This window comes from Sarcophilus harrisii, chromosome X, assembly GCF_902635505.1.
Source record: "Sarcophilus harrisii chromosome X, mSarHar1.11, whole genome shotgun sequence".
Taxonomy (NCBI): domain Eukaryota; kingdom Metazoa; phylum Chordata; class Mammalia; order Dasyuromorphia; family Dasyuridae; genus Sarcophilus; species Sarcophilus harrisii.
Window position 1 is genome coordinate 56,503,846 of NC_045432.1, and position 72,089 is coordinate 56,575,934.

The 72,089-nt window shown below is 42.8% G+C and overlaps 1 protein-coding gene across 2 annotated transcripts; it reads right to left on the reverse strand.

Moving 5' to 3' along the window:
* Positions 1 to 24,025: 24,025 nt before the first annotated feature.
* On the reverse strand, positions 24,026 to 54,256 carry CYSLTR1 (cysteinyl leukotriene receptor 1). Of its 2 annotated transcripts, none has more exons than XM_003775361.4 (2): positions 53,796 to 54,256; positions 24,026 to 25,193 (listed from the first exon to the last, which is right to left on the reverse strand). In XM_003775361.4, exon 2 carries the CDS (start codon positions 25,164 to 25,166, stop codon positions 24,147 to 24,149), a length of 1,020 nt encoding a protein of 339 aa, XP_003775409.2. In that variant the 5' UTR covers positions 25,167 to 25,193; positions 53,796 to 54,256; the 3' UTR covers positions 24,026 to 24,146. The 2 variants fall into 2 exon arrangements, with proteins under 2 accessions (XP_003775409.2, XP_031800206.1); XM_031944346.1 differs by lacking the exon at positions 53,796 to 54,256 and adding an exon at positions 33,033 to 33,714.
* Positions 54,257 to 72,089: the final 17,833 nt, after the last annotated feature.

Below are 72,089 nucleotides of genomic sequence, written 5' to 3' on the forward strand. Positions count from 1 at the left end.
GGACGAGGGGAAAAGGAGGGAGAAAAATTTGGAACACAGGATTTTGTAAGGGTGAATGCTGAAAACTCTTTGTATGTGTTTTGAAAATAAAAAGCAATTTTTAAAAAATCAGTTGGGTTGACTTCATGGCAATCTGAATCAGCTGTTGAAGCAGCTGAGAACATTGAATTGGAGTGTTTTTCAGTTGTTTTTCAGTTGGCTAGTTAGGCCTTTGTTATTCCTGAATAATCTGCATATTGTTACATTTTATATATATATATCATCTAGTTACCAGGAGATGTGCATGCCCAGAAAAAAAAAAACATGACATGTTTGAATAGACAGAAGTACAAAATAAGATAATTTTATGTAAAGAACAATTGCTAAAGGAATTGGAAACTGAGTGGATGCCCATCATTGGGAAATGGCTGAATAAGTATGGTATATGAATGTAATAGAATATTATTGTTCTGTGAGAAATAATGAGCAACAGGCTAATTTCAGAAAACCCTGGAATTATTTATATGAACTGATGCTGAGTGAAGTGAGCAGAACCAGGAGAACACTGTACACAGTAACAGAAAGCTTTTGTGATGATCTTAGCTTTTCTCAGCAATACAGTGATCCAAGAAAGTTCCAGTAGACTCAAGATGGAGTCAGAATGCAGACTGAAGCATGTTATTTTCACTTTTTAGTTTTTTCTCTCAGTTTTTTTTTCCTGATTCTACTTTCATATGACTAATATGGAAATACATTTAATAGGACTGTACATTTAATAGGATCACCTATATCAGATTACTTACTGTCTTGGGGAGGAGGGAGAACAATTTTGGAACACAGGATCTTATAAAAATGAATCTTGGTAACTATCTTTACATGTATTTGTGAAAATAAAATACTTTTGAGAAATTTTTAAAAATTAATGAAAAATTGCTAAAGCAGGTGGAGTTGTAGAATCAAAAGCCACAGGAAGTCCTAAAATTAAGTTTTAATGAGATTTTTGCTTCTCTGCACTCTAGGGAACATACATTTTCCAAGTGCACAGAAGAAAAGGGCCTTATCCACACCATTGTGGGGATAGCCTAATTGCTATCCCCGGAGCTAGAGCTTTTTTGTGTTGTTGCTGAGTATAACTAAATGGCAGGAAGGCATCTCAGAATGGGACGGATAGGTGTTCCCAAAGATGTGGGCCAGCCCTGTCCTTGATACCCAACAGGTCAAGGCATGGAGCTGTGGCATCCAAATGAAGATGCAAAGGCCTCCAATGTGGTCACAGACAATAGGCAACGGCCATGTTTGTGATGCAACAACCCTCGTACCCCCCCACCCCCTGCCTCCTAAAACAGCATCTGTGTGGCGGATGCAAGAGGAAGGGTTTGCTTTAGATCATGTGTTCTTTAGCTAAAAATGTTTCCTGCTTCATTTTATCATATCACATAGACAGGTTCTTTGAAGCATGAGGAACCATGTTTAAAGCCAAATGGTCCAGTTGGGGAAAAAAAAAGGCTTGGCTTGTCACTCTCCTGCTAGACCACGACAGGCATTTGGGCTGGTGGCTTGGGTTTTTGCTTCAGTTTAGGAGCCATTTTTGAGGGACACAGTCAAAAACTACAGTGAGCAATCCCTTAGCTGATAGCTTGTTTAAGCCTTTGTAGAGGGGTTCCCTGAAATAAACAAATTAAAGCTTAAAATAATCTACAGCCAATTACACTAAAGCCTTAGTTTTCTGAAGCATGAATAACTTTCCTCTAATTAAAATCTTTTAAGCTAAATTGAATCGTAAATGAATCTAAATGGAATGACTATACTTAGATAATTTAGTAACAAAAAGATTAGCATCTGTTTGAATCGATAGTCATAATATAGAACCCCTTGTAAGTTATCTAAATATAGCATATACAACTTTCATGCTTTAAAAAAATTACACTTTCTCTTCGGATTCTTTCTTTACTAATGTTTTCTTTGGCCTCAGTTCAACTTTGGCCAACATAGGCTGCCTTCTCTTGAGTCCTGACTGTTGGAAACATCAACCATCATTTATTCAACAAATCAGTCACCTGACCCACCGGGAGAAGTCTCAGCTCCCTTCTAAACGTAGGGAGCTCCAACAAACAGTTAGACTGATTTCTTTCCCTCTATTTGTTTGACTTCAGTACAAGGTCGGGCATTGCCCCGGGATCAGAAAAACTGTTGTTAACGTATTGGGGGATTTTCATCCTATGATAGAGAAAAAGTAAAAGAAAAAGTTGGGCAATATTAAGTCATGACTTACATGACTTACACGAGCCCTAATTTTCCTTAAGCATAAGATAGATGAGAAAAATGCATTCAGTAAATAATAAATTCCCAGGAGGCATCGTGATATTTTGGAAAGATTGCTTGCTTTGTAGTCAGAGGTTCTGAGTTCAAATCCTAGCTCTAACAGACACTTCATCTTTGAATCTCGTTCCCTCGTGTAAAATATGAGTTACGCTATATGACTTCAGAGGCCCCCCATGAATCTATGAATTATAGTAAAGGACAGGTATAATATACATGTCCCTTTCCTTCAACAACTCATAAACGTTCCCAAAGCACACTGCATATCTGGATTGTTCTGCCTTCCCCCCCCCCCCACTGCCTCTGAGCTTCTCTTATTCCTTATGCTGAGTCTTAACAAGCCAATGACTGATAATAAGTGAACTGAGAATTACGATTCTCCTTAAGTCAAGACGAGGAAGTGAGATTGGGCCAGGTTTGGAGGTAGTGGTCAAATGGACTCAATAGAAATTTAGGGTCTCGGACCTATAAATTGTTCACTTGCTGCCTCAACAGCATCAGACTAGCCAGTGAAGAAAGGGTCTGCTAAAAGAGACTCATAAGGAAAGGGTGATCCATAGAGAGGGAGACCAGAAAAACTGGCAAAAGGGAAATGGATCAAGTTGGGGGGAGGAGCTCAGCTATATTAGTTAAATATCCTTCCTGCCTCTCCCCTCTCCCCCCCCCCCATATAAATATCCACTATAAATTACAAGATTCTTTTTAGTTTGGGCAGAATAAAATCAATGCTGTGGAATTTATTCTTTTAGAGGAGAACAAGGGAATTTTAAATGGGTGTCTAGAATGGCTTGTACATTGTACAAACAGAATGTTCAAAATGAGCTATCAGACATAATCCTATTTCATTTGTTACAGGCAATGTAGTATTGTAGGAAGAATGCTCGCAAAAGTAGGGATTAGAAGACCCATGTTCAAGTTCTGGTTCATCTATTTACCAAGGATTTTTTTTTTTTTTGACCCCAAGCAAACCCTCTACTGCCTCTGAACCTCAGCTTTATCTCCTGGGCTCCATAGTATTTGTGCTGCTCACCTCACAGGATTGTGAAAACGAAGAGCGGGAAGAGACCGGGGTAGACATCTGGCCTAATCCTCGAAGGACTGTGAATCCCCTCTCTAACATTCTCAACAAGTGGTCGGGCATCCAGCCTCTGTTTGAGGATTTCCAGCAATGGAGAACCACCACCTCCTGGGCCAGCTCAGTCCACTTCTGGATAATCCTAATTAAGAAAAATAAATCTATTATTAATACAATAAATGAATTTACAACAAGTACTATTTAGCTTGCATTCAAACTAAGAATTGGGTATATTGCCAACCCAAACTCCCAAATTTCAGCTATTTACATCTAAATCAGAGAGGCTTCTTCTTCTTTTGATCATTACTCAATGATCTCCATCATTCTGTTTCAAACAATAAGCAATTAAGTTTTACTTTGTCCTTTCTGGTTCCTAAATTATACTGAAGGTAGCTTATATATAACATTATTCAAATCTATTTCTATATCTTGGTTATTTCTCTTTTTCTATTTTCTCTTGCTAATTTTTTGAGTTTTAAAAAAGTGCACATTTTCTGAGTATCTCCCGCTTTTACTGAAATAAACATTTCGATGCTATAAATTTCACTCTGTGTAATGCTCTGGCTGCATTCCATATATGTTGATATGTACTATCCGCTGTATTGTTATCATTGATATATTCCACTACTGTCTACAATTTTCTCTTTCATCCACATGCTATTTGTTAAATAACTTTTTTGTCTTTTTGGATCTATTCTTTTAAAATTCAAAGTATCTTTTTTTTTTTTTTTTTTTTTTTTACTACTAACTTCATTGCATTGAGATCCTTAAGTGTGGTGGATAAATGTTTTTCTATATTTACCTTTATCTTTTTTTGTGTCTAGTGCATGATTGATCTCAGTGTACATTCTATGTTTGCTCAGAAAAAATCTATATGTAGATCCTTATCCATATGTATCTGTGTATGCATGTTCCTATATGTGTATATATATGTGTGTATGTCTTTTCCTTCTTCCATTGAGATCTCCCTTTGTCTTTTTTAATGGTTTCTGGCTTGAATTTCACCTTATCTCCTATCATCGGGGCCATTCCTGCTTTGTGTTGGCAGTAGCACAGTAAATTTCAAACTAATCTTTTCAGTGTAAATCCTCACAAATCATTCTATATGAAATTCATTTCCGGTAAAGAACACAATGCTGATTATTACTTCTTAATCCTCTGTGTAACTTTTATTTTTTCTTGAATAATTTCATTGCTTTATATTCGATTATTTGCATTTTCCACACCATTCTTGGTTAAATTATTATTCAGTTTATAAGATGGAGATAGAATCTTGTTGGTTCTTATAGCAATAACTAGATAAAATTCCACTATCTTCTACTGATAATACATAGGATTCTTTAACTATGGACTTCCCCCTTATTTCATATGATTGATGTTTTACTGTGGGGTTTCCTTCCTCTCTCCTCCTTCTGTGCTCTGATTTTAAATTTTTCTCTATTTGAAACAGGCTTCTGGAACATCTAACTCTTTAGCCAATAGAGTGCAAAGATTCTCGCACTATTTAACAACTACTTTTTATTGTTGTGAGAAGTGTGATTTATTTTAAACACTAATCTTTTTAAAGTACTTACTTGTTGGCTTGGTTCTTATTCCAAAACTTTCTTGAAATGCTTATGTTTCTTTGCAAACTTTTGAAAGTTCATATGCTTTGCAAATGTTCATCTCTTACCTTCAAACGACTTACTTTGACGTTGCTCTGATTGTTAGGAAATCTTTCCTTGAATTTGTGACTTTCACCTATTGCTTCTAATTCTGCCTTCTGGCAGCCCTTTTCCATAGGACAGTTTTTCAAATATTTTGATGGTTTCAGTTGTTTTCTTCAGACTTCCCATCACATACTCTATGTTGACCTTTCCCCCCATGATTTCTTCATCATTTTTCTTTTTCTTTTTTTTTTCCATCCTTTCAATTCTAGTTTCAGTTTATAAGATTGAAGGATCATTGTTAGAGGTAGACAGGACCTTTAAGACATTCACTTAAGATCAAGAATTAAAGGCAAGAATATAGAGGGATTCCTCTGTATCATGTTGTTCTTGAGAAATATATGAAGGACAGAATGATGAGGTTGAAGTCAGGAAGATTAGGTTCAGAATGACTAGCTACAAGACTTCCACAGGTCCCATTACCCTCTGTGTGTCTCAGGGAATTTTTTTTCCTATGCCTCAGGTGGCTGCTAATTCAATGACCTTTGAATGTTCAGTTCCTCCCTGATTTTTAAGTTTCTATAAGTTCTTCTTTTATTTGTTCTTGTGATTAAAGAAAACTAGGGTTAATTCTTGCTTATATTCTTTAAATCCATTTCAGGGAGGGCCTCTTTTCTGAGCAGGGCAGCCAGGGGGCACAGTAGATAGCGTGCCAAGTCTCAGATACTTTACTGGCTGTATGAACTTGAGCAAGTCACTGCCTGCCTCAGTTTCCTCATCTGTAAAATGAATCGGACAAGAAAATGTCAAACTACTCTGGTATCTTTGTCATGAAAAGTCCACATAGACATAGCTGAAATGACTGAACAACGACACAGACAACAACAAACAACAACAATAATAAGCCTCTTTCAAGACCTATCCAGTTGTTGTTTTTTTTTCACATTGCTAAAGGTACACTTCATTTCCTCTGTGCGCCTTTTTTTTCTTTTTTGAGGAATATGTGAGAAGGCTGGCTCCCTTGTAACCTTGACTGGAGAGTCCTGGCAGCTAGCTCTAATTGTTAAGAATTTTTTTGTTTTTTTTGAGATACAGTCTATATTTTCTCTTCTGCAATTCCACCCCCTCACCCTCCCTCAGTTCTGTTTTTTGGGGGCCAAGGAGAACAAAGCAAAAGCTTCCTCTATATGACAGGCCTTCAGATATTTGAAGACAGCTTGCGTATTCCTCTTGCCCTCCCTTCTTCCTTGTTTTCTCTCCCAGGCTAAATATCACTAGTTTTATCAGTTTGCTTGAAATTCTATGTGTGTGTATTGTAACACACACTCAATATGTAATTATATGCAACAGATTATATATGTAATGTGTAATTACATATGTAATATATATATATACTTATACATAATGTGTATATATTAATATATCTATATTGATAATAGGAAGGTTTGTTATATATAAAGTTTGTATGTATATGTCTCTGTCTCCGTCTTTCTCCCTCTCCTCTTTCTCTCTGTCAGTCTGTTTTTTTCTCTCTTTTTCTGTCTTCTTTTGGTCTCTCTGTCTCTATTTCTCTATCTTTCTCCTTTCTGTCTCTCTCCTCTCCTCTCCTGTCTTTCTGTCTCTGACTCTTGTCTTCTCTCTCTGTGTGTCTTTCTTCCCTCTCTGTCTCTCTCTCTAGGTCTCTCTCTGCCTTTCTCTCCGTGTATCTCTGTCTTTCTGAATTTCTGTGACTCCTCTTTCTATGTCTTTCTCTTTATCTCCCTCTCTCTATCTCTCTCTGCTTCTGCCTTTGTCTGTCTGTCTTTCTCTCTACTCTCCTTTTCTTTCTGTCTCCCTCCCTCTCTCTGTCTCTTTCTTTCTATGTCTCTCTGTATTTCTCTCTGTGTCTCTTTTCTCTCTAACTCTGTCTCTATCTCTCTGTCTTCTTTTTGCCTTTTTCTCTCTCTCACTGCCTCTGAATTTCCATGTTTCTGTCTGTCTTTCTTTCTTTCTCTATGACTCTCTCTATCTCTCCATCTCCCTCTCTGTCTCTATTTCTGTCTCTCTCTGTATTTCTCTGTGTCTCTGTCTCTATCTTCTCTCTCTTTCTGTCTCTATCTCTTTCTCTGATTCTCTCTATCTGTCTCCTTTCTCTGTCTCTTTCTGTCTCTGTCTCTCTAACACAGTCTCTGATTCTATCTTCTCTCTGTCTCTGTCTCTCTCCAACTCTGTCTGTCTTTCTCTCTGTCCTTTTCCCTCCTACCCTCCCCCATCTCTCTCTATATACTAGGAAAGTTGTTCACAAAGGCTGATTACTTTTAGCTCAGTCTGGTGCAAATTCCTGAGGCCAAATGAGAAAATTTAATTTAACCTGGGTAGGTGAAGAGTAGTGACATCTCACATTTATATAGTACTTTGCCCCTGGAAAAATACAATTCTTACACCAAGTCTGTGAGAAGCACAGCCCGAGCCTCAGCCCCGTTTTATGAGTGCCGAAACCCAACGTCTACAGCCACACGGTTAGTAAATGGAGGCTGTGACATTGAGCCCTAGAATTTAATTGAATCTTAAGGTTCCAAATCCAGGATGCTTTGGAGTATGCCATACTTCCTGATCCTCCATCCCCAGATTTCTTCCCAGAAGCCCTTCACTGGGAGGACGAAGCTCCTTAAAGTGGGCCCTTCTCTGGGATACTTTGGCTTCTTCGGAAGTTTTTTTTTCTGACCATTGGGCTGAAATCTTCCTCTCTACATCTACACTTCCTCCCCAATAGCTCCTACTTCTGCCTCTGGGAACTAAGCAGAACCAGGCTAATTCTTCCAGCAAGGCCCTTCCGGTTTCTTCCTTGGTTTTTTCTCCAGTCAAGTCTGACTTCCATTTCCCAAAACAGAGCAAGAGGTGAACAATCAAAATGGGCATCGGCCAGAGGCTGAAGAGAAGTCCTAAAAAAGATGAATGTAGCCAGAAAGAGGGGCAGAGAGAAGTGATTTTGAGGCCTTCTTCTGAAAAGAGTCCCCAAATTACTGTGTAACCAAATACCTGAGATAAGGGAGGGGACTTTTCTAATGAATCTTAATGCCTAAAATTTGGCTTAGCAACTTCTTTAGGGATCAGAGTAGCTACTGTTTTCTTAGGAAATTAACCACCATCAACAAACAAAATAATTTAGGATATGGAGAACAAAAAGAGGATTGTATAAGAAACCGTAAACTTCTGTTAGGTACAATTTTTAAAGGTGTATATTACATTCAACAAGGTAGTATGAAAACTGCCTTGTTCACAGTAAAGAATCACAGTATATCTGGAGTTTTTCCCTCTGCCCCTCCTTGTGCTGTCCCTCCCCGCTTTTGGAGTTATATAAGATCTGGGGGCAGTAGATGGTAACTCTTGTAAAGAAATCACTATTATTTATCAAAAGAGAGTATACATATTATTTTAGAGTTCCCACGTTGGAGTCTTTGAGGAGCTATGGAATTCGAGGTTCAGAGCTTTAAGAGATGGAAGAGAAGGAAATAGAGAGGTCATTTACTTCAACTCCACTCTGAGACCCAAAGAAGGGAGCCAAGGTCATATAGATGTAGGACTGGAAGAGATTATAGGGTATCAAGTCAAACCCCTTCTTTGGATGATTGAGGAAACTGAAGCCCAGAGCGATCAAGTAACTGTCCAAGAGCACCATATCGAGACAGAGGCATGATGTGGCTCCACATCTTCTGACTCTAAAACTAGGTCACTAAGCCTCTCCATTTTTGACACAGTTGCTCATGAGTTTCCTAGACTTGGGTCTTATCATTTCCCTGGAGCTGATTGGAACAAAAGCAACCGGGGAAAAAAGAAGACATTTTGGGCATCGGTCTACTGATAACTTTTGTAAAGAATGCGTATCATTTTCCTCCCAGCTGTATGCTGGGAAGGGAAGCATTTGGCCTTCACTTGTTTTAAAGACTTAAGAATTTGAGCCGTGAAGATAGGATTTTGCCAGTTTATTGGAAGCCCGTGTCCAAAGTGGCTTGAGGCTGAGTAGGTTTTGATACTGTTATCTCTCAAAAATGTGAAATGGCCTCCATGCCTTAAAATGGACCCAAACAAATGATTGATGATAACCCTCAGGAAAGCTGGCACAAGTGGACCCTTTTCTTCTTTGTTGCAAGTGTTGGAAGTTGAAAAAGATAAAACGACTTTGTCCTCATACTTTGTTGCTGCCTTGCATTGTCCATGAAAAGAAAGCAGAGATAGTTGGGGGCGGTGGGGAAGGAGAGTGGAGAGTGTTGGGCATTAGCCCAGCTGGCCAGCAAAACCTGATTTGAATTCCGGCTTCGTCACCGAGCCTCAACCTCCCCACTTTGTAAAGGTGGGGATAATAATTACCTTCCCTATCCACGCTGCCAGATTATTGTGAGGAACGGACTTTGAGAGCCTTGAAAGGCCATCAAAATATAAATGATGATCATTCCAACGAGTAAGGCAAAATGCTGGGTTTGGAATTAGTCGAATCGAGGTTCAAATTGCAGCTCGGCCACTTATTCCCCAGGCACGTCTCAACCTCACTCGTTTCACTGGTAGAATGAGGGGGCTGGACTTCATGAACTTGACTGTTCTACAATCAAGCAGTGGAAATAGCAAATGCACAAATAAATACAACGGCATGATCGTGGGGCAACATCATTAACAAAAATCAATATAACTACACGACCAGGGGGCAATATCATTAACAAAAATCAATTAAAACGTTTCAATACAGTCCTGGCAGAGTAGAAGGAAACTAGAGCCTGAGAAGTACCGAGAAAATGCTTTCAGACTTTAGAGAGGAGGAGATGACTTCTGGGGAGGGGGGAGCAGAGAAGGCGGTAGCAGTGATGTCTATTTTTGGAGGGGGAGAAGGGCCTATTTCCCTTGAAATTTTTCTTGCCGTGTTTTCATGGAGTGAGTGGCATTTGAGCTGGGCTTTAAAGGATGGGTAGGGTTTCGACAGGTGGAGAGATGTTGGGGGAGGGCATGCTAGATGCTGTGAGCCTTCAAGATGCCTGAGCTCCAAGTGAGCAAAGGCACACTTAACATCTTGGAAGCTGCCCTTCTCATGTGTAAGGTCATGCAACAGCTCGTCTTCAAAGCTAAAAGTGAAGTGGAAATTTGACATCGATCCAGTTTCTGAGATCAATACACACCAGGACATATGTTGGGGGACATTGCAGAGTCCAGCTTGGCCAGCGTATTCGGGACATGAAGGGAGGGGGGTAGGAGGCGATAACACTGGAGAGGGAGAAGGGGGTTGGGGGCCAGATTGTGGACTATTTGTAACGCAGGCTCTGTATTCAGTAGGCAGCTGAAGTTTTTTTTGTGCAAATGATGTCCTACTGGGCTCTCATACTGGCCCTCATCCCCAGGAGCTCAGGCTTAGGGCCTTTTTCCTTGATCTCCCTCGCTACAAGAAAAGGATAGAGACTAGGTGTGAGATTTTACTGGTAGGAGGACTTCCCCAGTGTGGAAATTCCTTCTCCCAATGCAGGTCAATGTCTTCTCTGTGACTTCCAGGCTTAGAGGTTCAGGACTTGCTTCTGAGTCACATGGCGAGGCTGTTTCAGAAGGGGGCCTGGAATCCAAGTCTTCCTGTCTCTATCAACGACTCCAGGTTGCTTCTCACCCCGTACTGCTGTAGTAGGGGGCCCAGGGATGTTTGTTCAACTGAACTGGCTCGTCCAGGATGAATCCTGTCAGCACATCTTAAATATCCCCTCTGTAGCTGCTGCCCTCCCGCAGCCCTCCCAGGCTTCACACAGCCATCTTCACCCCGGTACTGTACAGGACCAGAGAGAAGGCTGACCCTCCCACCCGGGCGGCTGCCGAAGAAGCCACCGCAGCTGGCTCTGGCCAGGAGACCGAGAGGTGGAAATGAATACTCCTTGTTCAGAGTGCAGAAAAGACGATTGTGCTAATAAAAACAGTTCTTCGTGCCATTTTGGGGAGAGCCCTCTTTAAATGGGATTTGTTTTTTCTTGGGCTTTGGGGCAGGATACATTCACAGACGGCCAGGCTTCCACCTCCCCTCCCAGCCAGGGGGAAGGGGGGGCAAGTGTCTTAGCCTGAATCCTCCCACTCAACAAGCAGCAAGAGATCTTTCCCTACAGCTGACTGGCCTCTGCTCAGAGACTAATCCAGCAGGGCTGCACCAGGACAGATTTAGAGCTTCTTTAAATATACATATGCCACATATATGCCATCTTTTCAAAAGAGCAAGGGGTTATTGCTGCCATAACTTTTTTTTCTACTGTAACATGTTACCCAGATTATTTTTACTAGGGGCTACTGTTACTGTGTGGTGATGAGAAAGTTGACTGCCAGGAAGGAGTTTCTTGATGCCAGGTGTTACTTTTAGTCAGCTGACAGTGGAAGGCTGTTCCCCAATTTAGGGCATTTCATTTCTTGAGTCACTTTCCCAGACAGACTTGATCACATGCTTCAAAAGAAGCATGTCGAAAGCTATCGATTGAAAAATGGCCAAATCTCTGTTACTTTTCCAACTAGCTGCAGAGTTGGATAGTGAATGTGGAGGCAAGGGTATCAGTCATGACTTGGTCGGGGTTCGTTTTGGGTTACCTGACAAGCTTGTTAAGAATCCTTGCATGATGCATGGAGGGTGATGAAAGTTCACGAGTAGCAGCATCTCCCGACATGGGGAAAAGTAGTGATGGGAAACCAGTATTTTAAAAACAATACATTTTGTGTTGATTTTTTACAGCTCCTGAATTTTCTTAGGAGAAATATCTCCTACGTCTCCCGCTTCTCCTCAGAGAATGTTTTTTGGGAAACCAGCTTTATAGAAAATTTGGGGAGAGACCCAACTAAAAAAAATCTTGAGGGGGTTTTAGAACAAAACTGGAAGGAAAACAGATGAGGAAAGATGTTTATAATAAACTCTTTTCTCCCCTTCCTCTTCAACTAGACCAAATAGAAATAAATAACTATATACACACAAACACCTACAACATGTATGTACATGAAGATATATGTATATGTGTATGTGCGTGTAAGATATATATATATATATATACACATAAATATATGTATTTCATGACAGAGGGGACACAATTGTGAGGTCATCGAAAGACTGCTTCTTAAGGTACCTGAAAAAGGGGAGACTACTAAAGTATTTATTATTACCCAGAGAGGACTAACAACTATTAATCCATAATCCCTATTTTCCAATCATGTTTACAAAATTTTTAAGAGCACAACGTCCACATGTATTAAGGGTATTATGATGAGAAGGGAAAAGGCAGGATTCTGTAAATGAGTTACCATAACAGATCATAGGCAACTAGGTGGCACAGTGGATAGAGTACCAGGCCTAAAGTCAGAAAGACTCGTCCTGTATTCAAATCTGGTCTCAGATACTTACTACCTGTATGACACTAGGCAAACCACTTAAACCTGTTTGCCTCAGTTTCCTCATCTCTAGAATGAGCTGGAGAACAAATTGGCAAACCACTCTGGTATCTTTGCCAAGAAAACCCCAAATGGGGTCATGAAGAGTGGGACATGACTGAAACAAGTGAACAACAATACTAGAACTCATCTTTATGATCGCACATTTGGCTGAAAGGTGAAGAAAATAGAAGTCCTCAGTGTGCTTCTTGTCTGTTGATCATAAAGGAATTGCTTACTACAGAATGTAGTGATATATACCTATAATCCTAGTTACCAGGGAGGCCAAGGCTTGAAGATTCCTTGAGTTCTGGAGTTCTGAGCTATAGGGGATTAAACCAATGGGGTTAATTGCAGAAAGTTCATCTTTAATAGGGAGACCCCAGGAGTAGGTGCGGGGCATTTTACTTCTACGTTGAGCAATTATGGAGGGACAAGGTAGGCCAGGTAAGAAGTAGAACAGGTCAAAACTCCCATGTCAATCAGACTGAAACTGAGTCCAGGAGTAGCCCTGGTACTTACAGCCTTGGCAAAACAGGGATAGCTATACTTTAAGACAAACAAACAAAAACATTTGATTCAGTGGAGCAAAATACCACCTTAAAAGATTTTTTCATGTATATGCCAAAAATACACAAGATTCTTTGAAAGATAGGCAAGAAAGGTAAAGTTGGTAGACAACCCTTTGAATAATATCTTTTTTTTTATTTACATTGTCTGGGGTGTTTGAAAAGCAAATAATTTGTTTAGGTCTGGTTTTCTTTGGAGGAACAATAACTCTTTTATTGAAGGTACATCTGCTTTCATCAATAAGTTAGGGTTGTTTTCAGGGTATGTCATCTTGGATTGTATCATGGCCTTCTTTGCTCTTTGGAAGACAATATTCCATTCCCTTCTGCTGTTTCTGGTAGACATAGAACACTCTTGTGTTATTTGAATTTCTCTTCCTTTATGTTTAAAGGTCTTTCTCCTGTTGTCATTGAATTTTAAAGTTTAACCACTATGTGACCTGTAATCTTCAGCCTGTTTTTTTTCTCTCTGGAGACAAATCGCAGATTCTTTCAACTAGCAATTTGTTGTCTGTTAAGTAAGAAGTTTGAGGAAGCTTTCTTGTATTGTTTCTTGTAGTTCTAAGAGACGAATAATACTCAGGTTGTCTCTATACAGTCCGTCTTCAGAATTGGTATATTTTGCTTATATGGGGATCTTTTTTGCCTCTCTTCTCAGATTGTTCTTTACTCATTTACATTTTCAATCAATTTTTCTCTCTTTTTTTGTTTCTTTGGTGAGACCTGCCACCAGGGATTCAAATTTTTCTTTTCTGCCAACAATTTCTTCTATGTAAGTTATTTATTTTGTTTGATTTAACAACTCTTATTTCTTTTTTAAATCATTGAGTAATATCATGCTGTGGTTCCATGTTCTCTTGGGGATATACAGGATCTTCTCCCCATCAAGTATTGATTCATTTTCCTTTATCCTGAAATATTTATTCATAATGTCTGGATTTGTTTAGTTGATCTGGAGGGCATATTCTCTTCTATTTTTTCCTCTTCTGTCATTAATATCTTCCCTATTGGTTTATCTGCTAATGTTCAAGTTTTTTCCCTCTTGAGATCTTTGGTAATTTCAGTCTTTTTTCTCCCTTTTATTCCCCTGTTGCTCACCTTCTGACCGATTCCCATTTGATTTTGGTTCCCCTGAGGGCTGGACCTCAAAGCTGTCTCATTTGACTTCCATGCTGAGCAATTCACATTTCGCTGGCTAGACAGAGATCTCTACCCCAAGTGACTTTTTGGGGGCACTAAATAAGCTTCAGCTGGATGCCAGGCCTTTTGACTCAGGTAGACCTGGTTAATCCACATCAGAAAGTACTCTCTGATCCTCATTTATCTAGTTGAGTATACCTGCAGTGTAGAGCCATAACACAGTCCCAACCAGAGCAAGCTGTTGCTGCCTTTTGGTTTTCTGTGGCACTGAGAGAAAGAGACATGAGGGAATGGAGTTCTGTGGTAAGTCAGCTTGTACAGCCTTGAGAGAGCATAATGTGTGGTGGGGGTGTTAAGTGATCAAATTCAGGGTTATGGATGAGCCTTCTCAGCTGTTATTTCAATGGATTTTTATATCCTCAGGATGCTTGGTGTCTTAAATTGAGGAGGTAGGTAAAAGTCCTTTATTTTCTTGTGCATAATTCCTCTTTTATAGAGATTTGAGAAGTAAGGATCAGAGAAAATGTACAATCCTCAATCTTGTCAGTTATTAGAGATAATCTCTAATAATATCAAACAAATCATAAAACTGGGAGAAACATATTCCTCAAAGGTGTTTGTTAGTTTCATGAAGGATGTCTTCAGTGATCCCCAGTGAAGAATAATTCTCTGTCAATGGTGAGGTACTCCAGATGCTCTACTTTGCAGATGATAGTGTTAGTATCATGCCCCTGAACACTGCAGAGCCTCTTAAGTGAGATCCATAATCATTCAAAGGAATTAAACTCGACTATTCACATAGGAAAAACTAAATGGATGAAGAATGCCTGTTGTTTAGAGGAAGAAACTATGGTTCTCTGTAAAATGAGAGGATAAAAATAGATCATTTCCAAAGTCTCTTTAGTTCTAATACCTGTAAAACACATATTGTTATTAGCATCTGTCCAAAATGGGAGAGAAAGACTCAGTTATGTTTAATCACTACAAACCATGCCCCAGAGACAACGAGGAAATAAGATTAGGAGGCAGCATGGTACAAAGAGATCTTGAGCAAGTCACTTGCTATTCCTGGCCTGGACCACATTAGTTGTGAGGCCCCGTACAGCTCAGGTCTCAAAGATAATGAGAAAAGGGCTGAAATGGCATCTTTTTAACAATAAAAAAAATGCCCTATGCAGAGAAAGAGTCTTCTTAACTGTTAAGCTTTTGCTGTAGATCTAATTGCATAATGAAGAATCTTACACTGACCACAGAAGACTCTAGTCCCCAACATTTTATAAGAAAGTTTCATGTGTTGCTGTGTTTCCCCCACATAAGAGAAAGACAAATTGAAGGGAGTTGTTAATCTTCCGGCAATAAGTCTCTCCTACTTTAGCTGTGATAGCATACTGCCTGGACTGGAAGCTTTTCCAGTTTGGGAGAACCTGACAGAACTTGTTTTGACCAAACCCAAGGCTCATCCCCATGCCATAATGAGGCCCTGATTGGAGAGGGCTCCAATGGAGATGAAGATCTTATCACAAATAAAAATGGGTAGTTATATGGAAAAGTGAGAACTTTCTTGGCTTCCTTTGCTAATTATTTAGATTTTTTTAATATTTCAGAAAGACTTAAATTAAATACTGATTTTAATAAATATTTTCCAGAGAAGAAGCTGATCCTGAAGTCTACCTTTTTAAGAAAATAGAGGACACATTTTTTTTTTAACCCTATGACATTTCTGCCTGTTAGTGAGACACCACTGGCCATTCAATTTATTAAAACAAAAATGATGTGAAGGCACCGAAATGGGTCATTTTGGTGATCTGGAATATTTTAAAAGTCCCACTTTACTTTTGATTTTTGTAGACACAGCCATTGTGTGACCTTCCACATGAGAAGGGCAGCTTCCAAGATGATAAGTTAGTTGTGCTGAATTTCTAAGATAGCACTAGCAACATACATAACATTTCCCAGATCAAGTGACCAACTATCAAGAAGGATTGTAGAGGTCAGATTCATGGTAATCCCTGCGGATACAAATTTAAATGCCATATGGACGGGTGTTCTAAGAAAGTCTGCTCAGCAAAATTAAAGTTATGCCTTTGTAATTTAGAATGGAAAGTCTAGCTCTGTAACTTAGTAAAGTTACAGGCTATCGACCCTGGGGATTATATGAAGTGTAAGGAAATAGACATGGTGCACAAATGTTCAGAGAAATTAGCAGTTATATAAAAGGTTTTGTTTTTTTTTAAATGTTGACCCCCCCCCCCCCGCGCCCTGGAGAAACAGGGTCCTAGGGCTGAACAAAGAGCTTTTTTCAGGATTTGAGATTCTCTGGAGTGCTTCTTTTGGTATTTTATAGTAGGACAACATCTTAAGATATTTCTCCTGACCACTCTTTTGTATCCGAGGGTTAAATCTGGAATGGCTCTGGCTATCCTGGACTATACTGGACTTCAGATCATCTGAGTGTTGCCTTGAACCCTGATCAGTCCCTCAAGTAACTCTTTAAGATTATGAACTAATCTGCACTAGTATTGGGAACTTACTCAATGGGAGCTCCCTATATCCATGAAATCACACTACCAGTCCCCCCAAAGCCAAGCCAACCCACAAATGGCCTCTTTCCTTATATCTCATTCTGATTCCTCATCATGGCATGGAGATGAGGGACCTCGACTCCTGGAAGACTCTATTAGTGAAGTACAAACTTTGGTGAGTCTCACCAAATTTTGGCCACTCCAAGTAGAGTCCCCCAAATTAATTAAGTCTAATAGCTCAAGGATCAGCCTTTAGGTGATGCTAATTACTAACAGGTTGGATGTTCTTTGATCACGGCAGCCCATGAAAGAAATGGCTAATGGATTGGACAACAAAGGTTGAGTGGAAAAAGGGGTACTTTTTTGCTCCTGGAAAGAATCAAACAAAATCCAGGTGCTGGGGGGAGAAACTAGTGGATTTTGACACTCACGATGCCAGAAATTGATATTCTTTTTTAAATATGCAGAAATTAACCTGATTATTAGAGAATTAAATGAAGATGTTTCGGTAGGATAAAAAAAACTTTCTTGAAATGCAGAAACCAGTTTGACAAGACTAAAAATCTAGTGTGCTATGAGAGGTAGGCTAATTTAGGTGTTGATGAGAAGGTTTGAAATGGCATTTGGAAGGCTAGCCTATAAAGAGAATATTGTCTATACTAGATCCTAGGAGTGGGGGATATTTTTTCTACCATGGGCCATTGCCCTACAGTTAAAAACCCCCCCCACACAGACATCCCCCCCTCTCTAAGAATTGAGGACTCCACCCAAATAAAAAGCAACTTAATTTGGCTTTTATGAAAGAAATGTAAACTCTTTTACTTATCTGGTGTTTAAGAACAAAGAATATGACACACAATAAACATACATTTTAATTCAGTATTACATCTCATTAAAAAGAGGTGATTGGGCAATGGAAAAGAGGGAACGTGTGAAATCAAAAGAAAAAAATATTCTAAAAAAAGACATTCCAAGGAAAAATATGTAACAAAAAAGACAGAGAAATTGAGATCTTGGGGCTAAGATGGAGCCTAAGACCATTGCTGGAGAAACCATCATTAGTGATCCTGGCTATGCTATGTGATGTCTATTCCAGCTCAAGGGAATAATGTAGGATATCATGGGCGGGAACACTTGTGCTAGATACCACGGGGCATAGAGAAGACCTTTGCGATGTGACAAAAAAGTGAGCCCGTTGGATGCTGGTGTCCCGGGCCAAATACCCACTGGCCCAGTTCTCGCTGTGCTTTAAGAAAGAAAAAGGAAAGTGAGGGAGAGTGTAGGGGTTGCTAGAGTGTCACTCACATTAATGAAGCCCTTGTTGCTGTAGGGGCCAATATTTGAATTGAACCTTATACCCTACTTAATGGTTATCCTCCCCCCTCCGAAAAGCTTTCCTTTTGTGGGCCACCCATGGTTGGAAAACTGATGCTTTGATGGCATTCATTTGAATGGTTCCAGGTTAGCCAAAGGGAAATGATGATTCTGTATAATTTGGTTCCTTGTTTCCATGTTCTATGTTGCTCATGTCTACAAAATGGGGGGCCAGAGAACACTTCACGCATTGTCATTGGACATACTTAGATCTACATCGCATAGCATCTGAATGTGATGAAATCCAAGTTTTCCACGTAGCTTTGTGATTTCTATAGCTCTTAAATCATGTATTTCCATTAGTACTCTGTTGATTAAAGAATGAAGTTAACTGAATTTTTCATGTGGCTACTCAGCTGAGATGCTTCCCCACTCAAGGCCCCAGTTTTCTCAGCTATAAAATGGGGGAGGGGGAAGAGGGATTCCTTCCAATTTGGAATCTTCTAGCTTCCCTCTCTGGCAGCCATGGAATGAATCTCTTTCTGCTTTAGAAACATGCCGACATTTTTTTTTTTTGGTCAGGACTTGTGACCAGCTGCTAGGGCTTTCACCTCCCTCTAAGGTTACTTTCTATCTACTTTGCAAATCTCCTGCATATTCCTATATATGTACACGTTGTTTCCCTCATTATAATGTATGATCTATTGAGGGCTGGGATAGTTACTGCCTTTAAAAAATGATTTCTCGGTCTGTGACATATAATAAGCACTTAGTAATTTCTCCATGGATTTGTTTCATCTTGAAGTATAGAAGGATGGCAGTTGGTTGGACACTTACAGTCTTAGAGACTTGCCTGGGCCACTGAGGTGCCGGGATTGCCGGTGGCAATAGTGCTTGAATCCAGGTCTTTCTGTCTCAAAGGATGGCCCTCTAGTTATTTCACCATACTGTTTCAGGCAGACAGATAGACGGGGTGAGGAGAGTAGGAGGTCATGTATACAATAACAGTATTGAAAATGGCAAAAGGAGAAAGCAGACTTTAAAGCTTAAAGAAGTGGGACTAGGAATCAGGGAAGTGGGGTCAGAGGTGCTCCATTTTTAATTCATCAGCTTTCAGGATTTTTGAGAAGTTGTCTGGAATTGTCTTTTATTTGAAAAGTCTGTCATGTATAATTTTTTTAAGATTGCAAAACAATTATTCTAAATTTTGTGTTAACTTTGCTTTTTGATAAGCATACTTTGGAAATCTACCAGTGTGTATGTTATAAGAGGTTGTCCTGTGTTGTCACTGGCTCTACATCTTTAACAAGATGGCTCACTGGGTATTTATAAGTCTCTTGTAGCTCTGCTTTCTTTTCTCCATGGCCCTTAATGCAAGCCTTAGGTTCTAAATGATCATTTTTTGGGTGTGTTAGTAAATGTTCACACAGCACAATTTGTTCATGCTGAAGATGGTTTTTTTTTTCCCTACTAAACTTCTGACCTTTAAGTAAGAAGTCATCAGTTCAAGCTGTTTCAAAATGTTAAGCACTCAGTTAAGAAAAAAATCTGTTTCCAAGGTCAAGCATCAACAAAATTGTGAAGACTCAAAGGCAAACTTCCAGCCTGGTAGGGAGAACCTTGGTTCTGGAAGATATGAGCAGCATAAGATGGAAGCACTGACATCTGTGAGATCCCAAGGGCACCGAGGCATCACAGTAAGCACAGAGTTGACCTGCGTGGGAGTTTCAAATGAATGTTTATTTTCTATCCAAAGGACATAAGCTGACCTTTATATTTGAAAGAGGAAAATCTGGTCAAACACTCTCCCCCACTACTCACCTTCATGTACTGTGTACCTAAATTTGAGCCAAATAGATTATTTGTTGTCTACAAACAAGTCCCATGGCCCACATCAGAAGCTGGATTAAGGTACAGGTAGTTTTCTAGGATATAACACTGTTCAGAGTGGAGTAAGGAGATGGCATTTTAAATATTTTTTAAAAAATGCCCCTAATTTTAAGGCCAGAAAACCCATTTTTGCCAGTATGTATTTTTGTGTGCGTACATAAGATAAGCAAAGTACTATGTATCATAGTGAAGGCTAAAATCCACTGGTGGACAGTAACACACTCAGTAAACACACAGGATGCCTCGTTCCCTCTGGGCCCCATTCAGCTCCAAGTCCATGCCTTTGCTCGTGGTGTTTCCTGTCTCTGAGATGCCCTCTTTTCAGGTCTCTTGACTGAAATTTCTTTTCTCTCTCAAAGCCCAGCTTAAATGTGACTATCTCCATCAATCCTCGCTTGGTTCCCTTGGCAGGAAGTTACTTTTCCTACTGCTGAACTCTCATAGCATTTTGATGAAAATACTTATTTTCCCTTACTTTGGTTTTGTTTAGTTGGAGACTTATTGTAAGCTCCTTGTAGGCAAGGATAATGTCTTTTTTCATTTTTCTAGCTACACATACACATACACATACACACATACATATACACATACACACACACATACATGCACACACACACACACATACACACACAGCAGAGGGCCCTGCATACAATAGGCAGTCCATAAATAAATTGTGTCGAGTAATAATCATCGACCCCCTCTGTGTCAATTTTGTTGTCTGCTAAGTTTCAGGCATTAAATATTAAGCTCTTTGGAATATGGTCTTCTATCAGCCAATCATCTAATATGTTTTAGGTGCTGTGGAGTGAAACCGAGTGATCACTCTCCTGGAGCTAGCCGTTACTTGGGAAACTTTGCACTCATCCCCGAGGCCTGCCATGCATGCACTTTATCCTCTCCTCCCATCTCTTGTTGCCTTCAGAAGCCGTCACCTAGATGATGAGGTCTTTTCTGATGTCCTGTTTCATTTCTGTCTTTGTATTCTCAGTGCCTAGCACAATGCTCTGCCAGGTACCAGCTGCTGTTAACCAACTGGGAAGATACTGTTCATGTACTTAAAAGAAATATAGGGCAATTATGGGCTAATCCTGTGCTAGGGACTCGGAGTAAAAAAAAGATATGTAGCGAAGAAAGCCTTCAGTACAGATTGGTGTGGCCCACAGAACACTTCTTGGAGAGGGCAAGACTTTGCTTTGGCCTTGAAGGGTAGGTTGGATTTGGATGGATTGAGAAAGGGATCAAATTAGATGATATTCTCAAAGGGGTTAGCACAGTGCCTGGAACCCAACCGGTACTTAATAAATGCCTATTCCATTCCATTCTGAAGGAGACATACATCACATGTGGTCAGAACAGCAGAGGGTGAAAAGAATTTATGAAAGAGACAGAGACAGAGAGAAACAGAGACAGAAAGACAGAGATATAGAGAGACAGAGACCCAGAGACAAACAGAGAGACACAGTGAGACAGAGTGAGACAGAAACAGAGAAGAAGAACAAGAAGAGGAAGATGAGGAAGAAGAGAAGGAGGAAAGAAAAAAGAGGATAAGAGGAAAGAAAAGAGAAGAGAGTGGGGAAAAAAGAGAGGGAGGGACAGGAAGGAAGGAGGCAAAGAGACAGAGAGACAACAGAGAGAGATGGTTGGTGAGGAGAACAGCCCAACTGGAGTGGAGGATTTGTGTTGGGAGTAGTACTAAGACAGGTTGGATGGGCTGGAGTATGGAAGGCTCTTTTGGCTCACATTCTCCAAGCAGCAATTCCCTATCTTTAGGCAGTATGGTATGATGTCATGACCACTAGGCTTATAGCTAGGAGACTTTGAATCTTGGTTTCTGTGGAATTCAGGGCAAATCGTGATTTCTGTGAGACTCATTTTGCTCTTTTATATACAATGAGGATAAAAATACTTGGCTTACATAGCTCATAAGGTCATTATGGGGAAAGGCACATTGTAGATCTTAAATCACCATAGAAACAGAAGTAATTAATCATCATATCAAGCTCGATTTCAGAGTCTATAAAATCCTGAAGGGTCTCCTGAATCATCACAGCAAGAGGATAAGCCTAATTAATCTTTATGTGACGTCTATTACAGCTCATCTCTCTGAAAATTGGGGATCCATGTATGAAATATGTGAATTCTTGATTACTAGAATATCAGATCAACTTGTTACTCCCATTCCTTAGCCTTACTGGTTGGCAATTTTCTGTGCTATCACTGGGGATCCACGCATATTGTGACAGGTCAGGAGGTCGGACTATGGCCTCCTAGGTCCTTGGCAACTCCGCTAAATGCTACAGGATGGTATGCTGAAGGTACGGGCATACAATTTATACTTGACTAATGCTAAGCAGCAACAAATTGGGGGCAGCTATGATTATTTCTCTCCTGAGAAGATCCCATGCCTGACATCAAATGTTAGAGCTGGGTTACCCTTTAGAACAGAGACTGTCAGAGCTGGATGAGACCTTAGGACACAGACTATCAGGAAGGTAAGGAAATGTCCCAGCAAATGTCAAAGCTAGAGATGACGCGAGCACGTACAATAATAAAGCCGAAAGGGATCTTAGGACAGAGAAAATCAGAACTAAAAGAGACTTTAGGAAACAGAACGCCAGCTCTGGGAGGAACCATAGAAGAGATTGTCAGAATGGCTGGCAACCTTAGAACATAGAACAGCAGAGTGGCAAGGACCCTAGAACGTAGAGTGTCAGCTAGAAAGGGTCTTAGGATAGAATATCAGAGATGAGATGGATTTCAGACAAATAATTCAAACCTGGAAGAGATAGCACAATGTCAGTCAAAAGTGGAATGTCACCCCGAAGAGGGACCTGAGAACAATGAATGTCTGAGATAGGAGGGAACTTAGGCCCCAGAGAATCAGGGGAGAAGGAACCTTAGTGCCTTGAAGGGACCCCAGAGCTTGTCTGGCAGGCTTTTCAGGGTATTGTACCACTGGAAATGACACTGAAATAAATGCATTCAGAGTATCTAGTTAGAGCTTCTTTCATAACCTTTCCCACTGTGATCAGTTCACTTTTCGGGGAAGGGTCACCTGGCAGGATTTTTTTTTGAATCGCAGAATGGAGGAACAGACAAAATTTTAGCATGAGTTGACCCATGACGATTATATTTTTCACACATGACTGAGCTATTTTTTTTAAAGGTCAAAGATTTTCCTGTAACATAAAAACCAATGTAAACATTTCCTTAACATTCCTGTCAACATGCTACTAAAAAAGGAAAATATACAAAACAATATTATAGCTTATAGTGGATTTTCACCCAAATGTATTTAATAGAACATAGTCTCTCCCATGAGTACATACACACTGACATATATTTATACACTTATTTATATACAATTAAAACCAAAATGAACAAAAAGATCAAAATTTTCTTTTAAAATGTCTAGTATTAAATTTTAATCCCAGTAATAAAGCACATACAGCTATCACGTAATCTATTCCTCAGCAAATCAGTTGTGATGCTTCCCTTGAAGAGGGACTATGGATGGCCTTATTCTTTGCAAAAAGAAACTCCACTAACATTTCATTATGACAAGGATGGTGCAGAGACATAGACAAAAGAGAGTAGAATATACTTTGCCCAACTGAGATTTGGTCTTTGACCAAAGAGATCTTCCTCAGGCTGTAACTGTCTCCCTGTAAGGGGCCACATGTTGAAGACAGTCATTACCATGTCTTACACAACTCTGGCTCTTGGCACATTGCTTCTTTGGGCCATGGAGGAATTCTGTGCGCCGCTCAATGTCCCTTGAAAGTGCTCTTACCACTGCAAAAAAGTTCACGAGGTCCTTTCGGCTGGGTTTGCAAAGATGAACATTAGGGAAAATCAAATCGCTGCCTTAGGCTAGGCCATCATGTGAAGTAGAATTGTTTATTACACCTTTTAGACTAAGACTCATTTGTAAAGTACAGATATAGAAGGTAACAATACTATATAGAATGTGGTTTTTGGTTGTGAACTTAATTTTGGTACTTCAGGCCTGACAACGTAGATGTAGAAATTAAGCAAATTTTGCAGGCAAAGATATCCAGATGCAGGCTGTTTATATTTTGTGACATTTAAATATTTATATATATATATGTATATATATATATATGTATATATATATATATATATATATATATATATATATATACACACACACACATCTATCTATCTATCTATCTACCTACCTATCTATCTATCTATCTGATTATAGCAAATAACTATTTAGTTAACTTTTCTCATTGACATAAGAGAGATTTCACTTGGCAGGATGACCCTACTCTTTGCTTAAGTCATCCACCTTTTCTTGGGAGGAGATCTTCTTTTTGGGTGCATAGGTTATGCTAGAAAGAGAATGCTTTCTAAAAGTGGACAGCCTTTGCCTGAAGTTACCCCCTGAAAAGAAATAGAGGAGTGGGTCAAAACAGCAATTTGATGCTGCCAGAGATAAGGTTATGACCACCGATTTCTGCATGGCCAGGAGAGACTCACAGGTTCTATTTTCACTGTTCAAAAAGTGAAGGTGGATCGTGCGTTGAATGTGATAAGGCATGAAACTGATCAAGAAGGCAGCTGTTACAATAATGATCATTCCTACCGCCTTCTTACGACTGGGCAGATTTTTCTTCATTGAATTCTTTAATAAGGTCAAGATGATCATAGTGTAACAGACAATTATGGTAACAAATGGAATGATGAAGCCAAAGAATAACGAGACATAGTGTAAGGCCAGCACCGTTTTCTTACTTTTTGAGTCCTGGGGGGGCTCAAAGCACTTGGTGATATTCCCAGCTTTATAGGGTTTGCTCATCAGAAAAAAGGGCGAACTGGTCAGGATAACAAAAATCCAAATGGCCGCACTCACGACCCTGGCTTTTCTCTGGGTCACCAGATTGATGTTTTGGACTGGGAATACTATGGCCACACAACGGAAAAAGCTCATGGCGGTCATAAAGAAGATGCTACAGTAGAGGTTGACATACAAAGCATAGGTACTGAGTCGACACAAGAAGTCCCCCAAGGACCAGATACCTCGTTGAACGTAATAAACTACCCGAAAAGGCAGCGTACACACACACAGCAGATCGGCCACGGCTAGGTTCACCATGTATACTTGGAAGGCTGATTTCTCATGGTACGTCCTGATGAGTACGTAAAGCACAAAGCCATTGCCGAAGAAGCCGATGACAGAGACCATTGAGTACACGGTGGAGTATACTTGGTTGCGGAAGTCATCGATAGTGGAGAGGCAGCTGATGTCGACCTCAGGTCCTGTCATATTTCCTACACCGTTCATGGTTCTCTGGGAATGTCCGCTTGGCACCTAGCATATAAAGATGAAACCATCATGTCCATTTTTATGAGGCCACCAATTACAGGAAGTTCTCATGTTCCACTTCATAACTTCATCATGTATCATGTTAAAGCCAGGATAGGGAGTCTTTTTTTTTCCGACCGAGGGATACTTCACTCACAGGGGAAAAAAAAATCAAGCAAGGGCCACATGCAAGGAAAAAGGAGCTTAATTTAGAATCACAGAAGATGAGAGCTGGAAGGACCTTTGAGGTCACCCTAGCCCAACTCTCATTTGATAGAAGAGAAACTTTAAATCAGTGTTTGTCTGGTAAGTTTGTTTTGTTTGTTTGTTTGTTTTTTTCTGAGAGAGATACATATACGTCAAAGGTTTAACTCTCTGATTTTAAAATTGACAACACAGAATGGAATTCCTAACGATCCACTTAATATCTCTCTCCATCTGGAAATCTCACCATACTTCCAACTCCAAACATCCCAAACTGAAATCCCATTGTCCCCCTGAGTCCTGCTTTTCCTCCTGAACTTCCCTCCCTCTGTTAATGGGAAGACCTCCTGGACTCCTGGATTCTCAGACTACATACTTTGGCATCTTTTTAGACATCTTCCTTGAATCCCATGTATAACAAGTTACTCAGTAATCCTGGATCTGCTCGCTTCCCACTGTTCATTAGGTCCTCAGACCTCCTAACTAGTCCCCTAGCCTCTAACAGCCCTTACCAATATGCTGCCAGATTAATTTTCCTAATTCAAGACTCGGACTACAGGGGTTCCCCGGCTCCCCAAAGAAGAAAACCCAAACCGCAGCCTTGAGTCTCTCCCCCGGCTGTCCCCCATGCTGACTGAATCAGATTCCAAATCCTCAGGCAGGTAGGCACTGAAAGCCTTCCACATTCTGTTCCACCGGAAGCTGGCCTACCTCAGTGTTTTGGCTCGTGTTCTTTTTCTGCTGGGATTCTCTTGCCCTTATCTCTGCTTATCAACATTTTCCTCATCTTCAAGGATAAATGGCACTCTGTCCATGCCGCTTGCCCTAATGGGCCTGGCCAAAAGGATCGTCTTCCTCCCAACTCCTGCTGCCCTTGTCTCTCCCTTTCTTGCCGCACCTAACACATTCTACCTTGGGGGATGATTCTTGGGCTAATTTTGCTCTCGTTACACCACGCAGCACAGGAGCAGGGTCCACACCTTCTTCTCTGTAGCCTCCTTCATATCCCAGGGCCTGGCTCAGGGTTTTGCTCATAGTAGGGGCTCGATAGACTTTTGCTGACATTCTTATTCAATGATTACGTAAGGGGGCTGCACCCACTCAGCGTTTGCCCCATTGGACAACACCCATGTTGGGAGAGGTGCAGCGCACAAACATTTTACTAAATACTCCTCTTTCTGATTTTCATCAAGTAGGTGGAAAGGAGGGAAAGAGGAGAAACAACTTCTTGGGCAGAAGAGGTAAAGATAACTCTCAAGAATCCCACAGATGCTCCAAAAAGCAAACTGGTAATAGGTTATAAACTGGAAGTGGAGTGGGCATGAGACAAAAAGAAATTTACCATTAACTTTCTTTCATGGAGAGAGGGAGAGATAGGAAGGGAGAGGAAGAAAGACGAGAGGAAGAGAGAAAGACAGAGAAAGGAATGGAGAGAGGGATGAAAGGAATGAAGGAGGGAGAGGGAGAGAGACACACAGGAAGACAGAGAGAGACGGGGAAGGGAGAAAAAGGGAGGGAAGGAAAGATAGGTAGAGGGAGAGACAGTGAGACAGAGACAAAGAGAGAGAGACAGAGAGCCACACACAGACAGAGACACACATACAGAAAGAGAGAGAAAGAGAGAGAAAGGGAGGGAGGGAGGGAGGGGGAGACAAAGAGAGAGATACACACACACAGAGAGACAGAGACAGAGAGAGAGAGAGAGACAAAGAGAGAGATACACACACACAGAGAGACAGAGACAGAGAGAGAGAGAGAGAGAGAGAGAGAGAGAGAGAGAGAGGAGAGAAATGAGAACACACACACTCTGGTTTGTTTTTCAGAGGCTTTCTCCATGACAGGGTCAGTCTGCTGCTCCTCGCTCATCCTTAGAGAAAGCCAGCATTCAGCATTGACAATCTGCCCCCTGGTGGGCATCAGGTTCTCAAAGCAAATAGGCAAACAGGCCCAGGATTGAATGGGGCTCCAAGAGCCCCACTCCGGGCCTGCAGAATGTTAGAAATGGAAGGGGCTTTGCATCCTTCTGATGAGATAACTGCAGTCCAGAGAAACCGAGGCCACGGTCCCCTGGCTAGCAAGTAGCACTAAAGATTTGAATCAGGCTCCTTTTAGCTTTCAGTTATAGGGCCAGGGACTGAGAGGGTTCCTGTGGCTGTGGGCCCCTGGTCTTCCTGGATGACCAGTGGTTGCCCTATGGCTAATGGAATGGGGGCCTCCCCATCTCATCCCACTTCAGAACAGCCTGTTTCTCGGAGCATAACTGGGCTCAGTTGGTTCTCAGACCTGGGGGCTGCCTTTTTGTTCTAGTAGCTGGTCTCTCTCTGTTCTACTACAACTCTGCCCTCTGCCCTGTTCTGCAGCTTAATAACGCTCCATTTGTTAGCCTCTTTGCCCCTCTATCGTTCCGTCAGGCTGGCATGAAAGCTGTATCCATGTGACCTATCACTAGTCCAACCCCTCACTTTTCAGTTAAGAAATCTAAGGTTTGCTTGTAGGGTTAAAGTGACTGGTCCAAGGTCAAGCATGACCCAAGTGGTGGAGCCAGGGTTTGAATCCAGGTCTGCCCTCTTCCAGGGCTGGTGGAGAGTTGAGGTGGGAGGGGTGGGTGTGGAGGAAGGACACCAGCAGAACGGAATTGCTAAGATCGCCTGTTTATTATGAGCTACATTATTTCAAGCGAGTCACTGGGTCTTCATTTTCTCAGTAGTAAAGGAAGGGCATTGGATTACGTGACTTCTATGACTGATTCCTTCTCCCTCTAAGCCCTGTGGTCCTCTGCAGGATGCCTGATGAAGACCAGCAAGGCACGAGGGAAAAAGCAATCCCCCTGGTCAGGTATCCCAATGAAAGAAGGTGTACACATCCCCATTTATCCCACATCGGAGACTTTGTTCTGACATCAATGATGCCTCCTGGATGGCTTGTGATCCCATTTCTTCCCAGGTCCTCAGATATTGAGGGTGATGATTGAATCTGCCCAAATCGAGCCTTGGGATCTACTGGGAAAGCTGAGCTTCGGGGACTCAGAGGCATAGACTGAAGCTCTTCAGAGGGGAAGCCAGTGAGGACACCACAGTCAAAGATATGGCAAGAGCGAAGTATGGGAGAATTCAAGTACTAAAGCCACTGGAGAAAAGCAAGGGAGCTCCAGCGGCCATGAAGAGCAGACTTTGCCTGGGCCTAGGAGCAGAGCAGCAAGAGACAGAGCCACTGCAAGGAAAAACAAAGCAGGACTGGGCCCTCTGCTAGCATTGTGCTTCCGTGGACAAGACAAAGTGATCAAAGAGGCACCTGGGAAGGTGGGGGCTCACTGGAGGAGGAGGGGTCAAGTTGCTCCAGACTCCAAGTACCGCTCAGTGCTAGATATCTGCAGCACTACAGCGGGATTTGATTTTAGGAACCCAGTTTTGCTCGGGACCCTCATTGCTACTCCAGACTGCTGTCTGGGGCTTTCTCAGCTTTGTCTGCTCTGGTTCGTAGAGCCTTCTCCAAGGGTCTGGCTCGGGCACGAGACCAGCCATGAGTCGATCCCACAATACTAATCTCAATGGCTGCCTCATCACTCTCCCTAGAGCAAAGGAGGCCAGTTCTATGCTGGAAGAGAGGCTCCAGTGCGATGTTGGTTGGGATGTTTAGATAGTTCGGAGAAAGAGGGCCTTGACCTTTAACATTATTGGCCTTGACCAGACGGACATCCTGGTCACACGCCCTGTAACTCTTAGGGACTTTGCCCCAATTTGCTGTCTGAAAATCAGTTCTGTCTGCTCTCCCAGGAACTTTACTTTTATGGCTAAATGATCTTTCATTCTTCAGTAGCCACTAGTACAAGACAAATGATTGAAAAGGGATCATCAGGGGAGAGCCTTTAAGATGTCTTCTACATGGAATACTGTAGTCAAAACCAAAAAGCTCTGGTCTTGGCATCTGGAGAGAGCTGAGTGGGAATCCTGCCCTGGACACATTCACTAGTTGAATGCTCCTGGTCAAGTCATTCCACATTTCTAAGATGGGAATTTCTAGGAGGGAATTCCCTTTAAAACGGGACTAAGGATCCTTGCCACCGGGTTGTGGTGGTGAGGATGAACTGAAAGTGCACGTGCAGAAATACACTGCAACCTTAAAGGGCTCTGGAGACACGGGGGCTGGTGTCGCCTTTCCCCACCTCCGGGCACCGGTTCCTGGTTGTTGCCCAGTTCCCTGACATGTTTGCTCTCTTGCGTTTCCGGGCTGTAGGCCCAGCTATGGCAGGATGGAAGGTTTCAGGGGGACCAGTCACTCTCCCATATTCCCTCCTCATTTGCACAGTTGATAGAAAGCTGACTGTATTCAAGGCCCCACCTTTGAAATAGCATCACCCTAGTTCCTTACTAGGCGTTTCCTCACTAGATGGCGCTATTGAGGTGGGTTTCCGCCCTGCGCTGCATATCTGAGTGAAGACCCTCAATGGAAAGGTGTGACAGCATTAGCCCGAACTGGACGGTCTCACTGATCATTGGAAAATCCCCAGGGAGGTTTTCTTCAAGTGTCTTTTAAAACTTTGGGCCAGAGGCAGTCAAAATGCTTGTTAGGGACTTGGATAAAGAAGCAGCCTAATTACTCAACCAGAAGCTCCCGGAGCTGCTGGGAGAATCTGGAGCCGACCCCACTGGGAGCCAGCTCCCACTGGGGAGGAGGCCAAGCGGAGTGCAGCGCCCCAGCCCCTCTGCCCCATGCCAGCCCCTCCACTATTTGAAGAGAGCGCTTAGGTCCCTCCTAGACTGCCCTTTTCCCGGCTAAATCTCCTCTTCCTTCAACCGTCCTCATCCCATGGGGATGTAAGGCCCGTCACTCTCCTGGTTGTCCAAGATGGTCCTCAGCTCACTAAAATGAGATTTCGGCTGTGGAATTCTTGGGCTACAACGAGAGAGGCCCACGGAGGCCGCGGACAGCCTCTCCGCTGCCCCGGCCAGAGCACAGCTTCTCTGGGAGGGTGACCGGGATAGTGAAGGGCCATTTGGGGATCTGTGGAAGCAACCTGGGAGAGCTGAGCCTGCAGAAAAGACCATCCCAATGGGAGCTATATTCCAGTGTTCCAAAGTCTCTATCTTATGACAAAGGAATCACCAGTCTTATCGTTTGGCCCCGGGAGGCAGAGTGAGGCACGATGGAGAGATGATGGTAGGGAAAGGGCAGATTTAGGCTTGGTGTTGTGCCGAAAAAACCCAAACCAGGCCAAACCCATAATAATCGGAGCTGCCCCTGAGTAGGATGGATTGTCTGGGGCTTCAGTGAGCTCCTCTCACAGGGGTTCTTCAAGTTGCACATGGCTGGCCATCTGTTGGGCACAGTGCAGCAAGGATTCTTTTTCTTTTCTTTGTTTTGCTGAGGCATTGGGTTAAGTGACTTGCCCACAGTCACAGCTAGGATGTTAACATCAAGTTAACAGTGCACTTAACTCAGTGTTAAGTGTCTGAGGCCAGATTTGAACTCATGTCCTCCTGACTGCAGGACTGGTTCTCTATCCACTGCACCGCCTAGCTTCCCCGAGGATTATTTTTCTAGAATGAGTTGTGTGACACCAGAGGGCTACTTCAGGCCTTTCTTCCTTTGACACTGGGATTCATGTGGAGCTCATAGCCAATTATAACCCTCAGATCTTTTTTGTGGCAGCTAGGATTTGACAGCTGTCTGTCACTTCTTAACTACATCATCTTGGGACCCCAGTTTCCTCTATGAACTAAGGGAGTCCGAATCTGCTCTTTTGATGATCGCTGAGGTCCTTTCTGGCTCTGGAGCCTAGGATTCTTTGGCTGCACCATTGAGCCCTTACAACAACCCCATCGGGTTGCATTTATTTTTATACTTAAGTGATTGTTCTTATTTTATAAATGGGGAAAACTGAAAATTGGAGAGGTTAAATGACAAATTACTTGCCCCTCTGGTCATACCATTAAGTTAGTGTAGGAGGTAAGATTTGAACCTGGATCTACTGGCTGTTCTTAGTCCAGTCCCTATCCTTCACCCCCACTTCCGTCTAAAGCCTATGGCGTAGTTATAGCTCAGAGAACCTCGGCATCTCAGCAGACTTTATGCTATCTTCCTTATTGTTTGCTTCATGTTCAACTTTTCAAGTATCTGAAGTTTTCAGCTCTCTGGAGGACAGAAACCAGAGAAAATGAGGAGATAGCCGAACGCTTTTGGCTTTTCCAAGCGTGATTACTTTGGGTACGATTCTTAACATGGCCGATCAGCTTCCAGGCCTAGAGAACTGGGCCTGACAGAGTAAGCGACTAAGTCAGAGGCCAAGGCTTCCTGACTTCCATGTCTGTCCTCTAGCTACTCTTTTTATAGGCTTTATAGGTTGTCTCTCTTTTTATAGGCTAGGAAAAGCCTTCTTTCCCAGGGATGATAATAATAACAGCTCACATTTTTTAAGAAAGTCACAGGGTTAGGGCTTCCCAGTTCTTTCTGTATGTTGGTGGGACTCGGTAACCTTTCAGATCTGTTCCAGCTTCAAATCTCTGATCCTGTCAGGTGCTATAGGGAATATCATCTCTCTGCCTTATATATGAGGAAGCTGAGATTCACAGCCCCGGGAGTGGGCCAATATCAGCCTAGCCTCACTTCACTTTCACCACCCACTTCCACTCCAACGTCTCTCTCAAAATCTAGCTCATGGCACTCCAATGGAAAAAAAAAAGAGAAGGAACAAGCATCTGGGAAATTTTGAAGTGAGTCATTTGAAATGGAATGAAATTAGGAACCTAGGAAGATGAGAAAGCTGAGGGAGGGACTGTGAGGAAAGGGGCTCCCATCTGGACCGCAATCTCAGCCCCCCTCCTGTGAAGCCCAATGACTTGGAACAAGTCCCTCGGGAATCACATGAGATCCTCGCCTCTAAAATGACGGAGCTGGGGAAGGTGTTCTTTGTGGACTTGACAAACTACAAATCTCTACAAGGTGGATTATCTTCTAATGTTCCCCTGGTCAACTATGCAAAGTGCAAAAGCAAAAACCAATGTGAAGGGTACGGGCACAGCCCAGGAGCAACAACTGATGCTGTGACCCATTTGCTGCCCAAAGGAATCGGTGGGAGGGGGACGACCCGAGAAAGACCTTGTGTAACTGGGTCAAGGGAAAAACACTGTCTAAACTCAGTGAGCCATGAATTCCTCTTTGTGGGGTTTTAGCCTCAAGGTCAGAACATAGACTATATTGGCAGATGAACAACCTTTGGTACTGGCTACTAGAGAAAGCAGTATTTAGTTTAGAGCTCACAGTTCCTCTAGGAAGTGCCAGAGGGTGGCCTCCCGGCTCCCTGAACAAAGCTTTCCCTCCCACCACAGGCTGCTTCACCTTTGGGCTCAGATGTTTATCCATCACAGTAACTTAATTTGGGGATTTGGGTAGAAATGGAGAAGCCGGAAGGCCCATACACTACTGATGGCCTCCTAGCCTTCACTGGCAAGCCTCTGCAATCTCCCTTTATCAGAGAAGTACAACCACAGATCAGTAATGGTAAAGAAACAAGAAAATGACTAAGAACCCGCCATCCCTTAAGCTTTAAAAAAGTTCTTTCCTCACCACGTCTCCTGAGAATTAAGGAGTACGAGCATTATTATGGCTCAGAGAGCTGAGGTTCAGAGAATTTAACAGACTTACCCAGGACCTTCCACACACCACACCACGACTTTTTCCACTAGACTCCAAGCAGGCTCTGGGAATTCATTTTCCATCAGACAATGTGGAAAAGAGGACCACGGAGGGCTTTCCAAGGTTAAAAACAAATGTTTGTCTGCAAAGTGGAGGGATCGCTTCTTTGGCCACCCTTTTTCCTTTTTCAATTGTGTTCTGCCCGCAGTCCGGTGCTCGTGGGCTGGCACGCGAACCAAGGCGACTCAAGCCGAAATCGTCCAATTCAAAAAGGAAGTGAGTTTGCTTAAACTCCTCTGGGGGAGGTTATGGGAGCTTGGCAGGCCTAAATACAGACCCAGGAGGAGGGTGATGTGGAGATCAAAGAGCCACTACCATATTTAGGGATCCCCAATAGGATTCTTGTCCTATTACTCTTCCCCCACCCCTTCCATTTTCCCAACCCCAGAAGGAAGCTGGAAACGGTGATTAGAAAACAAGCTGAGACTGATGACTTTTCAGCAATTGATTGAGTTTCCATCCAGATGTTTGGCCCTGTGCGCATACAACCTTTAGTCCTTGGACCTTCTGTCACTACACCAAGAAATTTCCCTTAACTGTCCAGAGTGTTTGGTTATAGTTTTCATCACTTTCTATTTTTGAAGTTCAAAAGGACAAGAATTCAACAGTTCACAGAAGCAGCCTCTGTGCTGGTGGAAAACACCCTGAATTTGGAGACTGGTGACCCTGGGTCTAGTCCCAAGTTTGAAGAACTAGTTAAGTGAGGTAAAGTCTGTGCTAGTAATTAAAAAAAGGCGAACTTCCATTTCAAGAAAGCATGGAAAGCTTCACGGAGGAGCTAGCATTTCAGATAGGTCTTGAAGGGTGGCTAGGAATTGCAAAGGCAGCTTTGGGGTAGGGTGAAAGGGCATTCCAAATAGAATAGAAAAAGCAGTCATGAGCAAAGTTGGGAGGGGGGGGAGAAGTACAAGGGCATTTTTGAGGGAAACAGCTAGGAGTCCCCCAATTGGAGACGAGTACTAAAAGAGAGGACTGTAAAGTCATGTCTCAATCAGATTGTGAAGAGTCATGAACACCAGACAAAAATGTTTTGATTTCAGTAGGCAACGAGGAGCTATGGAAGGGTTTTAAACGGATATGACGAGGACTGCACATTAGAAAGATTCGTTTGTCAGCTGAGTAGAGAGCAGATTGGAGGCAAGGAGTCTGGGAAGAAGGCTGCCGTAATAGTTTCGGTGACATACAATAAAGACAGTCCTGAGCTAGGTAACTAGATTATTGCAGAGAGGGGGAAGACATACAAAATCGTGGTTTAAAGATCCAGCGCTGGAAGGACCTCAGCTTTTCTACAAGTAGAAATGACAGGATTCTGACTTACAGGTAGGGTGTGAGGTTCAAGCTTTGTACTCAGATGACTGAGAAGATAGAGGGCTATTAGTAGAAAGAGGCGAGGAGGAAGAAGAAGTCTGGTGAAGGTAAATAATGAGCTCAGTTTCCTGCCATGTTGAGGGTGAGAAACTGGTGAGCCCTCGAGGAAACAGCTAACAAGGCATGGATGAGTAGCAGCTTAGGAAAGAAATCAGATTTGGAGACAGGGACAAGAATTTTCAGCATGAGGGTGAGGGCTGGAGCTGGGAGACTTGAGAGAACTGTTGAGGCAGGCAACATAGAGAACAAAAACTTGAGAAGGACTTGGGGTACCCCATCATCTGTTTGGAGGCAGCAGGAAGGCCTCCAATGGCCTCCTGGATTTTCTTCCTCATGCCTGTTTGTTCTACTCTTTGACCTTTAGCATCCACATCCTTGTGCAATGGCATGAAGATGGGCTTCTGGGACTGTTATCTCACAGATTCATATGTATTGTCTGTCCCCAAATCACCAGATCTTACATAGCTTGGTGTTCCAGGGTGTGTCAGTAAATGTTTAACAACCGGCTCTCTGAAAAAAAAAATGCTATGTAGGATATACTTTTAAGCTGAATCTGTATCATTTCCACATTCTCCAGCACTACAGAAATCAGTAAAATAATCCAGTCCTGATCTGGAGCATTTGCTGATTTCTGAAGTGTAAACATTCACACTGACACCTGAATAACTGGCTCTCGCCCGCTGGTTTAAACTTGGCTCCGGCACACCCCTGAACCTAGAACACCTGACATTGAAGGGCTTATGTACACAGGAGATTCTCAGGAAAAATCTGTTGAATATTTACTAAGTAAAGTTCCTTTCTAATATGGAGACCATTAATCAAAGCTGGGTTGCTTATGTATTGAGAAAAAGAACTTCAGGTTTGATAGTTTTCCACATCAAGTAAATGCAGATGCTATTGCCTTGCTTTCTCCGACGGCATGAGATGACATGAGAAAGAAAAGTTATAAAACTTTAGGATTCACCTACAATGTCTACCTAAGGAGCATAAGTCATTAGATTCTCAAGTTTCAGTACCCAAGGGACTGCCCGGCCACACTCTGCTCCAACTTCGAATGGACAGAAGGGTAAGTGACCAGAGGATCCTAGGTCTAGAGTTGGAAGGGACCCGATACTACAGCTTCCAGTGGGATTCTGAACTGTTTCTGGAGTGGGCTGGGATGAAGTTGGAGACGAAGAGTGAGTATCTCAGTCAGCTGGTCAACAAGCGTTTATAAAGTACTTACTAGGAGACGGGCACTGTGCTCAGCTCCGGGGTTCCAAAGAAGAGCAAAAACAGTCCCTGCTCTCGAGGAGCTCACATTCTAATAGGGAAGACAACACCCAAACGACTATGGACAGGAAAGATGGATGGTTACCTCAAAGAGGAAGACACCAGCAACCGGGAGACTGGGAAGCTGAGTCTCAAAGGAAGCCAGGAGACAGAAGTGTGGAGGGAGAACGTTCCAGGTATTGGGGAGCCAAAAAAGCAAGGAGTCAGGAGATGGGGTATCTTGTTCAAGGAAAAGTAAGAGGGCCCTTGTGGCCATATCCTAGAACATATGGACAGGTAAAAAGACTGCAGAAGGAGTTAGGAGTTAGGTATGGAAGGGTTTTATATACTGAATTAAAAAAAATGTATATGTGATCCTGAAAGTAATTGGAACAATAGGAGCTTGTTGATTTGGGGAAGGGGTAACATGATCAGACCTGCACTGCAGGAAAATCATTTTGACAGGATTTTTTGGAGTAGGGAGAGACCTGAGGCAGGAAAACCACTAAGACGGCTATTCCAATAGTTCAGGTAAGAGGTGATGAGGGCCTAAATTAGGACAGCTACTGTTTGAGTGGAGAGGAGATACTTGTAAGGGGGGGAATCTGACAACAAATTGGACATGTAGGGTGAATGAGACTGAGGAGTCAAGGATGACATCAAAATTTGGAACCTGCGGAACAGTGAAGATGGTGGTGCCCTCAACAGTAACAGGGAAGTTGGAGTAGGGGAAGGTTTTGGCAGAAAGGTAATGAGTTCTGTTTTAGACATGTTGACTCTGAAGTGCCTATGAGATACAGAGTTTTAGATCCAAGAGGCAGTTGGGGATGCAGGACTGAGGTCAGAGGAAAGATGAGGACCTGATTCGGGAATCACCTCTGAATAGAGATGATAAGTGAGCACACATATAAGATCACCAAGTGAAATTGTACAGACAGAAAGGAGACAAGGGCCTGGGACAGAGCCTTAAAGGACATCCATAGTTAGCAGGCAGAAGAACCAATGATAGATGAAGAAGCAAGAAAGGAGACTGAAAAAGAGCAGTCAGATATATCGAACCTCAAAAGAGCTGTGTCACAACTACCCAGAGAGGTCAGGAAGTATGAGGATTGCCAAAAGGCCAAAAGCTATGGCAAGCAAGAGATCATTAAAAAAATCTCTTTCAGTGGCCATTCAGTAAATGCTGCTGTGCTCTGTTAGCAAAAGGATCTCTGGATTTGGAATGCAGAGGGCCTGGAGTTACGTTGTGAGCTTGACTAGATCATTTTACTCCTCGGGGACTCAGTTTCCTGTACTGTCCAATGAGAGAGTTGGGACTGGAGATGATCTAGATCCTATAGCTCCATGCTTTCCTTGCCCAGACATATGGTTCCCATTACAGTGGGGGGTTTTGTACGAGTGAGAATGAAGAAGTCTAAGAGAGGAGGTTCAGAGATGGGACTCCAAAAAGTTTGAGATATTGAACCCAGTCTTAAAGATGTCATGCTTGTGGCCTAAAAATGTCCCAAAGCTTGAGGCTGAGCTCCCTTGGTCCCACTTGCAGTTGGTTCCTTGGTTCAGAGGATTATCTTTGGACCGTTTGGTCTGTTCTCAGCTCACATTCAACAATCAGTCTTCTTGAGTTTCTGAGAACTCACTAGCATTCTAAGCAGATGAAGACCAAATTGCCACTATATTGAACTTTGGGTATGGAATTGCCACAGAGTTCTGTTGAACGGGAATCAGTTTATTAGATTTTGCTAAAGCTTGTTCTGGGCTGACTTGGTGGCCTGTGTGGGTTCCCGAGTGGCCTAAAGGATATGGGGTTTTAGTGCTATTGTTTAAAAAGGCATATACCTTTTCCTCCAGAAGTTTCATAAACAAGGAATGATATGATTATAGTCTTAGATTTAGACCTGGAAAAAACTTTAGAAGGCATTCAAGTCAACTCCATTTTATAGATGAGGAAACTGAGGCAAGAAGGGTTGAGGGACTTGCTCAAGGCTCTCCCACGTATTCTGGTGAGCATGGGTTGATATCACCTTTGCCTTGGCAAAGACTGAGCAGATAGAATAGATTCTGGTCTATGCGGTCTTTACCCAGATGGAAAAAACCATTTGAGGCCCATTATTTTATTTAGACCATGAGGCTGAATTTTGCCCCAAGCTGCTTTTCTCTTAGGTAAGCAAGTGAGAATTGAGCCAAATTACTTCTTTACAGAGTTCAGGTTCTAACAGCAACCTTGTACTGCTGAAAGCCCAATAGGCCTGCCTTTAGGCTGAGCTTCCCCAAATAAGAGTCAGACATTTAAAATGATTTGTGGATAGAATGTTGACTTGAAATCAGGAAGCTCTGGGTTTTGAATCCTGTCTTAGTTCCTTGGTTATGTAATCTTGGGAAAATCACTTAATTTCTCAGTCTCGGTTTCCTTACTTGTAAAATAGGAATAATGATAGCACCTTCTTCAAAGGATTACAAGAGGATCAAATGAGATCAAATGTATAAATTTCTTGTAAAGCTAAAGCTAGTGTGAGTTCTTAATAGCTAGAGGGACTCCTTATTCCCTGTGAATTCTTTGCTGAACATCCTCCACGACAGTAGCAAATACCTTTGGCTAGTACACTTATCCCTGTTTTCTACCTTGGTTGATATTAATAATCCGAGAGTTAATGAAAAAGTCATCTCTTTTGTTTTATATTTCAAGTGATTTTGTATGATTTGTATACATACAAAGGAGACATCTTGTTGGAGGAGATTCTTGCGTTGATTATATCAAATGCAAGAAGTGAGGGGAAGGGAAGGGAATAAAGCAGCAACTGTGTCAGGCACAAATGATCTCATTTGTGGGGATATCATGGAATCTCTTAAAGATTCCTAATCATTCAAAAGAACTTGGCCTAAGTATCTTCTGCCTAGGAATAACCAACCTTGTGGATGAAGTTGGTAAAGCAACCCGTACCTTTACTTAACACATATACTTGGACATAAGCTAGGCCCAGAATTGAACAGGAGGACAAAAACAGGCCTTTGGGAAATGACAGTGATTTTGGCGACCCCAATCTTGTCCGCAAAGCAGTCTCATCAATCTTTTAGGAGCGATATTTTTCTAACGATACTTGAAGACTACGAGTAATGTAGGTAGAGGTCACTCAGAGGACAACAGAGAAGCACATGGGCATGAGCAGCTTGTAACACATCACAACAAGGGAAGTCACAGAAGGGAGGATGTGAAAGCTGTCATTGGAGAGAAAGGGAAGAGAGACAAGTTATACAGCAAGAACAAGGAATAAACAATGGCTAAGCTTGCATGTGATGTCTTGAGAGCTAAATTAGAGGAACCTCCCCTGGAGGATTTGTGGGAGGTCTTGGACAAGAGTTACATAGGATAAGAAGGTTGTGGTCTGCATCACTGAGGGGAATCCTCATTCTAAGATTTCAAAGGCATTAAAATGTCTTCCGGAGACTCCCAGCTTCCTTTGATTGATTTTGATTGATTGATTTTGGCTTTACAAATTGGAGTTTCCTTATTTCTGGCAGCTGGCAGTCTAGTATCCAAGGCTAGAACCCCAAATGTCTTCTTTGGTCCTTCTGTCTCCTTTGTTCCTCATCTGCTAGCTCAGTTGTCCAACTGTGCTATGCTTATCTGCTCGGCTCTGCTTTAGCATTCATTATCTGATTGGCTCCTGTGAGCCACACTTTGTAGGCACTAATTCTACACCTGTTGGTCTACTTTCTCTGGAGGTGTCCATTAATAGGTCAGTCTTACTATAGGAAACATTTCATTAATGGTGGAGTGTCAGCTTGGTTAGTGAGCCTGGGAGAAAGGAAGAAGCCAGAGAATACAGGAGACCTTGGAGAGTCCTTGGTTAGAGGAAGCATTGGATGCCCTTAGAGTGCTAGAAAAATGGGAATAGTCATTGCTGTCATAATGATTCAGTGATTTATTCCCACTGGGCGTAGCTTCTGAAGAGCTAAAGGAGCAGCTATGAGTGTTGGCAGGAGGCACTTAAGAGAAAAGGAAAGTCAGAGGGCCGGCGGTGTCATCTTAGGGACATGGCACCCTAACTAGCTAATTCTGGACCCCTCGACAGCCTGCTTGGCTAGAGAAAACAGCAATGCACTCCAACTGCCTTGCTCTGACTTCTGAGACTGTGCCCCTAGAGTCCAGAAACATTAACATCTCTCCCCTGAGGCTCCTCTCTTCCATTATTCCTTTCATCATTACAATATACTGCCCATCCTACTGTAGGATTCTGAAGTTTGAGCCATTGAAATCCTAGAGTCTTAGTACTTTTCAGTCTTCTTTTTTTAACTATTGTGCACACTCATTTTTCTATTCTCTTAAAAGCCCTAAATGGAACTATTCAGCCTCAAGGTCCTCAGCCAGCCCCAAGAACCCAATTTAGGGCTAAAGGGCAGCTTTTGTTAAGGAACCATAGAATGTGAACAGAGTAGCCGAGCACCCTCGGACTTAGCTCTCCCTTAGAAAAAGTCACTTTGACTTGGGAATTTTATTCCCATAAGATTGGATGAGAAAGTGTCTTGTGAACGTTTCTCAAAATATCCATCTGTAACCAATTAGTCTAAATTTGGGGAGCTGACATTACTGCTGATCCTCTGGTGAAGAAAAGCAAATGAAACACACCCGCTTCTGGTGGAAAAAAAAAGAGCCTCACCAATTTAGAAGGTATCAGTTGGTTCAAGGAATCAAAAGGTCTGTCTGAAAGAGTCAATATTGACACAACAAGGGGATATTTCTGACCAGGAGAAAGGAGATGAGTGAAAAATATACACTGAACTTACTGTGTTTTTAAGCTATGAGAAATTAGTGAAAAAATTAAGTAGAGAAAGGGGAACATAGAGCTTATTTTGAGGCCAGTTTTTCTGCTTTTAAAAAACCGTAATAGTCTTTTGAAAGCCAAGTCAGGGGGATGACCCAATGGAAAGAACCTGCCGCTCCCCACCTAGATGACACTGAGTAAGTTATTTGATCTCTCTGGGCTTCAGTTTGTCCTCATTTGCCAAATAAAGGGCTGAGAGAAATACAACGTCCACATGTCCCTAGTACCATCTTAGGGAGAGGATGTCCTGACCAGCTGACTCCAGGCTTGTAGCCTTTCTGCCAGGTTGCCTTGCTCTGATTCCACACTCGCCGGGTACAGAGGCCTGAGGCAGGACAACCCCACTGGGACTTTTGAAATTGCTATATGGTTGACTTTTTTTGAAAAGGAGACTGAAAAACACTCCTACTCTAGGATTTCCTGGCCTTAAATACAATCCTACAATGAGATTTCTGGATTATCCTAATGATGGGAAAGATAACAGTTGGGAGAAACCTCAAGGGAAATGTAAACATTTTGGTGCTCCAGAGGGGCCAATCATACCACAGGCCCCAGAGGCCACTTGATGAGCACGGGATCACGGCATGGAAATAAGGTCTTTGGAACGAGCCTCGAGTATCCATTCTAGCTCTTAGTATATGAATTGTCCAAGGCCTGCGCAAATCACAAAGCTAATAAATAATTAATAACTGGAGAAACCAAGTCAACAAATGTTTATTAAATGCCGTTTATTTGCAAAGCGCTAGGCTAAGGCCTTGGGGAGAAAAAGACAAGAAGGAACCAAACAGGCCCAGACTTCAAGTTACTGACATTCTACTGGAAGGAGACAATATGTGTAGATAAGGTGAACTCAAGACTAAGTGTAGAGGTAAGGTAAACTCAAAACCCCTATCAACAGGGGTCAGCAGAAAGGGCTTCATGGAGGAGGTGGCAGCTGAGTTGGGTCCTTGAAGGAAGAAGAGAATTCTATAAGGCAGAGATGAAGAGAGAGGGAATTCCTGGTCTGAATGATTCGGCTTTGTATAGATGCGTGGAGGCTAGAGATGCTGGGCTGAGAAACAGCTAGCAGTTAACTTTGTGGACTCCTCCCATTCAAGGCTCCTGGCCACAGTAAACATTTGAACATAGGAGGTTTTAGTTAAAAGCCAATAGATTAATTAATCCGGTATGAGATAGTGTACCTCACTGAACAAGTTATGTAAAGAGATTTGCAACTCTTTTGATATGACTGCCTTTTCTTCTTCTTCCTCTTCTTCTTTGGTTATTGTTGGATGACCAACCTTTGAAACCTGAAGAGGCCTTGTGGAGATGTGAAAAGCATAATGGGCTCGAAGCCAAAATACTAGGGTCTGAGGCCGAGCCCTACCGCTCATTTGTGACCCTGCACAAAGCAACTTTTCCAGGGCTGTGAGGTTGAAATAAGATGCGTTTAAAGTCTTCTAGAAACAGGCCTTGGGCAATTCGTAAATCAGTGTATTCTAGGCAGTGTGGTATGATGGCTAGAATGCTAGATTTGAAGCCAGGGAAACGTGGGTTCAAATTCCGCCTATGACACTAGCTGTGTGATTCTGAGTAAATTCCTGCATCTCTCAGAGTGGTCTGTGTTGGCAGAGGCAGCATCCTGATCAAGAAGATTCGAGATCATTCACATACCCTCTGCAATCCAGGAAAGCTAGCAAGCTCCAGAAGGCCGAGAATGGCATCCTTTCTGACTCATTTTGCACCCCAGCAAAAACATCAATCAATCCGATAGTGAGCTATGCTTTAGAATAGGGGAAACTAAGGGCACCAGCTGCTCTAAGCCATATGCTACTTGAGGAAGGGTTTATTCTGGGCTAGCGATCAGAGGACCCAGCTGGCTTCAAGTCCTCTTTCTGTCATTCTCTAGCTTTGTGACACTGGAAAAGTGTCAGATTCTTTATGTATAAGATGAGGAGCTTGGACTATGTTCTTTCCAGCTTGAGAATTTCTTTTTTTTCTCCTCTTTCACACCTGTACCTAACTCTCACCCCCAACTCATCTCTCCCCTGCAGTGGCTAGAGCAATGCTCTAGTCTTTCACAATCGATGCTGCTGGATGACCCGTGGTTAATGAGGATGGTGCCAAAAGAGCTAGCGAGAGGAGGTTCAAGCTGAAGCCGAGTATCGTAGGGCTGGAAGGCATCTTAATTGCCACAAATTCAACATAATCTCTTCCCCTGAGAAACTACCCACCCTCCGGTTAGATGGGAAAACAGGCCCAAGGAGAAGTGACTTCACTCAAGTCAGGTAGTATGGTGGGAAATGGTAGAGCTGGGACTGGAACTCTTGCCTTCTGCCTCCTCATCTGTTGTTCTTTACACTTTCCATCTCTGAACCCTATTAGCTTCTACACGTGTAACAACAGGAGCTGGTAATCCTGACTCAATAAGACCTTACAGGATCACTGGGAGGAAAACGCTTGGCAAACTATAAAGCGCCACAATTTCAAGCAAATTCTCATTATGTATCATTTCACTCCTCCCTCTCAGGCCACACTTCCTCCACAGCCTCCTTACTAAGGATAATGGTCAATGGCCTTGACTACCTCTCTCTTCAGGGATGGAAGGGTAAACTTTGAATTAATTCTGCCCCTCTTCCTAGATGGGATGTGCCAATCTACTCCTCAGTGACCTCACTCAGCCTTGCACTAACAAAGGGGCCCTCCCAAGAATGTGCCCTCTTAGAAAGGAAAAACTGTCTTTTTTTTTTTTTTTTTTGGGTCCCCAGCAACAGCACCGTGTTTGGCGCACAGTTTCATTCGTTCAGTCATTCGGCATAAAAATGCATACTATGGTGGTGATTTCTAACATGCTGCCTTCCATCCAGACACGTTTTCTTGGCCTGCCTTAAGATCTACAACAGGTTTTGAAAAAGGTTTGTTGGGGTTACTGCTCCAGTTAGTTTTTATGAAACCTCAATATTGGGTTCTTAGATCTCAACTTTTCTCTCTCCACACTCCCTTAGAGATCTTTTCTCCTATTCTGGCTTTGACTATAATCTCTATGTAGCTGCTTCTCCAAATCAACATCTGCAGTTCCAAATTTACATCTGCTGAGCTCCAGACCAATCATTTCCTGTTGTACATTTCCATACAGATGACCTGGTGTCATTTGAAACTCAACACAAAATGCTCTGTAAGCTGTAAGTTATACCAAGTAAGAAAACAACTAGAATGTGGAAAAGAAAGGAAGGGAGTAGACGAGTCAATGCAGATATACTAGATACTATCATGTAGCAAGAGAACGGCAGAAAGCAGAGGTTCTTTATGTGGGCAGATAGATTTCAGGGAGCCTACGAACTTGGTTAGGCAATGCAATCTCTATTTCCACTACCTCTAACTGAAATTTAGCATTTCTTTCAGTGACGAAATATAGATAACAAAACACAGGAGAATTAGCTATAGGTTAGTGAAAATGAAGATATAATTTTCTATTTGAGTTCACAGCCTCCCTGAAATTCACCAATAGAAACCACAGATATTTTCATATTCTATTATAATTGTTGTGGTTATCTTGAAAGAGAGTTTATGTTCACCACTATTTTGAAATCCCTATAGTTTTTAGACCTGATGTGAGTTGGGAGACTTTCAACCTACAGAACTTCTGGGATATAGCTGCCCAGCAAGCTTCACCAGCCTGCACAAAGGGTCCATGACCCCCGCTTCCCCCAAAGGAAAAGCAGCCTTTACCTAAGGCATGCTTTTATTCATTCATTTAACAGAGATTTAAGAGTCCTCGTGAGCTGGGTGCTGGCCTGGCTGTCCCTCTCCTTCCTTCTGCCTTTTGGCTTCCTTCACGATTCAGCTCAAATTCCACTTTCTTCAAGAAGCCCTTCCAGACCCCTCTTCCCTCCCTCCTTCCTTCTTCCCAACTGTTAGTGTCCACCCAGTGGTACTGTCTAGGGCTGTATGCATGCAGCTGTTAGTACATCGTCTCCCCTATTAAAATGGGAGCTCCTGGAGGGTATTTCTGCCTTTTTTGTCTCTCCAGCCACATTAAGTACTTAGTAAATGCTTTTTGACTGATTGATTGACATCTTTAGGAGGGCAGAGTTATTCAGAATTCTGAAAATAGTTTAAAACAATTAAAAAAAAGACAAAGGATATGGGTCCTGAAAAGAATTAGGTGTCTGGGATATTTAGAAGACACCCGAGAATCATACCTAGAAGGAAGGGAGCAATGAAGACAGTCCTAGATTTAGGAAGGAAGAGGATAAGCCAGAGAGATCACGATAACTACAATGATGGATACAGGCTACTAGGGCTGGAAACTGTTCAAAATCCACAGACCCAGGATGTGGCTGTCTGATAATAGATCCTGGGTGAGCCTGATGACTATTTCTGGATCTGGCGGAAGAAAGGCATGGTCAACATGGCACTATGTTTCAACTTCACACCTCATTCGATCGCCCACCTAGGCCATCTCACCATCTTCCTGTCCATGATGATGAAATGCTTTACCCTGCTTGGACCAGCACCCTCCATACCGGACATGAGCCATGCACCTCCATATGCAGCTCTTCCTGAATCTATGCTCTAGTGAAATGAGTCTACTCATTTTTGGAACTCTTGCCCTAGGATCCCAAGCCATGCGATTGGTCACTCCGACCAGACCATTTAGCCAACTACATCTACTGAATGGCCCTAGGCACCAGATCATACTTCAGTTCTGCATTCATTACCATTTAGTCAACTACCTTGGGCCTTGTCTGCATTTGCTTGTTCTCCCTGATTATCATTCTCCTCTGTGTGTTGTCTTTCCTTATTAGAATGTAAGTTCCTTGAGAACAGGGGATGTGTCTTTTTTATATTTCTATTACATCTTCCTCTTGCTTTGAATCCTGGTCCTGTTACTGAGGACCTTTGTTATCCTGAGCAAGTCGGTTAACTTCTCTAAACCTCTGTTTCCTCTTCTATAAAACAGGGGAGGGAGAGGGGACTAAAGATTCTCTTCTCTCTCTAGTTTTGACTTCTTTCCCCCTCAGTTTATTTCCTTTTCTGATTACATGGTCTACAGCACAGAAGATTGCCAGCTTCTTAAAGGCAGGGACGCCTTCTTTCTTGTCTTTGGATCCCAAGCATCCCACACAATGATTGCCATATAAGGAGGCCCTCGATAATTGCTTGTCAAATTGAATGAGATTTCTCACTTCTGCTCTGGGAGTTGGCAGCTTAATCATGAAACCCCTTTTTACTGGGAGTAAGATCAGAGGCATGGTAGAAAAAGAGCTGCCCTGAAAGTCTAGAACACCTGAAGCTAGTCTAGCCTGTGACACATGGTGGCTGTGTGACCTTGGACAAATCATTGAATCTCATGAAACTCTAGGCAAATGACTAAGACTGAGTTGCAGAGAAGATGCTGTCTGGTCTTGGCAGCAGGAGTTTCCTGACCAGGAAGTGGGACATATTAGGGAACTCGTGGCTCCAGCCCCCATCCCTACAGCATGAGGCCAGTTAGTTGTCGGATGCTTATTTAAGTGATTTGTCAAGGTCCTAGTTCCTTCTCCCACATAGAATGCCTCTCAGTCACTGGCATCGGAAACCTTCTGCCACCCTGGACAGCCACCCAGCCCTTATTCCCCAACCCCAATGTTCTGGGTGGAACTGACTTTTTTTTTTTCTTTTCTTTTTTTTTTTTTGCTAACCTCTTGGTAACTTTCCATGAGGAAGAGAGTTTGAAAACCCCACCAGGATCCCCATCAGAGGGCACTTACTTTTGAAATGTTTAGTCTGGAATTTGTCCAAGAGTCTAGCTCAGGAGAGGTACAAGGTAGAACCCCGTCTTCATCCCAAGCAGCTGGCTCTCATGGCGCAGGGCTCTCTGAGCAGAGCTATCAGCAGCCAACCCCATTTCAGTTAAAGTGGCAAACCAACTGCAACATTCACAAGTCTAACTCGGTACTCGGCCCCCAGTAGGGGGCCATTTAAATATAGACTGGGGGAATTGCTCTGAAATTTGCTAAGGTCCCTCACAGCTTCAAATGGCATAAACCTAAGGGTGTGGAAAACAGAAATTAGCCTGACTCCAATTAAGTGTCACAAGTCACTTAACTTCTCTTTCATTAATCAGTTTCCTCCTCAGGAAAAGGGGTGGGGCTCTGAGGTCTCTTCTACCTCTAAAACATTAGAGTCACATGAAATGGATCTAAAACCTTAAAAAGACATGCCCGTACTTCAGAGCTTCCAAAGATGACTATCTTACTTGCTTGTTTCCTTTTCCTGAAAAAGGAAAAAGGGGCAGAGTATTAGAGTCAGGAAGACCCAAGGTCAGATTTGACCTCAGACACTTACTTGCAGTGTGCCGCCAGGCAAATCACCTAAGTTCTCTGGGCCTCCGTTTCCTCATTTGAAAAATGGGGCCGATAACAGCACTGACCTCATAGGGTTATTGTGGAGATCAACTGAAATAATTTTCATATAGCCCTTTGCCAGCTTTCCATGGATTTAGAAATGCTGGCCAGGGCCACTGCTATTATGCCTCTCTTTTCCTTCCTCCTGAACTGTTGGCAAAGGAAACAGCAAATCTAGCCTTTGGGGAGCACTTTAAAAAAATTGTCACTAATCTCCACATGGGGCTTGGGATGCATGCACAACTCTGAGACTGATTCTCTGATTATTGTTCCGTTTTACAGATGAGGGAAACTAGAGAGAACAATGGGGTAATTAGGCTAGATAGACCAGGAGACAGCAAGCTGCTGAAGGCCAACCCATCTTCACCAGTGTTCTCAGGGTCAGTCGGGCTCCTGTTGTGGCTATCAGCCAGGAAGGAGATCAGAGATTTCCAGCAGGCCACAGCTCGTTCTGAGCAGTGCAGAATTCTGGGGAGCAGACACAAAGTCTCCCCCTACTCAGTTGGCCTGACTTTAGGGCGTATTGTAGTGATCTCTAAACCTCAAGGGGAGGAGGCAAGAAGACTCGAATGTATCTGTGGTCTACCTCAACGCATCTGTCAGGTTCCCTTCTCTGTGTGGCCTGTGGAAATGAGGCTACCCATGTCACTGCTCTCGGAAGGCTGGCTCGATCTAGGAAGTAATAACTCGATCGCTCCAATGGTCTGCAGATCTTAGGGGCCGTAGGGATTTATACTGAGGTAGATACAGATAGGGCACAAAGCCTCTCACCAATGGCCCCAATCTGGAGCGTGTCACATAAGGCTAATAAACTAACAGAGTGGTCAGCATTCCTTTGGAGTCACAGATGGGATTCGGGGATATTTCCCTAAGCGTATCCCCCCTTTTCCTCTCTTCCTCCTAGTACACTGGGCTTATTTAACTAGTTTTTGTCAATGTCCTCTTCTCCAGGGCCTTCTTTTTATAGATGAGGAAGGTAAGGCTGAAAAGTTAAGAGACTTCTCCAAGTGTGTGGCAGAGCTGGCATGGGAAGTCAAGGCTTTGGATCCTCAGTTGCCTTGAGGAGATGGGCTTATCAAGGAGCAGGAAGGTGACTCTTAAAAGAAAGGAGGGTAGGCAAGCCAGATGTATTTCAAGCCAAGAAATCCTACTGGAGAGTGGGAGAGTGGGAAGGCGCAAGCGCCAGAAGCTCAGCACCACCTAGGTATTTGGGGAAGTCCTCTCCCCCTTCGTGGAAGCTGAATTTCCTTAGCTATGGAATGAAGCCCTTTCCCAAATTCACACTGCAGAACTGGGACATAATCTACTTTTCTTTAGTAGTTCTGAAGTCAATCAGTAATTTTAGAGATAGGAAGCATCTCTAAACACACTCTCATGTGGGAGTACATCCATGGGGAGCCACCGGGATGGGCCTTGAGATCATGCCATATGAGTAGCAAGTCCCACAGTGCTTAGTATGGAAAAGACTAGCTTTAGGGTAGGCACACCAGCTGTCTGAATATCTGGAAGGTGAATGGGTGCTGTTCACTTGTTTGGTTGTAGCTGACTTTCTATGGGACCTTCTTGGCAAAGATACTGAAGCGGTTTGTCATTTCCTTCTCCATTAGGACTCCATCTTACAGAAAAGGAACTGACGCAAATTAAGTGACTTGCCTGAGGTCACACAGCTAGTAAGTATCTGAGATGGAATCAGAACTTAGATCTTCCCGACTCTAAGCCTGGTGTTCCATCCATAGAGCCACCTCATTTATGAGGTTCCAGAGCTAGAAGCAATGGGTAAAAGTGGCAGCTCTCTACAGGGGGCCGTTTCCAATAATCAGAGCTATTCAAAAGTGGGATGGGCAGCTTCAAAAGGCAGGGAGGTCCTCATGGCTGAAGGTCTTCAAGCAGGATCTGAATGAGTACTTGTGAGGGACACTGTAGAAGGAGTTCCTTCTTGGGCATGGGTCGACCTAAATGCCCTCTCAGGTCCCTTCCACTTTGAAATTGAGAATTGTGGAAAAATGAGACAAAGACCCCCAGATAATTCCTGGTGAGATGGGAGAACTGGGCCTCTTTGTATCCCAGGTTCCAACGTACATTAAGGCCAGAGCCTGAAATGAGGCGTGGAGAGAAGAGTCCAAATTCCTAGTGAGAAGAGGTGAAACTCCGAAGGGTGGGAATCCCCTGGGTCCTGTTCTCATTCCCTGAGGTGTCTCGGTGTTTGACATGGCCATAACCTGGGGCGACACATGCCACAGAGACACCAAGACTGCCTGCCTAAATCATCTCCCCCGACTCATTCGGGCTGCCAGCCAGCATGGAGGACACATGATGAAATGTGCCCCACTCCTTTTGGAAGAGAGGGATGCTGCACATGGTATACCCTGGCAGAAAGTTACTGTGATTGGTACCTTAACTTGGTTTTCTCTGTTATAAGGGAGGGTTTTGTGGAACAGGAAGTACGCTGGGAAATATCTGTGGCATAAAAGATAAAAGCAATCGGTAACAAATTGAAAAATGATACAAAGCAAGGAAGTGAGCTTATGACCGTAGGCAGGCTTCCTTAAGAGCAGGTGGGGTCTGAGAAGCCCTGGGAAGGACCCTTTGCTGTCCAATTGCTTGCCCACGCATGTCTTTGCCTGAAATTCCTGAAATGGTCACCCAGCCCTTCCTTCCTTCTCAGGTACAGCATCATGTTTAGAATTCTGATGTCTCGGCGGCCTCACCTCCCCTGGGCTCGTTAGGTCTCCTCTGAGGGTAGGTTTGAGCAGAGAGGGGAAGAAGGGTATAGACAGTAGATCTCCGAAAGCTGAACTGGGGGTAGGCTAGACTGGAGGGCAAGGATGGTGCCCCTGGAGGCCTATCCACATTGGCTCTGGGCTAGGCCTATTTCCAAATAACACAGACGCTTAAGGAAAATTTGTTTTTGAGGTGATGAGGTGGTGGAAAAGAATCCTTGGATTGGAATGAGAAGACCTGTCACAGCCCTGACCCTTAATAGGTAGATGATCTTGGCCAAGTCATTCTCTAAGCCATCCTTTCCCCACCTGTGAGGATTATAGTAACAATAATTCACTTGAAATCCCACTTTGAGGCTGACAAAGTGCTTTACTATATACACGGTCTGATCTGATCCCCATTACAATCCTGGGAGGTCAAAGCTGTTATTATCCCCATTTGATGGATGAGGAAATTGAGGCTTATAGAAGTCAAGTGACTTGCTCAGGGTCACACAGCTAGGAAGTATCTTAAGGCCAGATTTGAACTCTGAGAATTCTACATTTAGAGCTGGAAGGGACCTTGAAATTACACAGGTAGTGAGTGAGTAGCCCAGGGGGATCTCAAACACAGTCCCGCTGAGACTTGCAATCTTATGTTTTTCCCAGTGGATGATGCTATCATCTCGACTCCAAGTCAAGAGACGTCATCTGGGAGATGAGGATGAGAAGCCCTGCCCTGTATATTACTTCTGTCTTCAGGTTCCATCGCCTGACATTCAAGGCCCTGTTCCCCGCCCCCCAGCCCCACTCTGGTTTCTCAACCTTACCTCCTCTGAGGAAGCTGGCCTGCTCTCTGCCCCACGAATCCCACCTTCCCGTTCTCTCTTCCAGGCCTTGGCTACTGTTATTTTCAACACCGAGATTCTCCTTTCCTCCCCTCCTCTGTTATTGTTGTTAAGTTGTCCTTTTGTCGTTACTGTTGTTGAGTTGTCTCGGTCCCGTCTAACTCTTCGTGACCTCATCTGGGGTTTTCTCGGCAGAGATACTGGAGTGGTTTGCCATTTCCTCCTCCAATACATTTGAGAGATGAGGACACTGAGGCAAATAGGATGAATTGCCTTGCCCAGGGTCCCACAGCTAGTGAGTGTCTGAGGCTGAAGTGGAACTTAGAAAATGAGTTTTCCTAACTCCAGGCCCAGTTCTCTATTCTCTACCTCATCTAGCCAGCCCTGTTGAATTCCTAGCTAGCCTTTGAAGCCCAACTCAAATGGCCCCTCTTCCACATGGTCTTCCCTGCTCAGGTCAGTAACAGCCTCCCAATCACTTTACGTAGCATGCCCTTCAACCCTCTCTTGCACAGTGACCGAGGGCTACTGTGAATTCGAGTTGTCTTTTAGTGGGTCTCATCCCCATGTTGGACTATGACCAGCTGTGTCTCCCCTGGATTTCAGCAACGCGAATGCCACTGGAGAGTACACAGAACCCCTCCCGAATTTTTCCGTCCGGTTGTTTGGGGAATTCTCTTCATTGTGGCTGGGTGTCTACAACATTTCCCAAACTTTCTGACAGAGGGGGATGCTGATGCAGATACCCCAGCTCCATTTCCTCTTCTCTGCAAGAAGGGAGTTGGAGTAGATGACTTCTAGGGTTCTTTCAATTTATTGTCTTCACTGAATTGATCAATCTTCCTGTTCCTGGTCTAGATTTCTAGTCTTATCATTAGAGCTCAGAGCATGGTTATGCAAACCATAGTGATACAGGGGCCAGTAAAGGGACCACAGATTAAGATCACAGATTGAAAGCCAAAAGGGGCCTTCGAAAGCCATCTAATCCCAACCCCCTCATCTGGCAGATAAAGAAATCAAAGCCCGGAGAGATGAAGTGTCCTGACCACGTATATATATGTAGTAGGTGATGTAGCCAGGATTTGAACGCAGGTCTTCTGACTGAAACTCAGCGCCTCCTTACGTCTGGGATGAAACACTACCTTTTCCGCCTGGTGTTCAAGTTCTCCATCGATCTGGCTCCCACTTAATGGTCTGGCAGGGTTCCTCTTGTCCCCCTTCTGCACTCTGTGGTACAAACTTAACACTCCATCTCTCAATGCCATATCCTCCGCCACTTCTTATGACACCCTCTCAACTCTGCCTCAGAGAATTCCTAGATTCTTTCCATAGGAGACCCTTCCTGAGCCCCCCCAATTGTTAGTACTCACCCCTTCTCAAATTACTTGGTATTTCTTTATTTATGTGGGTACAAATTGCTGAGCACAAAGTAGGGGCTTAATAAATGCATGTGGAGTGATTGATACTATATGGCATGGCCCCCATAGAATGCCAGCTCCTTGAGGACAGGGAGTGATTTGATTTCTTTTCTCTTTGTGATCCCAGTTCCAAACATCACACGGAAATTAACTTTGTTGAATCGTTTGCTGAGCTGACTCTAATAGCTGGCTAGCTGTGCAGATAAAGTACTTGCCATTTGTCCGAGACAACTCGCAAAGGCAGAAGTCTCGCATTTGTCCGTCACGTATAGCAACTTACATGGAAATGATTTAGGAGGGCTTGAGAACATCTAGAAATTAAAAAAAACCCCAAATGGTTCTAAACCAGGCTTATCTTACAAGTGGTGTTCATATGATACCTGCCTAATGTCCCCCCTCGCGTTTGCTCCAGCTTCCAGGACCTAGTCTGAGGTTTAGAAGGTAGAATGAACAAATCAAACCAACTCCAGATGGCCTCTCTCCCCCCTCCCCCGGCAAAACTGTTCACTTGCTTCTGAAACCCATTTGTTAGTCATTGGACTTGGAATTAGAAAACTTGGACTTGAGTCCCTGAGCCAACTATAATATATAGAAATAGTATAGCTACTGTTAATGTGCTACTAAAGGTGAATAGCTTCAACTCTACAAGCCTCAGGTGTCTTACCTGGAAAATGGGCATGCCTGTACTACGTACCACTTTGCAAACTGGAAAATGCAACAGAGAGGTACTCTGTCATCTTCCTGAGCCTTATTCTTCTCCTTCTCACTGCTGCCACAGAGTAGAAAGATCTCCCTCCTCCCTAAAGTTTTTTGATTAGAATGTTAGAGCCAGTAAACTTTGTGAAGCCCGGACCATACATATATAGTAAGACCTCAGGAAGTCTTTGCTGTTGAATTGAATGTCTGGCTTGGGAAGCTACGGACCATGTCTGACCTTTGGGTTTAGGCCCTTCGAAGACGAGAAGGTCAAAAGCTGGAAAATGGCCGAGATGGGGCAGATCTGGAGCTGGGGCCTTGGAACATGCAACGTAAGACCCGAGAGGGAGCTCAGAGCATAAACTAAACTATAGGCAGTCTGTCAAGTCTGGAAGGTTCTGACTTTGGGGCCAGAAGAAGATGGGCTCTCCTCGGGGCTGGACCACTTATGAGCTGGGGGATCAAGGGTAAATCCTCATCTCTAAAATGGGGATGCTGCTGCTAGTGTTTGTGCTACCTTACTCACAGTCAACAAGCATTTATTGAGCCCCTACTCTGTGGCCAGGCCCGGGGATAAGTTCGGGACAGACAAAGAAAGGCAGAAAACACAGTTCTTGCCCTCAAGGAGCTTACGTTCGAATGGTGGAGACAGAATAGAAACTAGATCCACCCCAGATACCTGCAGACTAGACCCCCCCCTCCCCTGACAGCTGCGGGAGCCAGGGAAGGGCCTCCTGAAGAGGGTGGTCTTTGAGCTGAATCTTGAAGGAAGCCAGGGCTTCTAAGAGGGGGAGGAGAGGAGGCATTCAAGACCCTCAGTTTAAAGCGGAGGGGAAGTAAATGGTTGGCAAGGGGCAGTGCTCTAGGCTTCCACTCTCTTTCTACTTCGTCTCAAGAAAGGAAACTCCGGCTCAACAAAGCAGAAGCGAAGCTCAGGAGGGAGGCTCTCCACAGCTCTTAAAGCAGCTTTTTCGCTAGTCAGGCTTCACCTGAGAAGTGCTGGGGCTGTTGGGAAGGTGCAGGTGTCACCTGCTCAGCTCCCCAGCACCGCCCCTGCTAGCCAGCCGGGAAACACAGGGCTTCCCGACTTCCTTGGGGGATCTCAGTCTGGGACAGGAGGAGGAAGAGCCTTCCCAGAGTAGCCCCACTGGAAGCCCCCAAAGGGGCCCAAAGGCTCCTGGGGATTGAGAGAGGCTGGCAAATAGCCTTTTTCTACCACCTGCTCGCTGAAGGAATCTCCTTACCTCAGGAAAGGCTGGAAGCTGCCCGTCGGCAAGTCACCCCCAGAAGCCGGTCCCAGGGGGTCCGGGCAATTCAAGTTGGCTGGCTCTGGGCTTCCCTCCCTAGGAGAGCTGGGCCGGATGCTGGCTGCTGCGAGCTGTCCCGTCCTGCCTTGTGAGCAGCCACTGTTCACATGGTGCTGCCCTGAGTGTAAGGCAGCCTCTGTAGCCACATAGGTCGCTGCTGTATGGAGGACGACCTCTTGCCTGGTGGGGAGAGGGCAGGGCACGCTGGCTAGTCAATATTCACGTCTCCTTCCTCTTTCACATTGGTCCCCCCGTCCTGACCCCACCCGCTCTGGCTTTGAAGAGGGGAGAAGGGAGGAAGGCAGAGAGGAAGGGGGCAGTAATAAAGGGCGGTGAAAGCTGGCAGGTTGTGTGGGGGTGGGCTCCTCTGCCTCTTCTTCCGAACTCCCCAGGAAACTGTGCAGCTGCAGAGACTACTGGAAGCAGGGAGGATTTTTATGACTAGGGCTGGGGGGGGGGGGGGGAGCTGGATTATCTGTAGGCGGGGAAAAGTGGATCCTACCAGTATATGCTAATGCGATTGGCAAGATTGTGAAACTTGATTCTCAGGAAGGCTCACCCTCACTTTTTCGGCCTTTCTTTTCTTTTGAGTTTACCACAGATGTGGACATAGACTTAGGGTGGGGAGGCCTTTGGGGGGACGTGATATTTGGAAAGCTACTGTCCTGGTTTGAATTCGGCATGCTGTAACAGAAGGAATCTGCACCGTGGGTGGATATGTCTATGTGTATGTGTACACACAGGGGTGTGTGTGTGTGTGTATGTGTGTGTGTGTGTGTGTGTGTGTGTGTGTGTGTGTGTGACTGGGTACATGCACACAGACTTTATACTTAGAGAAATAAGTTCAATGAGGTCAGGGACAGTTTTCTTTTTGCCTTTGTACTGCCAGTGCCTGACACTTAGTAGGTGCTTATGGAATGAATGGATGGATTACCGGATCTAGGATCTGCAGACTTGATTGGAATCTTGATTCTGCTACTTCGGGGGGTGGGCGGGGAGGGGGGGCAGATGTGACCCTGGACAAGTCCCATTTCTTCCCGTGGCCTCTAGGGTGAGACTGGGTAAATTCTGAGGGTCGTTCTCTCTCAAACTTTTTAGTCTCTCGTTCTTTATCAGTCACCTCCGCAACTTGTCCAACATCGTTTTCTGGTCCTGCCTTTTAGGGCCAAGCACAATTAATGGAATCCTTCAAGTGTGGCTCAAGTTAACTGGAACCAGACAGGCCTTATTTCCCCATGCCTGGAGTATCCTCTTTATTTAGCTCAACCTCTTAGAATCCTTAGCCTGCTTCAGAGGTCAACTCAAGTACTGCCTCCTACATGAGGCTTTTCCTGATTCCTCCCAGTAGCAGCTGGTTCCCCCCCTCCCCCTTATGTTGCTTCCCTGGTAAAATGTAAGCAATTTGAAAGTAGAGGCAACTTAACTTCTCCCTAACACCTAGCAGAGTGCTTGCACATAGTAGGTGTTTAACAAATACCTGTTGATCATATTCCCTTCTTAACCCTTCATGTATACAGGCTAAACATCTCCAGCTTGAGCAGACTTGGCTCCGCCTGATACTATTCTCATAGGATTATGCCACACTTTTGATTCATCTTTCTTTATCAGTCCTTGCTTCTGTCTTTTGCACATGTCTTTTAAAAGTCTTGCCTCCCTGTTCATCCATATTGATCATTTTGGATCCCCCCTTTCTTACCCACAAGAGTTGTTTGTCTTTGTGGCTCCGGCATTTCACTTTCCATCCTTCCTGGGCTGACTTCCCCTATCAGTTTTACTTATGAGATCTTACCTGTCTTTTCTCTAAACCCTTTGGAGTCTATTCTTTTTTTAATTATAGCTTTTTATTCACAAGATATATCATGGGTAATTTTTCAGCATTGACAGTTGCAAAACCTTTTGTTCCAATTTTTCCCATCCTTCCCCCGCCCCCATATGGCAGGTTGATCAATACATGTTAAATATGTTAAAGTATATGTTCAATCCAATATATGTATACATGTCCATATAGTTATTTTGCTGCACAAGAAGACGGACTTTGAAATAGTGTATAATTTACCTGTGAAGGAAATCCATAATGCAGGCGGACAAAAATATAGGGATTGGGAATTCTATGTAGTGGTTCATAGTCATCTCCCAGAGTTCTTTCCCTGGGCGTAGCTGGTTCAATTCATTACTGCTCTTTCGGAACTGATTTGGTTCATCTCATTGCTGGAGATGACCACATCCATCAGAATTGATCATCATATAGTATTGTTGTTGAAATATCTCATGATCTTCTGGTCCTGCTCATTTCACTCGGCATCAGTTCGTGTAAGTCTCTCCAGGCCTTTCTGAAATCATCCTCTGGTCCTTTCTTACAGAACAATAATAGTCCCTAATATTCATATACCACAATTTATTGAGCCGTTCTCCAATTGATGGGCATCCACTCAGTTTCCAATTTCTGGTTTGGCATCTATTCTTCACAAAACTAGGGAGTGTGTCAGACTACACCTAGCTTTCACACATTTTTTTCACAATTTCTAGGATAGAATGGTCACATACTCCCCTACCCATGAAGTTCCCATTATTTCTACCCCAGCAACCAATTCTATTTTGTGGGTGAGTATCAGGTCCAGAACAACAATTCCCCTCATTGGTTCCTCTATCCTTTGAAGAATTTATCTTTAAAGTAACCCAGTAAGTTATTAGATGTTCTATTTTTGGCAGGAAAATCTCTAGCAGATATCTGGAAGCTTAGAGTGTCCACTGTGCTGGACTTCAGATTTGTTTCCTGACCTCCTTATCTATTTCCTCTTTCTGTCTAGGAGGTCTATGGTATAATCTGATAACAGTATTGATTTTGGTTGTGCCTCCATACATCCTCACCCTTGATCTGTATCATGGTGCCCTAGTCTCATTTCCTAGATTTCCTCATTTAAATATATCTTAATATATAAGGCTTCTTGACTTTGCCCTCCGTTTCTTAGCCTCTTCCATTTGAATAAGGTGTACCCTTTCAGAGCCATATCCCAATCATCAATAAGTACAGCGCTACATCAATAATATCTTGAGGTATAACAAAAATGGTCGAACAATTCAATTTAATTCTTCCAAATTTATCTTCAAAGAACTATAAAATAATTCTTCAAAATGAATTCTGGAGCAGAAATGAAGCAATGAAGAAAACAATTCTTTAAAAAGTAGGGTTAGAGTTGGGAGTCGGGACTCTTATCAAGCCTCCTGACTCCCGACTCTATCAAGTCCAAAGGGAAAAGGATATACAGAAGCTAACTGAGGAAAATAATTCCTTAAAAATTACAATTAGATAAGCACAAGCTAATGATTTCCTGAGGCATCAAGAATTAAACAAAATCAAAAGAATGGAAAAATGCAAAATATCTCATTGGAAAAATAGCTGACCTGGGAAACAGATCCAGGAGAAGTAATTTAAGAATTATTGGACTACTTGGAAGCCAAAATAAAAAAGACTTGATATTTCAAGAAATTATCAAGGAAAACTTCACTGATAATCCTAGAATCAGAGAGTAAAATAAATATCGAAAGAACCTACCTATCACTTCCTGAAAGAGATCTCTAAAGGAAAACTCCCAGGAATATTATATCCAAATTCCAGAACTCCCAGGTCAAGGAGAAAATATTTCAAATCACCAGAAAAAAACAATTCAAATTATTGTGAAGCTACAATCAGAATGACCCAGGATTTAACAGTTTTTACATTAAAGGATCCGAGGGTTTGGAATATGATACTGAGAAAGGCAAAGGAATTAGGACTACAATTACAACCCAGCAAAACGGAGCATAATCCTTCAGGAGAAAAAAAAGGATATTTAATGAAATAGAGGACATTCAAGCACTCCTCATGAAAAGACCAGAGCTGAAGATAAAATTTGATTTTCAAATATGAGACTCAAGAGAAGCATAAAAAGGTAAACAGGGGAGAGGATTTATAAAGAATTTAAGGAGTTAGACTGTTTACATTCCTACATGGGAAGATACTTGTAACTCTTAATAAATGTCATTAAGAGTTATTGATACAGCAGTGGAATAGATTAGGTTCAAGGGATAAAACAGTCAACAAATATAGCAACCTAGTCTTTGACAAACCCAAAGATCCCAGATTTTTGGATAAGAACTTACTGTTTGATAAAAATTGCTGGGAAAATTGGAAACTAATATGGCAGAAACTAGGCATTGATCCATACTTAACGCCGTACACCAAGATAAGGTCAAAATGGGTTCATGACCTAGGCATAAAGAATGAAATTATTAATAAATTAGAGGAACACAGGATAGTTTACCTCTCAGACCTGTGGAAGGGGAAGGTCTTTATGACCAAAGCAGAACTAGAGATCATTACTGATCACAAAATAGAAAATTTCGATTATACCAAACTGAAAAGTTTTTGTACAAACAAAACTAATGCAGACAAGATTAGAAGGGAAGCAATAAACTGGGAAAATATTTTTACAGTCAAAGGTTCTGATAAAGGCCTCATTTCCAAAATATATAGAGAATTAACTCTAATTTATAAAAAATCAAGCCATTCTCCAATTGAAAAATGGTCAAAGGATATGAACAGACAATTCTCAGATGAAGAAATTGAAACTATTTCTAGTCATATGAAAAGATGCTCCAAGTCATTATTAATCAGAGAAATGCAAATTAAGACAACTCTAAGATACCACTACACACCTGTCAGATTGGCTAAGATGACAGGAAAAAATAATGATGATTGTTGGAGGGGATGCGGGAAAACTGGGACATTGATGCATTGTTGGTGGAGTTGTGAACGAATCCAACCATTTTGGAGAGTAGTTTGGAACTATGCTCAAAAAGTTATCAAACTGTGCATACCCTTTGATCCAGCAGTGTTACTACTGGGATTATATCCCAAAGAGATTATAAAGAAGGGAAAGGGACCTGTATGTGCACGAATGTTTGTGGCAGCCCTTTTTGTAGTGGCTAGAAACTGGAAACTGAATGGATGTCCATCAGTTGGAGAATGGCTGAATAAATTGTGGTATATGAAAATTATGGAATATTACTGTTCTGTAAGAAATGACCAACAGGATGATTTCAGAAAGGCCTGGAGAGACTTACACGAACTGATGCTGAGTGAAATGAGCAGGACCAGGAGATCATTATATACTTCAACAACAATACTAGATGATGACCAGTTCTGATGGATCAGGCCATCCTCAGCAACGAGATCAACCAAATCATTTCTAATGGAGCAGTAATGAACTGAACTAGCTATGCCCAGAAAAAGAACTCTGGGAGATGACTAAAAACCATTACATTGAATTCCCAATCCCTATATTTATGCACACCTGCATTTTTGATTTCCTTCACAAGCTAATTGTACAATATTTCAGAGTCTGATTCTTTTTGTACAGCAAAATAACATTTTGGTCATGTATACTTATTGTGTATCTAATTTATATTTTAATATATTTAACATCTGCTGGTCATCCTGCCATCTAGGGGAGGGGGGTGGGGGGGTAAGAGGTGAAAAATTGGAACAAGAGGTTTGGCAATTGTTAATGCTGTAAAGTTACCCATGCATATATCCTGTAAATAAAAGGCTATTAAATAAAAAAAAAAGAGTTATTGATACAGTTAACTTGTAACAGTTAAGAGTTACAAGTATCTCTTAATAACTGTATGACTAATAATTACATTTTATTTTACTTGTGAAAGCAATTTTAACATTTATTAAAAAGTTTTGGAGTTCCAAATTCTCTCTCTCTTTTTCTCCCCCACCTCCTACTTGAGAAGGTAATATACATACATACAATATACATAAATACAAACTCACATACATGCACACTCATAACAGGAATGATGTCCCGATTTCTGAACATTTCCCCTAAATGCTAATTGCTTCAAATTAAAATTAGTATCTAACTTTGTTGATCCAGTCTTTTCCCATACTGAATCTCTTTTTCTCCTATAGGATTGCCTCTGCAGCAGACCAAAGGTCAGGGATTCTGTATCTCAAGATGCTATGAACCTGTGAGTTGTTCTTCACAGAGGGAAGAACCACTGAGCTCTTTTTCCTTGGTTGGGGCAGGATTCATTTGAATCCAAAGGTCAAGCTATCGAAGGCTGTCCAAGGAGTTGCCTGTTTGGTGCACAGGACACATTTGTGTCTTCTAGGAGCTAATATACTAGACTTTTCCAACTGTGGGAGGCGTGGGAGAGTTGGTCCTGAGGAGACTGAAGAAGCTAGTGCTGTGTTCCTTCCCAGGATAGAATGTTGGAGATGAATCATGACAAGACTTGAGGTCTCGGCCCTGGGGAAGGGGTAAGTGTGGGGAACAATTGGTCATCGTTAGACCCCGGGTCAGTGCCAGAGATCCTGTTGCAGTGCTTTTCTGCTGGGCTTTTCTGTGTGCTCCCAAGATGCCTTCCTTCAGTGGTTGCTGGATGAGGAAGATGAGGGCCCCTGTGCCCCCCAAACTGGTGCCTTTGGTCAGGTCATTTCCTCTCCCTCTGCTTCAGTTTAATATACTCTCTGCAAGAGTCCTCAAACTACTGCCTGTGGGCCAGATGCAGCAGCTGAGGACGTTGATCTCCCTCACCCAGGGCTAGGAAGTTTCTTTATTTAAAGGCCCACAAAACAAAGTTTTTGTTTTTACTATAGTCCGGCCCTCCAACAGTCTCAGGGACAGTGAACTGGCCCCTTATTTAAAAAATTTGAGGACTCCTATCGTAGGGCCTCGATATCTCCCTCTGTAATGAGATGTTTTGACAAGATGACCTAGTCCTTTCAGCTCTAAATCTCTGACTCTTTCACCTCTAGAGTCCTTTTTAGTTCAAACAATCCATGGTTCCACAATATGGCTCCATTGCTTTGTGACCCCTGGTTTCCAATTGGTAGCAGTTCCACACTCTTCACTGTTTGTTGAAGCAACCATGGGTTTTCAGTAGCTTCACAGAGACAGCATAGAATGGTCAAAACGGCACTTGGAGATGGAGAACCTGGCTTCAAATTCCAGTTCTGCTACTTGAGAGATCTTGGGCAAATCACCTCCTTTGAGACTATGTTTAACTTATCTATAAAGTGAAGGATTAGATCTCAGATGTCTTTTATTCTATGTTAAATGTCTTTTCTCTTCATCCTCCCAAAAGTTTCTAACCACGTCTGTCCATGCGGTTAAGCTGGTGTCTGTGGGCATGGTTAAATCAGGCAATGTTCTCTCTTTCTAAAGTGCAAGTCTCATCACTTCATCCCCCTACTTGGCAAAATTTAGCGGCTCACTATTACCTCCAGGAACAAATATGAAATCTACTATTTAATAGCTTTTAAAGCCCTTTATAACCTGACCCCTTCCTACCATTCCTGTTTTCTGATACTATTATTACCCTTGACATATTCTTTTTTTTTGCTGAGGCAATTGGGGTTAAGTGACTTTGCCCAGGGTCCCACAGCTAGGAAGTATTAAGGGTCTGAGACAAGATTTGAACTCGGGTCCTCCTGACTTTAGGGCTGGTGCTCTATCCATCGTACCACCTAGCTGCCCCCATCCATGATATATTCTACAGTGCAGTGGTGATGGCCTCTTTGCTGGCCCTTGCATAGGCCATGTCATCTCCTGACAGTCCCTTTTCATTGACTGGCTCTTCTCCATGTCTTGAATTCTCTCCTTTATTTCTACTTCCTCACTTCTTTCAAGCCTCAGGTAAAATCTGGCCTTCTGCAAGGAACCTTTCCTAGTTCCCCTAAATGCTAACGCCTCCTCTACATTTTGAACCTGGGTCACAGGTAGGACGATGGTACCCTCAAAAATGAAAGGAAAGTTTGCAAGAGGTGAGTGTTGGGGAGAAAAAGAAGTTCAGTTTTGGCATATTGAGTTGAGGCATGGACAGGACATCTAGTTCCAGAAGTCCAGTATTACAGACAGAGATGTGAGAGGTTTGCTGTTGTTGTTCAGTCTTTTGGATTCTTCATGACCCCATTCTGGGGTTTTCTTGGCAGAGATATTGGAATGATTTACTATTTCCTTCTCCAGTTCATTTTACCAATGAGGATATTGAAGCAAACGGGGTGAGGTGACTTGTCCAGGGTCACACAGCAAGTCAGTGCCTGAGGCCAGATTTGAACTCAGGAAGAAGGATCTTCTGGAGTCTAGGCCTAGCATTCTATCACTGTGCTACCCAGCTGCCCAGGAGAGAGGTTAGAGCTGGATAAATAAATCTAAGAATCATCTGCATAGAGATGATAATTGAATCCATGGGACCTGAAGAGATCACTGAAATAGTATTGAAGGAAAACCAGAGGGGCCCAGGATAGAGCCTTGGGGACACCTATGATCAGCCATTAGAGGGCCCGAAGGGGATGAAGATCCCACAATGGAGACAGAGATGGATCAGCCAGGCAGAAGGAGAATCAGGAGCAAGCTACATCACAAAAACCTAGGGAGAAGAGCATATCAAGAAGAGGATAATCCCATGTCAAAGGGTGTAGAGAGAGTGAGAAGGTGGAAGGATGAGGAAAGGCCACTAAGTTTGGCATTTAAGAGATCCCTGGGTGACTTTGGAGAGATTAATTTCAATTGAATGAAGTCAGAAGCCAGACTGTAGAGAATTATACAGAGAGGAGAGGAAAGAGAGTGGAGGTGCTAATTATAGATGGAGCAAACAAGGAGTTCAGCCACAAAAAGGAGGAGAGATGGGGCAGTGGGGTGAGTTGCTTACAAGGTAACAAAGCTTGCTGTCCTAGGTTAGGCATGGACACAACTCTTGAAGCCAATGGTCTGGAAGTCAATTGAAAAAGTGGTCCCGGGTCACTTGCTACAGATTGAATTTAGTCTTAACTTTAAGAGAGGGGCTAAAAAGACCAGGTCTTTGGGAGTAATTTAAATCTTCACTCAATTGGAAAATATTGCAGAAACTACCACAGGTGTCAAATCTAAAAAAAAAAAAACTCACCAGACTGTGACCTCCCTGTGGGGTAGAACTTCCAAGTGCAAATGTTGGTAGGATAGGGGATCATCCCGCTAGGAGATTTGGGCTTATTATCCTGTGAGAAAGAACGAAGTCAAGTTCAAGGCTGAAGCGAGGCAGGAGGCAACACTAGGGCTAGAACCATTCACTATACTGAAGCTGCTTCTTCCCATGGTCTTTTGAAAATTGATTTCTTATTTTTTTAATAGAACTTTGCTTTTTTGGGGGGGGAATTTTTGATTTTAGCTTTCCCAAACTCAGATGACCTGTTAGACTGTAAGGTCCTGGAGGGTCCTTCTACTCTCCGTCATTGCTATTCTGTTCTCCAGAGTTGCTATTCCAGTGGGGGAGACAAGATGCCAACAACTAGGTACACATACGATATATAGAAAGAAGATGGAAAGTAATCTCAGAGGAAAGGCACTAGCAGAGGAGAGGGACCAGGAAAGGCCTCCTGGAGAAGGCCGAATTGGAGTGGAGTCTTGAAAGAAGTCAGGAGGCAAAGGTGGGAAGGGAAAGCATTGGAGATGTGGGGGACAGCCAATGCAAAGGCATGGCAATGGGAGAAATCAGGGTGGCTGCCTGGGAGAGCGGCAAAAGGGGAAGGAAGGAAGTGTAGGAAGACTGAAGAAGCAGGAAGGGCCCAGATTGAAGGGCCCAGATTTGAAGCCCTTCAATGAAGGGCTTCATTGTGTAAAGGGCTTCAAAAATGAAACTGAGGATTTTCTCCTTGACTCTGGTGTTACCAGAGAGTCAATAGAATTTTCCTGAAAAGGAGGGTGACATGGTCTTTACCCTGCTGAAGATGAGGCAGGTTACCAACTACAAAGGCCTTAGAAATATTCATAGATGCCAAAAACACAGGAGATGGAAAACATCCTAGGGGATCCAATGTCCTAGTTGGGGAAAGATCATTGAACAGAGAATTGTAGAGATCATGGAAAGAGTTAGAACAGAGAATGCCAGAGTTGGGAAGAGCCTTGGAACATGTGGTTCTGAGAGAGGCCTTAGACATTCTCTAGTCCAGCCCAATCATTTTACAAATGAGGAAAGTGAAACCCAGAGGAGCTGAGATTAGGTTGTTGTTCAGTTGTGTCTGATTCTTCATGAGCCCAATTGGGGTCAACTTGGCAGAGTAGTTTGCCATTTCCTTCTCCAGCTCATTTTACAGAGGGTTAAGTGATACCCCTAACCTTCATGTTTCAGAAGAAGTGAGGCCCAGAGGGGAAAATACCTGCTATGGTCACATAGATTGATAGTCAGATTTAGGAGGGGCTTTCTGATGGGGAAGCAGGAACAATTCTGAATATATACATTGGATTTGAACCTTGTTTCTAGAGTCTACTATCTAGGGGGAAAAGGCATCTGGGAAGGTGGTAAGGAACTGTCTTCTATAAATCACCAGCTCAATAAGGACCAGCTATCTAGCTAGGATAGGATGGTTTATTTGAACACTTTTGTGTTTCTTTTCCCTTTGCTTTGCATATAGTAGGTATCTGATCAATGTTAAACTGCACTGCTTCGTCCCCTGGCCTGATAATTATCTTTGCTTCTTGCTACAGTGTACTTCCCCTTCCAAATACTTAGCTCACAGCATCTAGCAGTTCCTTCTTTGGGCAAAATTTGGAAGGAGATGAAACCTATTTTCATACGCTCCCTGCTTTATCTCTGCTGTGTCCACTTGACACTCCCCAAAAAGGAAAGCACGGGATAAACTCATCATGAGGTGGAGAAGGCAAACTAGACTTCATCCTTCACTTGTACTATGAGCTAGATGGACTGTGTAGGTCCATATATAGATGTCAACTATCTAGAACCTCGGAGTGCGAGTGGGGGATGAAGGGTTTAATGCCAGGGTGGTGCTATAAGCAAGGTAGCACAGTAGATAGAGTGCTAGGCCCGGGATTAGGAAGACCTGAGTGCAAATCCAGTCTCGGGCATTTACTAGCCATGTGACTCTGTGCAATTCACTTTACCCTATTTGCCTCTGTTTTTTCATCTGTAAAATGATCTGGAGAAGGGAATGTCTCTAGTATCTTTGCAAGAAAACCCCAAATGGAAGCATGAAGAGTTGGACTTGACCGAAATGGCATACAATAAGAAGTGCTATAAGCCTGAAGGATTGTAGAAGTCCAGGAGAGGTGACCTCTCTGAAGAGAAAGATTCTTGGTTTTGTATCCTTTACATTTTAAATTTTCTTTGGTTAAATAGTCTGACCTTTATTTAAAGTGCCAGTAACCTGATTTCTTGTACAGGAATGGAGAGCCCTTTGATCTATAGTAACCTAGTCATGAGCCAAATTTCAGGTTTAAGCCAAATTTCAGGTTTCAGGGGAAACCGTGGGACACAGAGCATGATCCAAAAAGAGGGAACCAGAGCTAAGACAAAGAGAAATAGAAGACTTTCTACCACTGAGGCAGGTCGGAACTCATTTGAAACCTATGGAGTTGTTTGGAGGGCCTGAGTAAATTATCCATAGCCACACAGCTAATAAAAGTCAGACAAGATTTGAACCCACGTCCCAGGACTATTAGGCCATGGTGACTAGTATTATAGAGACAAAAATGAAATGGTCTCTGCCCTCAAGGAGATGGTAGGAGATATAAGTAAGCAGAAAGTAATTTGGGGGGGAGAGAGAGAGAGAGAGAGCCAGTGAGTGAACACTAACATTTGGGGGAATTCCACCGGGGAGATACCGGGGCGGAGGCTTGAAGAGAAAGTAAAGATTGTGCAAAACGGAGGTGAGGAGAGAAAGCATGAATGGGAGACCCTGTGTGAAGGCTTGGAGATGGGAAGTAGAGTACCAAGATTAGGAAGAACTAATAGGCCAGGTTGGCTGGATTGTTGAATGTGCGAAGAGGAGAAATATAAAATTAGCCTGGAGAGTTATATTGGAAGAAAACTAGGGATACATTTAAAGGTAAAGGTGTTTACATTTTATTTGAGAAGTAGGAGGGAGCCTCTGATGGTGTTTGAGCAGGAGAGAGACATGGTCAGACATGTGCCTTAGAATGGTGATTTTGGCAGCTGCATGGAGGCTAGATTAGAGAGGGGAGAGACTAAAGACAGGGATACTGATCAGGTTATTATTATTATCCATGTGAGAAATGCCAACAGTCTGAATCATGTGTTTGTGTAAGTGGAAAGAAGGAGATGACTGGGAGCCACTATCGAGGCCAAATCGACAAGACTAGGAAACCATATATGGCAGGTGAGAGAGAGAAAAGAGACAAAGAAGATTCTGAGTTTGAAAATTTGGGTGTCTGGAGGGATGACTCAACAGAAAGAAGGATGCTTGGAGGAAGGGCATGGTTGAGGGACAAGTTAATGAGTTCTATTGTGGCAAATCTGAATTTGAGGTGTTGATGAAACACATGGGTAGAGATGTTTAGCAAATAGTTGGTAATGGAACACTGGAACCCAGGAGAAAGAGTTATATAGATCTGGAAATTATCCACACAGAGATGACACTAACTCAGAGAAGCTTATTATGTCATTGAAGAAGAAAGTAAAGAGAGAAGTGAAAGAGATCCATTCTCATGGGATAGGAACATGGCTAATGATTCAGCAAAGGAGGCCAAGGAGTGTCAGACAGGTTACTTCCTGTGTGAATGAGAAAAATTTACCCTCTTCCTGTATGACTTTTTGCTTGATTTTCCTCTTATGTAAAATGGGGACAATAAAAATCCCCCCTACCTCATAGGGTTGTCGTGAGGCTCAAAGGAGCTTTGAAAACAAAGCAATCTACAAACATCAGCTACTATCATTATTATCTCTATTGAATCATAACTTATCTGGGCCTCAGTTTTCTCATCTATAGACTACATAATGCCTAAGAATTCTTTTAGCTTTAAAACTATGATACTATTTATACTAACTCATATTTCTTTGCTATTTTATTTTTTCCAAATACATGTTAAAACTTGCTTTTAAACTGTTTTTCTTTTTTTTTTTTTTTAACAATTCCAAATTCTCTTCCACTCTGCCTTTTTTTTTCACTGAGAAGGCAAGCAATGTGATAAAGGTTATACAAGTGTATTAATGCAAAACATATTTCCATATTAATCATAACTCTGAAAAAAAAACTCCAATCAAAAGACCCCAAGAAAAATAAAGTAAAAAACCAGCATGCTTTGATCTGCATTCAGATTCTATCAGTTATCTCTCTAGAGGTGGATAGAAATTTTTATCATAAGTCCTTTGGAATTGTCTTGGATCTTTATATTGCTGAGAATAGCTAAGTCATTCACAGTCGATCATCATACAATATAGCTGTTACTGTGTACAGTGTTCTTCTGGTTCTGTTCACTTCACTTTGCATCAATTCACGCAAATCTTCAGGTTTTTCTGAGAGCATCCTGCTCATCATTTCTTATAGTACAATATGAACTCATATTTCTATAGCTATGTTCAAAACCAGCTTTTCTTACAGTAATCTTGTACCTTGTGGGGAAGGGAGGAAAGCGACATACATAGGCTCACAGGTAGTAAGAAGAAGAAGTAGAATCCATGAGTTTTGACTTAAGAACCAATGTTCTTTTTTAAAAAAATTGTTGATACCTTCTACATCTCCATACCTTTTGTTTTTGTTTTTTTACAATGTGTCCTCTCCCCTTCCCCTCACTACCACTGTTCTTTCCTATGATGCCACGTTGAGACATTCTGTGTTCTGACATTCTTTGTTCTCATGTTTGTCAGTTCAGATATTCCCTGTTCCCAAGTCCCTTGCAGCTCTGATCCCTCCAGTGCTGGCTTTGGGTCAGGTGGCCGCTTGCCATCCTTCGCAGCTTTAAGATTCTCATTTACTGTGTCACATACCCCTCTCTTGTCCTCTATTTCCTTCTCTGTCAAATGAGAGGACTGGACTAGATTTTGAAGTTTCCTTCAAAACGTGAAATCCTGTTGAATGATTTCAGACAAAAATCTGTTCTTTTGGTAACTCAGGCCTGTGGAAGTCCTAGCTAAGCCAGCAAACATAACACAGAGTTCTTTACCAGGTGGTGTTGATGTTGAATGGTTATCAGTCTTAAGATGAGTAGACACCCATTTGGGGACAAGGGTCCCAAAGGGACAAGATCATCACTTGTTTAATTTGAAGTGGAGGTTCTTGGAGGTGCTCAGAGCGAGGCAATGTTTTAGAGACTATTTACAAGGGATAAGGAAGCATTGTTATAAAAGACTCTGGACAAATGGCTTCCTGCTCTGTCATATTAGAAGGAGAGAGACCTTGTAGAGTAGAAAGTAATTCCATATGTTACTTGAAATCTTTTCACAATCTAGCTCACACTTCAGTGTTTTTTTACAAGTGGCATAGTGTGTAAGGAGAACACTGAAGTGAGAACCAGAGGAGACATGGGTTGGAATCCCATACCTGCTGCTTATTGACCCTGTGACTACATCCATTTGGATCCCTTGAAAGACCTGGGGATGTTCATCCTGGAGAAGATAAGCTATCATATAAGAGCTGTCTTCAAATATCTGAAGAGTTATAACATGGAAAGGGTTAGCTTTGATCTGGTTGGCCCCAAAGGGCATAAAGAGGAGTAATGGATACAAGTTGCAGAGAGGATAATTTGAGCTAAATATAAGAAAACATTTTCTAATAATTAGAGCTATTCCAAAATGGAAAAGGCTGCTTTGGAAGGCAGGAGGTTCCCTCTCACTCGAAGTCTCTGAACAGAGGTTGTAAGACTATTTGGTGATGTTTTATGAGATACTTATTCAGGCATGAATCGAAGTAGATGGCCTCTGTGGCTTACTCTAAATGAACGCCTCTATCCTGGTTCAGATGAATCACATCTTCCCAGGCTTCTAAGACAATTTGCAGATTTTTGCAGAATCATGGAGACGTTCCAAAAGACAGTAGACATGAAATGCTCTCTTAAATTTTTAACCAAAAGAAGAAAGTGTATTATGGAAACCATAACTTGGTAAGCTTGAGGCCGATTCCTAGATACTTCTAGAGCAGATTTTTAAAGAGATGATTTATGAACACTTAGACCTGAATATGGTAATCACTAGGAGCCCTCATGGATTCACTCAAACTCATGCAAAATGAATTTCATTTCTTTTTCTTCTAGTATGACTAGACAGGTAGATCAGGGAAACAGTGAAGTCTTGGAACATCTGGATTTTAATAAGATATTTCACAGAGTTTCTCATGAAATCCTTACAGAAGGTTTTTTTTAAAATGTTAGTTGGAAGATAGCTAGGTTAGGTTGACTATGATTGAATTGCAAGTCTACGTCCAGATAATGTGTGTTAATGGATCTCTAACAAACTTGAACTTAGTCCCTAGGGATGCCCAGAACAGCTCTGCCCTGGTCAACATTTTTAGCAGTGATTCAGATGAATTCATAGATGGCATGTTTGGCAGATCTGCAGATGGCTTGAAGCTGTAAGATATAGCTAATATGTTGGGTGACAGAACTGGGCTCCTAAAAGCTCTTGACCAGCTGGAAGGAAAGGCCAAATTGGTTAGAAGATGAAAATGAAACCCAAAGGAATTATTGTAAACCCAAAGGAAAGTATTGTAAATTTAAATTAACCACATAAGTACAAGATGAGGTGTGTGTGGCAGGGTGGAAGGGTGATATGGCTAGAAAGAATTCTTGTGAAAAGAGATCTGACAGTTTTAATGGATTGTAAACCTGGACCACCAGCGTCACACAGCAGCCAAAGGGAGACCAAACGTCCAGAATGAGGAAGGTGATGCTGTTGCTTCCCTCTTTCTTATTCTGATCAAATCTGGAGTATTGTGTTCACTTCTGGAGGAACATTGACAAAATGGAAGGTAGCTAAGATGATGAAGATGAGGGGTTTTGGCACCTGCCTATATGGCATACAGACAAGGATAAAACTCAGTCCCTGTCCTTAAGGAGTTTGCTGGCTAGGTGGGAGAGACAAGATCATACGCACATGGAAAAATGACTAATGACATCGGCAGAGAAAAGAACTCACATTTATGTACCGATTTACACAGTTCTTTCCTCTCTACTTTGTGAGATACATATAGTCTAAATACTGTCATCCTCACATTAGGTGTGAAGCAGATGACATGTGGGAACATTCAAGTGACTTGTCCATGCTTACATATTGACTAAGTGGCAGCCAGGGGATCTGAAGGTGGGCATTCTGAGTCTATGGGGCTGGAGAGGGATGCTCTTTCCTACAGCATTATCATTACTTAAAACATGTGATCGGTGCCAAATGCACAACAAAACCAGTCAAGGACTGTTGGGAGCATGAAGGGGGGACAGAGACTGAAGCACAGGAGTCATATTGTCATCAGCGTATACTTCTAATTGTTTGGACAGGAGGGAGAAATAGACAAAAGAGTTTAGGAAACAGCCCACAAGCCTGATACAAAGGCATGATATAGGAGTGATGGGCAACTGAATTTCACTGCAAATCTCTCTCTGTAAAGGTGAAATAACTAATAACCTTTTGGCTTCTCTTAATAATACTTTAATCCTTCTAAAAGTGGGGAAACAAATGAGGGGAAATTCTATTCTGGATTTGATTCTTATCAACAGGGAAGAATTGGTTTCTGGAGTGGAAATGATGGGAAACTTGAAGGGAAATAACTGCTCCATGTTAGATTTTGTGATGGAGGAAATGAAATCAGAATAGAGACATGCACTTTAGATTTTCAAAGAATAGCTTTCAAAGGATTTAGAAAAAGAACACATAGGAAAGACAAGCCAGCCTTGTTGAAACAGCCAGGCACCCTGGGAAAGAGACAAGAGGCAACATATGTCAGACAAGTCAGATCGCTATCACCACTTTGACCACTCTCTCCCCTCAGATCCAGCCCAGTACCCTGAACTCAAGATTTTTGGAAATAGCAGTACCCTCATATCCCCAAGGACAGCTAGGTGGTTCAGTGGGTAGAACACTGGGCTTTGAGACTGGAAGATCCATTTTCATGAATTCAAATCCAGCCTCAGATATTAACTGTGTGACCCTGGAGAAATCATTGCACTCTGTTTGCCACAGTTCCTCATCTGTAAAATGAGCCAGAGAGGACAACAGCAAAGCGGTCCAGTTTCTTTGCCAAGAAAACTCTAAATGAGTCATAGTGAAATGTAAAGTCTTATACTTGGGTTCAAAAATCAATTTCACAAGTACAAGATAGGAGAGGTACAGCTAGACATTAGTTCATCTGAAAAAAATCTGTGGTATTCATGGACTGAAAGCTTCACAGGAGTCAGTAGTATGACCTGGGATCACCTGCTGAAAGGCAGTGAGTTGATAGTCATATTATACTGTGCTCTGGTTGGACCATAGCTGTGATGTGTTCAGTTCTGGATAACACATTTTAGGAAGGAGAAGCTAGAGGGCATTCAGAGGGGGGTCAATCAAGATTGGTGAAGGGTCTTAACATCATGTCATATGAGGATCGTTTGAAGGAACTGAAGATGCTAAGCTTGGAAAGGGGAAGACTCGTGGGGGGCACACATGAGATTTGTCTTCAAATATTTGAAGCACTCTTATGTGGAAAAGGGATTAGACATGTTTTGCTTAGTTCAAGAGCAAACAACAATAACAGTAGGAAGCTTCAGAAATGGTCCTATCCCAAAGTATAATGGATTAAGTACCTTGGGAGGCAGTAGGTCTGCAAGAGGAGGCTGTCTGGCCCCTTGTCAGGTATGTCATGGGGGAAGTCTTTTTCAGGTCTAGGCCAGATGACTGATGAAGTTCCTCCCTACTCTGAAAGTCTGTGATTCTCTCAAATATTTCCTGAGTGCTAGGGCCAATGATGATTTGTCTCAGTATTGGCTTCTTCCCTCACTCCCAGCTGCAGCTAATATTCCATATTTTTTCCCAATCCTTCTTCCCGTAAGGCCATCAAAATGGATCTTTCTGGCATGACATTCCTCAGAGCCTTTCTTTTTACTAGATAAGAGCTAGCTGATCATTCCAAAGAGTTTGTGCTAAAGAGTATTAGTATCATCCATCCCAGGTGATGTACATCATCACTGTGACTTTCTGGAAATGGTACCAGCACAAAAGAGCTGGTGTCCATCATGGCCTCAGTGCGATTCTGGCCCAAACATCTCCTGTTTCTGGGCCTCAGATTCTAATGACCACCTTAATGAAATGCAATGACAATTCTTTGATTCTTAAGCCTTTGCTTGATTCCAAAGGTGATGGTGAGGAATTGATCTATAAATAATTTATATTAAACCCAGGGAGCTAACACAGCCATTATGATATGGAGCCTCAAGGGTTTTGCAGTCCTTAGGGAAACCTTAGTAATTCTCCTCAGGATGGAGA

Coding starts and splice junctions, on each gene's coding strand:
- CYSLTR1 (XM_003775361.4), bottom strand. CDS start 25,166: ATGAACGGTGTAGGAAATATGACAGGACCTGAGGTCGACATCAGCTGC.